Raw genomic sequence first — 72,089 nt, 5'->3', positions numbered from 1 at the left:
TTACAGAGAAGAGGTCAATCAGTCCATTTGCCACACAGCAGCAACACAGCAAGGCCGGGTCCTTTATCCCAAACAGAAGCCTGCCTACCTCACATTTCAAGGTCCAGTGTATCTTTCCTGCCGCCATTGAGGGACTCAGGGCGGGTGGGATCTCAGCGATGGACTCGGGTGGATGGGATCTCAGTGATGGACTTGAGGTGGATGGGATCTCAGTGATGGGCTCGGGTGGATGGGATCTCAGTGATGGACTTGAGGTGGATGGGATCTCAGTGATGGACTGAGGTGGATGGGATCTCAGCGATGGACTCGGGTGGATGGGATCTCAGCGATGGACTCGGGTGGATGGGATCTCAGTGATGGGCTCAGGTGGATGGGATCTCAGTGATGGACTCAGGGCAGGTGGGATCTCAATGATGGGCTCGGGTGGATGGGATCTCAGCGATGGACTCGGGTGGATGGGATCTCAGCGATGGACTCTGGTGGATGGGATCTCAGCGATGGACTCGGGTGGATGGGATCTCAGCGATGGACTCGGGTGGATGGGATCTCAGCGATGGGCTCGGGTGGATGGGATCTCAGTGATGGGCTCAGGTGGATGGGATCTCAGCGATGGACTTGAGGTGGATGGGATCTCAGCGATGGACTTGGGGTGGATGGGATCTCAGCGATGGACTCGGGTGGATGGGATCTAGTGAGGGAAGCACATGTAGGAGACATCCTGTGTGGCAACGGAAAGACAAAGGGAGTCTGTGACACATTCTCTCTTTTTCTAACTTAATAGGAACTAGGCCGAGTCCCAAGAGAACTTCACTAAGCCCTTCTGAGGGTCTTGCCCCCAGTGATGTCCCCCCCCACCCCCACCCCCCACCCCCCGCCACACTTTTCACTAGCTTCAACCTCTAGGGGCCTCCCAGCTCCCTCCTAACATCTCCATAGTGAGGTCCAAGTTCCCAGCATGTGAACTTTTGAGTATTCACTTATTCCACACCAGGGCAATTGAGAAATATCTCAGGTGGGCTCAGGTGTCTTAGTATGTGTGGAGAATCTGGGTACAGACATGCACAACCACATCCAATTGCCAGCCTTCTGTCCCAATGGGCAAAGCACATGTGATTATACCTTAAAGGTCAAAGTCTTGATAGATACAGTCTATGGATTTGCCTGCTCAGTGACATCAGTGACCAAGTTATAGGACAAAAAGGGAGAAAGTCAAAAGGCTAAAGTTAAACTGGTTTTGAGACCAGTTTAATTAATTCCTTACCTGTCATGACCTGGGTTATTCTCCCCTGACAGGATCCTATTGAGAGCAATGGATTCAGAGTCATGGCAGGTAAGCTAGGTCCAGCAGTGTGAGAGGAGACTGTTCTCGGTATGCAGCCAAACTCACATTATCATCATAAGAGAGACACTCCCAGCATCATGCATATACAGTAAAGAAAATCAGTTGACCACCAACGAAGAGCTCTGAATGTCTCCTCTGAGCTCATGAGTGTCCAGTAGACACTTCAGGCTCACACTCCATCATTAAAAAATAGGACTATAGAATTGTTCAGTGACTCACAGACAGAAGTTGTGGTTTAAGCCGTCTACCCTTTCTGGAAAAATGATCCCTATCATCTATTAAGCACCTACTGTGTACCAGACACTCCCCAGGGGTCTTTCGGATTATCTCCAGTGATGATAGTAATTAATAGATTAATAGTCTATAGACCAACTTGTAGAACAATGATGGGCAGAGCACACCTTGACCAGGACTGTTTAATTATGCACGTGACCTCCTGACCAAAATTTAGACCCGAGCTTCATGTCATCACAGAGAGGATGGCTGTGGGAGTGACTGGACCCTTTATCTGTACGTCTTCCTGATATGCCACATTGAGTCATCCCCCACCTCCCCCTTTCCTGCTTACTCACTCTTTAATTGATGTAGCAGATGGGTGGCCAGGTGTAGCCAGCTGGGGCTGCTAATGCCAGGGCTTGAGACCTAAAACCCTGGAGTTACAACAGGATCTTCCCGTCCTCTCCTAGTGGGAGAGGCGGACAGTGTTGTGTCTCTCCTGGACACCCTGGAGCAGCGTCTGCCTATCAGAGGCGCAGGATGTGCCAGGGCCATGAGCCTTCCCGCTCTTGCTTCTAGGCAGGTCTTGTCTCTCAAACCCAGGGGTTGGTGCTTGAAACAGGATGGTTCCCTTCTCCTCCCTGGGCATTTACTGGTGGTTCAATTCCACATCTGGTGCTAACAGCTGGCTTCCTGTTTCCAGAGTCTATTGAAGACGCTTGCTGGCTCACAGTGAGCTACCTGGGCAGGAGGCATCCTAGCATTCCCCTTTGGGAGTGCTGCGGAATAACAGAACCAGCCATCCTGGCTGACCACTCAGAATTAGGGACCAGGAGACCAGCTCCTTCCCTCGATCAAAGTCCTGGAAAGCACCTCCCGGGGGACAGAGGGTAAACTGAGTCAAGACAAGATGGTCTTTAACTCTTGGAAGCCTAAGCCAGGACACATGGTCGGAACAGTGATCCCAACAGGATTTATGTGGCATAATGGGGCAGTCTAAACAGGACACCTATAGATTTGAAGTTTGGCCCTCTGTGTAGGCACCTCAACCAAATTTCTCATTTCTACCTCCCCTCTGCTCCTCCTGCTCTGCAACCCTCTCCCCTCACCGCTGCCACCCTCTCCCCTCACCGCTGCTGCCCCGGACTCTTGCTCTTTCTTATCATCCTGCATTGAAATATCTGTTTACAGGCCTGTTCTCCAAAACAGGCTATTTTAAATGTTTTATTAGTTATATATAATCACACAGTGATTGTTTTTTTCATTACTTTTTTTATGTGGATATCATGCATTTTGATCACATTCATCCCATTACCCTCTCTTGCCTCCCTTCTCTGGGTCCCCTTCTGGTTTCATGTCTTTTTTTTTGGTGTGTGTGTGTGTGTGTGTGTGTGTGTGTGTGTGTGTGTGTGTGTGTGTGCGCGTGCGTTATAAAGAGTTTCAGTAGAGTGGCTTACCGGAGCAAGGGTGTCTCACATGGGGTCACAACTCTGAAGAAAGTTTTTCTCCTCTCTCAGAAACTGTTACCTGACTATAACTCTTTAGGCGGGGAGGGGCCTTGTAAGCTCCTCCCTCTGCTGGCAGGATTTTGATGGACCCAATCTTATACAAATCTCAGGCAGACCATCAGAGCCACACTACCGTGGTATGGATGCCACTTCACCCATGTGCCAGCCATTATAATACCATGTCACATATTAACTCAGGCACTATTGATAGTCATCCCCCCAAAGGGGGATCATGAGCATTTCCACTGTATATTAGAGGTAGGGGCTACATTATACCCACTTCTTCTCCCAGAATGCAGGGCAGTGTTTGGCACAGAGCAATCTCTGGGGATGAGATTTGAATGAATGAGTGACCTTATGGATGGGATTGTCTCTCTGCCATTCTGAGAAGGAGTGGGTAGGGTTCTCAGCAAACTGGAGCCTTTCATCCTCTCCTGCTTTTTTCCTCTTGTCGTTAAACCCTGTCTCATCGTCTTGTTTATCACAGTCATCCTCCACTACCTCGGAGACATGGGTTTAACCCAGCTGGGCTAAGATAGCCATTAAAAAAACACAGTCTCTTAATGTGCCAGCACTCCATTTTTGTGTTGGCTTTCTGCGGTTTGGTAAAGAACTTGGTGAGTGTTCCTGTCTGTTTGGAAAATGCCCTTTGAGAACAGGGACAGTTAATGGCTGCTTCCCACTGAGTCCAAGAGATGGTGCCAAGTACCCTGCGGGCACACAGAAATATTAATTGCTGTTGATTTCCTGACTTATTATTTGAATATGTTAAATGGCCCTTGAGAGGCTTCCAAAGAGTTAATACGTTACTCCCAATCCATGACTTACACAGGGAATCCTTGACCTGGGAGGGTTCTCTGGCACGTTGTAACGTGTGTTCACTCTGTAAGCTTGATGAATATACACAGGAAGATGTGTGGGATCACTTTTTGATTATAAGAAATTATAGAAAATACTGATTTTATGTTAGTTAACTTGAATACCAACTTGCAAGCACCAGGCCTGTGTGAGTCCATGGGGCTTTGAGAATTTAATGACATCTCTTTCATCAATGCCACCACCAGAAAGGGCTTAAAAAGTCCCAAACACCTCAAATGTAACTATCCTTCCCATCGTTAACTTCTGGGCCACTTCAGTATACATCCAAAAGATTCCTTTATATCTGGGGCTGAAGTTATTGGCTAATGGTTTTCTCTCAAAGCCCCAACACAGAAACTCAGTCATTTTGAAATAGGGAGCAATTCAGACATCCTCTGCCACAAGCTCACGAGAGGTTCCAGAATGCATATGGCAGGTCAGTAAGGTGTACAGATGAGGCTCTCCCTGCCATTGTTGCTGTAGCCAAGGCTCTCACACACTCCATCTCTGTGGACTTCTGGCAGCCAGGAAGGAAGGCTTTCTTGGGCCCCTGTTGCTAGGAAGTTGTTAGGCAATTAACAGTGAGGTCTAATCAAATTTGGGCTGGGTGTGGCTTATAATTATATTATGAGGCAAATCCACGTTCATCTTCAGGACCATACAGAGTTTGATGTGAGAGGGTTTGTGGGTTTGGGGAGGTAAAATGTGGCTCCCGCCTCCGCCCCCCGACTCTGCCACATCCTGTGTGAGTTTCTTCCTTGTGCTGTGACCAAAAGCTTGACAGAGAGGTTATTATGGGTCATAGTCTGAGGGGACACAGTCCACTGTGACAGGGAGGCTTCATGGTAGGAATGTGAAGTAGATTGCCACACTGCATCTTCAGTCAGCTCGTAGAAAGAAGACAGGAAGTAGGGTGGCTCTTCCTGTTACCCACCTCCTTCAGGGAGCTTCTTCATCAAGTTTCCATAGCCTTCCCAAACAGTGCCACTTTTGGGAATCCAGGGTCTAAGTACAGGAACCAATGAGAAGCATTTCACATTCAGACCGCAACATAGTCCCAGCAAGATTTTTCAATGTAATCTCAATTATTTCTGTTTTGTCAATCATGTGCCAATGTCCCTCATGGTGGGATGTGGATCATGGATAGCTCTATGTCGCTTCAGAACAGATTTCTGTCCCCAGATGAGTTAGCACAAAAATGTCAATTTCCACAAATGTTTGGATCTCAGTATCGTCAGAAAGGATAAAGGCTGCATACAATTGAGGTCTAAAATGTCCACAACACCAACAGAATGACAAGGCTGAGTCGAATCACAAAGCTCCAGTGCATTTTAGGAAATGCCACATAATATTTTCCTATGAAGGAGTTTGTAGTCATGACTGGCTTAAGTACTTGGAATCTCTAGTCAGAATAGCTAGACGCCATCTCTGTCTTGGAACGTGTCTCTGGCTATATTAATTTTTAATTTCTGCTTTAGTAATATTAAGCTATACTTTAACAGAGAAGAATCTCTTCATTCTTTTTGCCTTTTCCATAAATACATGTAATTTCCTCAGCATGGACACAAGCCTTTTTGTCTTTTCTGAGGTGAAAAGTATGTGTTTTTGTGTGTATTTTACACTTGCCATTACTTTCTGTTAGTCAAAGCAATTTCTTCTGAAACCAGATTTAACACAGCACTCTCTACTGCTGTCTGAGAAACAGGCTAAAACGGCAGGAAAACAACAGAAATGAATAACCTCAGTTTATATTATAATATGCCCAGTATTAGACAAGTAGATGAGTAGATTATATATTATATAATTGTTGAACATACAGACAAAAGATGAGTGTTATTAAGGTGTATGATATAAAGAATTAGTTTGGGAAGAGTGTTTTTGTCTGAAGAACAGGATGGAAGTTGATAGAGGCCCCCACAGTCTCATTCACTGGATTTCTGAATGATGAGGGTTATACCTCCATTACTTTGAACTTTGACCCAGGAAGTATTATTTGAGAAGCGGACTAATTTTCCCTAGCATTCACTCTATTCTGTTGGCAAAGGTCTAGTGCAAAGCTTCTTAAGCAGGATGTTTAGATATTATTCCTGCCAAAATCTTCTCCGTATTGACTTGATGGTTGTCTGTTGCTTTGGTACGGGCTGGGCAGGAAGTGGTTTAAGATACAGCCTGGTTCCAAAAGGACAAATGGGACTGATTTCTAGGTCTGTGGTCCCACCCTACTTTGTCAGGTCCCCACTGGAAGAGGCTCTGGGATGAAGTTTGCCTTAGAGTGAGGAAGAGTGGGAGCTGAATTTGGGATTGGATCCTGAAGACACAGCATGTGCAGCTGGCTTCTAAAGTTGCACATAGCTTGCTGCTGTGCATGCTTTAGTGACATTTTCTGAAAAAACAAAACAAATGAAACAAAACTCTTAAGACTGTGGTGATCTATTGTGTACCCTAGTAAGCTTGCCTGAGGATCAGAGGACAGAGCCAGCCACTAGATTAGACATAGAGGCCAGGTAGTGGTGGCACTCACATCCTTAATCCTATCATTCGGGAGGCAGAGATCCATCTAGATCTCTGTGAGTTCAAGGCCACACTGGAAACAGCCAGGCAGTGGTGGCACACGTCTTTAATCCCAATACTGGGAAGCACACACGCCTTTAATCCCAGGTAGTGACGACAGGGTGGAGAAAGGTGTATAAGGTGTGAGGAGACAGAACTCACTCTGTTTAGGCTGAGGATTTCATAGAGGTGAGAACTAGTAGTTGGCTGTTCTGCTTCTCTGATCTTTCAGCTTTCACCCTGATATCTGGCTTTTTTTTTTTTTTATTAAAAGATCATCTAGATTCAAACAACAGAGGACATCTAGGTTAAGATCCTCAAGAAAACTGGCTATTGTAGTCCCTCAGTTATTACACAGAACAAAGAAAACAGGGCATGGGGAGAAGTTCTTCTTCCATTCCGCCATCTTGTGTGAGCCAAGATGGTACTTCCAAGATGAAGCCAGTCTGCTAGGTCACCTTCAGGGTGTTTTATGATTCTGATATCCTGGCAGCTGTCTTGAAAATCACTAAGACTATGGGATGAGTGGAACTTATATTTCTATAGAAACAGTGGGAAGCTTGCCACCTGTTAACAGGTCGTGCAGCTCTCCTGCAGAGGGGAATAGTCTCTGATTCGCCATCACACACCACACACATCTCTTCAGATGTCTTTCTCTACTAGCACCCTTATTGATGATGTCATACATTTTATTTTTGTAGAAGAGGTCAGAAATACTTTGAAAATTCAAGCTTTTCTTGAATTTAGAGGCTGATAGGACTTGTAACAAAATTGTCCTGGCGCAGTTGACATTGATAAGGAGATGGCCAAATCCGAGACTTTCAAATGTACAGGATGGGTAATGAACAATGATGGGACAGTTCTGTCAATTTTTATTTTCTTTGCAAAATGGAGATTTCTTCTGAAAACTCAAGAGCAGCTGCTTCCTCCCTGAAGCTGAGCAATATTCCCCAAAAGCCTTTGTTTGCCCTCATATTCCATAATGTTAGGCTTTTACAGTCAATAAGCCATTAGTAATCAAGAGATGTATAATTTATTAATTACACTCCACATTAATATTTAATCTTTTTGATTGCTGAGTATATTTCTAAATCTACTTTTTAATTACATTTTAGGGATATAAATCTTCCAGACAACCATTAGAAAAACCTTATTTTTTTTTTTCTCCTGTACATTGTGACTTCAGCGACTTTAAGACAGCTGGTTGTGAGTTCCTGCAAGATACTCAGTAAAAGTGGTGATCTTGGTGCAGGAGTACTGTTCACCTCTCTGTGAGCTGATGGAAGGGTTGTGAGAAAAGGGTATTATAAAGAATTTACACAGACAGAGAAGTCAGAGAAGAGAAGGAAAAAAAGAAGGGAGGGAGGGAGGGAGGAAGGAAGGGAGGAAGGAAGGAAGGAAGGAAGGAAGGAAGAAGGAAGGATGCATGAGCTGTGGGACAGTGGACACCACGCCTCGCCTCTGGGTTGTCCAGGCTGTGCCAGGCAGTGTTGAAGTCTTCCTGGGTTCTGAGTGGACCTTGGACGTGGGCTCTGACAGCTGTGGTGCCTGGGACTGAACCCAGCAGAGCTTTTCTGTTAGGACTGTTGTCCAAGAGCTGGCATTTCAAAGCCATAAGCCGAGCTTGTTCACCTCAGTTTTTGTTTCCCCCAGAGTGGCATCAAATGCCCTTGACATTGATTTTTTCTTTCATCGTCTTGAGCCCTGCCGAGTTTCCACCAGCACTGCCTTCGCCATGCTCCTTTTTTTTTTAGATTAGACTCCGTGCCTTGAAACACCAGTGCCAGGCATTTGAGTTATTTATATTTCCTTTGTCTTACTGGTGCTTTACATTTTTTATCATCTCTATACTGAGGTAATTTTTGAGAATCCGCTCTTGCCTTTGCCTGTGATCCAGCCCTGGCAGAGCTGGCAGTGATCTAAGCAGGGAATGAACTGAAGCGTAAATTTTGAGGGACATAACTTACTTATGGGTACAGGAGAATCCGTACTGAACATCCCACCTTCTCCAAGCCATCTTCTTCATGAGTTTGAAGCGCCTGTGGACTGCCAGGGACAGGTAGATGTGTACCCACACTATTCTCTTTGATCATTAGTATGTGTTAATTATTTCCTTCAAATCAGGCATGCTTGGAACTCCTCCTAGCCGCTATTCTCAACACTGTAGCTATTTTTTTTAAAAAACTACTTACCTGAAGACTCTATTTCTTCAAACTGTGAGATGCATTCCGTGTCATGCGAATGCAGATAGGTGGCAAGCCGCTTCCAGAGTGTTCTTCCTCCCGCCTTGTAAACTTCACCAGACCCAGTGGCATCTCAAGTCCACAGCCTGGTCTCTGAGGCCTGGCACACTGCCTGGTATGTAGTGGGCCTTCCAGCAATGATTGTTGAATAAACCAGTGAATAAATGGAGATTTTTAAAATTCATAACAGGAAGTCTTTGGAAATGTTCTTTGAAAGGAAATTTCAGGACAAGATGTGACTCACTGATTGCTCAGAGGACAGAGGGTAACTTGAGAGATAGTCCCTTAAGACAGAGGGTAACTTAAGAGATAGTCCCTTAAGCTCCTGTGAGGTGTAAGACCTGAATGACTTGCCACTTTCTTTTATGACTTCTCCTCAAGTAGGTAGAGTGATCAGGTTATAGTGTGAATTCCTTTACTTTTTCTAGAGTCCTGTTTAGGCAGGGAGATTTTTATTATGAAGCTCAACTGGCAACTACTTTGAGTCCAGTTACCCTGGGTAATGCTCTCTTTCTATGAAAGCCAGTTCTGTTTCCAATAACCAAAGTAGTCTTGATCAGCGGACGTGGGCAGCACACATTTGATTCACTTCCACCTGCTATGTCAAGGACGCTACAAAGAGAAACCGTGAGACTGAACCCCTGTGGCTGGAAGAACAACCCAGCTCTCCCCAAGCGTATCTCGCAAGAGTTAAGTGCTGAAAAATCTGTTGAAAATGTTCATGTCAGTAGTAGACGATGTTTGGGAGGCATTTCCTTATTTTTTAAGACAAGGTCTCACTATGTATCCCTGACGGGCTGAAATTAGCTATGTAGACCAGGCTAGCCTTGAACTCACAGAGATCTCCCTTCTGAGTCCTGGAATTAAAGGTGTATGCCACCATGCTTGGCATGGCATTCCTTTCTGTTTATTTTTTTTCTTTCAAATTAGCTGAATAATTGGGGATAGACATTGACTCTTTGATTGGCACCTGTCAATTACTTCCCTGTGCCACTCTGCTTTGAGGAGGAAGCATCAACTGAGCAGTCCCCCTTTGGGAAAACGGTAGGACTGACCTTAGGAATCATCATTGCTTTGAACACTTTCCTGGTGCCTCCAGGGAGCTCCCTCTAGCTGCAGGGAAACTCTGCTGTCATTGAGTTCAGCTTCCAGGGGCTTTGTGCCCCGAATCTGTACCAGCATCACTAACATCACTTTAGCCATGGTGTCCCCACATGTGGCATCAGTGTCCTCCAGCTTGACTTACCCACGGCTGTTCTGGAGAGTCCCACTCCAACTACTTTGGAGTTCAGAAGAGTAGTCCTCAACTCTATCCAAAGGAGGAAGAGAACATTCATCAGTGACCCAGCAAAAACTTGATTGACAGAAAGGGCTCTGCCTATGTGCCACTTGTGATGCATCCTTATGGAGTGGAGATGGATGGTCTTGGTGAAAATGGACACTTGTGCCATCATTGTTATAAAGTACAATTCTGAATGTGTATAGCACATCCATTCTACATCTGTCCTGGCGATACAACCAGGCTGCTCTTGATACTTTTCAGGTTACTCTGGAAGACTTTTCTCCTGTGTTTCCCTCTCATCAAAAGTTACAACATCATGCCCCAATAAAGGCTTCTTCAGAAGTATCTTTTTACAACATGTCCTGACCTGGTTGCATGAAAAGTAAATGAGACCTAGGGCTTCTGATCCCAGTGTTAGCCTCAAAAGCACGAAGGTGTATGAGGAGTTGTCCTAGAGAGTCAACAGAAACTGACAGGGAGTCCCAGAGTCCTGGGAAACTGATGGAGAGTCCTAGAGAGTCATGAGGAACTAGAGAATCACCAGAAACTAACTGATAGTGGGTCCTAGAGAGTCTCCAGGAGCTGATGGGGGAGTCCGAAAGAGTCCGCAGGAGCTGATGGGGGAGTCTTAGAGAGTCCCCAGGAGCTAGGGGATCCACAACTCTGAGCTGTGACACTAGGACCCAGTGGTCAAACTGCAAGCAGGAGGAACAGAAAGGTTCTGAAGAGTTGAAGGTGGGGCACAAGAGAGGCTGTGAAGAGGTGCTGAGACCCGAGAGGGAGCCAGCACAGGGTGAAGAGCCAAGGGTCATGATGTCTCCAACCTGAGAACCATGCCTCTGGATGTTTGGTGTTGGTGTGCTAGGCCCAGGCAATGAGCCTCTCTGTCTTGAGCAGTTTTGGACATTTGTAGCCATATGCCCTTTTCCCGAGGCCTGGGGCTAATTGCCTCTGGTTTGGAAGCCCAAGTTCTGAGCATAGAACTCAGGACTATGAACATGAACGTAACTGCTTCTTACTTGTCTGTAGCTTCTACCTTGGTAGAGCCCAAGAACATCCCAGCCAGCCATTTGTGACAACATGCCCCTGGGGAATTGATATTTGAGGCAATACACAAACAGTTATGTTTAAAAAGAGCTTTCTCCCTAATTGATGTGTTAGTCCATATGAAGCAGTCCACCTTGGCTTTTAAGAGTTTCCATTATAGAGCATACATTAATAGTTATTTATAGACATCTTCTTCCCATGGCACCAGTTCTTGGCATTGCTTGGAGGGCAGTAGAGCTGGGTAGGTGGAATGGATCCTGAGCTGTTGGTAGAGAGCCAAGTTCTCTATGATCAAGGGTTCTTTGCTCTACATTTTAATGCTACCCTCAAAGGACTCTGGGGGAATCATTGCTGTGTGGAGCCATAACAAGGAACAGAGGCCACCATCTACCATTTGAATAGCCACAGCTCTTCAAGGACATGTTAATTCTCAACACTGGTCCTTTATAAAGTTGTATTTTATACAAATGATCAGATGTTTATAGTTTTCTGTTTTTAAACCTTTATTAAAATATTATTTATTTGTGTGTATCTGCATGTGGTTTACACAGAGGCCAGCAGAGGGTGTTGCATCCAAGGATCTGGAGGTACAGATGGCTGTGAGTTGCCTGATAGGATGTTGTGAACCCAGTTCAGGTCCTCTGTAAGAGTAGGACGTACTCTTCACTGTTGAATCATCTCTTCAGCCCCAATTTTTCTGGATTTATACCCAGGACTGTGTAAGCCAATGTATCTCAGCAAACCAAAATAGAGATAATCGTTCAGATCTGCTTGCCTCTGTTTCCCCAGCACGGAGATTGCATGCATACCTGCATGTGATTACATGCACACCAGGCTAAGTGAGTTCTGGGTCCTCATGCTTACAAGGCAAATACTTTGCCAACTGAGCGATCTCTTCAGCTCATACCAACTTAGTTCCTGAGTTCAACTCTGCAGCCACTAGAGTTTCCTCATAGTGAGTAGCTTACCAAGTCTGTGCTTCCATTTTCTCTTTATATAGTAGGCAATAAGACAGGTGGTGGTGGTGCACACCTTTAACCCCAGCACTCAGGAGGACGAAGCAGGTGGGTCTCTGTGAGTTCGAGGCCAGCCTGGTCTACAGAGTGAGGTCCAGGAAAGCCAGAACTACATAGAGAAACCTTGTCCTGAAAAAATGCTAATATCACCATGTATAGTAGGCAATAGAATAGTATTTATTTTATTGAAAGAAAATAAATGACTGTGTGCATCACACACATGGAAAGTACGATGTGAACTGTAAGCATGTGTTTTTAAATCAATTGATAGCTAAACTATGTAACAGTGGGATAATGATTAGTAAATTCAGATATAGTAGAAATCAAATATTATATTTTATTATGATTCAAAAAGACAATTAATGTTTCCTGCGCTAAATGCAGTTGATTACGTACATATGAAATGAAGAACTGAGTAATTAGGTTGTGATGGAATCTGTTCCTCACCCCCAACAAAAATTTGGGGCTTTTCAAAGTGGGGTATGGAATGTCCTACAATGTAGTACAAATCAAGACTCCAGAAACCATGACTGCAAAGTTTGGAGAAGGCAGAGTAATCAGTTCCAAGGGAGAATGATTCTGACCCACTGTTAACTTCTCTTAAGATAAGCTAATGTTTAGTGTTAATGCCTGGCAAGTTCCAAAGAGGGGAAAACGTAAGTATTTATTGTCCATATTATATATGATTGAAATTAAAGTTGACTTGCCCATTAAGCACTGCAGTAACAGGTTTCCTGACTTTTCATCAGAGAGACGATCCATATCCAAAAGACATTATATTTCAAAAGAACACTAATCAATGCTGAGAACAGTTGCTATAAATTATTCACATCTGTTATAAACTTCTCCATCCCTTTAAAAATTAACGGAACACAAAAGTAGGCCCGTCTCACCTTGAGAAGTTGGACTGTGAGGGGCCGATTACCATAAGCTGAGAGAGCTCATGTATTATGAGGAAGAAATCAGGCAGCCTTACATCTGATAAAAGACGATCCTTGTTACGTGTTCTCTCGCCACACATTAATATTTCATGCAACCATTTCAAAATAAAGTCATAATGTGGGTCGTAAATCACAAAACAGTGGTAATAAACCACTTTGGTTTATATTAGCTGTATAGGGCGATACTTAAGTCTTCCCACCATTAGCCCGGACTATTTGAGCATTCTCTGTCCCTCGCATGCTCTATTTCTTCCATCTTAAGTGCCAGGAATATGGAAAACATGCAAAACCCATTCATCAGTGATAAAGCGGGACTATTTGTTCTCATAATTGATTTCATTTCAACGTGGACCTGTGAAAACGATAGCACAGTAGAAAATGATAGTATTGACCTTGTTTTGTCAAAGAACATGACTTCCCACTGAATTTGGTGGAGGTGACATAAGACATTGAAAGAAGCACACAGTGCTCCGAAGGCTGGAATGATTTATGTATAAAAACAGCTTCTACTTGCTAGGGGGTGGTTTGCTCCTCTATGTTTTGAATGTACATTGTGTCTATTCATTGTATGTGGTGCTGTGTCTCATAAGGACCTTTTCAAGCATGCCCCTTCTGTTAGCTGAACGTGTTCTCTTCCCTTATCCACCTACCCTCTCATTTCTTACTTGCCTAATTCTTTATATACATCCCTGAAATGGTACTTCAATTATGTATCATCCTGGTTGTCTTATTATTTTAGTTTTACTCTGGTGAAATTTGTTCCATCCTCTGGCATAAGCGGTCCTGAAATTGTTAGTGCTCATCCTTGCTGAGGCTGGAAACTATATCTATATTCTAGATGTGAATAAAACGTCTCTATGCTGAAGCATTCTGAACTCATAAAACCTGAACCGCTGCCAATTGAACAAATTGACTAAGACATAAACACATGCATATATGAGGCCTATAAATATTTGAGGGTGCTGTTGCTTGTGGTTTTTTGTGCTTAATCACACTTCATTATCTTGAGGATGAGGGCCCTGTTGGTGGACCCAGAGTTCAGGTGGTCCATGAGACCTGGTCCCTGCTCGTAAATGGCAAGTGAGGTTAGCATTCAGTGCCCTAGAGGGATGCTCAGTGGTTCTCTCAGGCCCACCATGGTTCACTGTGTGTAAAAGCAAATAGCGATGGCTGCTGCACTGGGATATGGTTGGAATGAGACTATGAAGAAAGTCTATACAAGTATATCGAGCAAGAGTAAACCCCTTTATATATAAAACTATATTATTATCATTTGTTAAAAAGTTTCTTGGTCTTTGGAAAAGTTCATGGACTAGGAATTCAGCACTCAAATCCATGCATGGTCACATGGGTTATGTACGCAAGAGCAATGGTGCTGGAATTTCAAGTACCTGCAAAGTTCACATGATATCTGAAAAGTGTAGAATGCTCGTGCCTCTCATATAAAATTGCGTCACATTTGCAAATAACCTATACACATCACCTCCTATTATGTCAAACTATCTCCAGATTAATTATAACACCACCTAATACGATGTTGGCATTGAATAAATAGCTGTTGTCCTATATTGCTTTGGCACAAAGACAATAAAGAATTCCTTGCATTCACATGCATTTTCCCCTGAGTATTTTTGACCTTTAGTTGGCCGAATCTGTGATGGAGACAGAGGACCAACATTGTCTGTTGTTTGGGCTGTGGGGCGGGGGGATACATATTTAAGGAATGTGCCTACCTGGTGGTATGTTACAAAACCTAGGGGAGACTAGACTGGGGGGGGGGGGGTACGTCCCAGCTGAGCACGTCTCTGTGCAGAGCAGCAAAGGGTTATTCCATGCAGCAGGCTCCAGCACGCTGTGCTTTGCTTTTATGGAGGGCAGAAGATTGCTGGAGAGAGGGTCACTGTGGTCAAGCAGAAAGCTGAGCTTTGACCTCACAGAGGAATCTGGTCTTGATTTCAAGAAGGCATTTAAGACAGCCATCCCACACTGTGGAGTACCTAAATGGATGGTGGAAAGTAGGAGAAAACCACAGGTAGCGCTTGGTCAAAAAGAAAGTGGTGGGAGGTGTGGGAGGTGAGCAAAGGAAGACAGATGAGTGCAGAGGCTGGCACAAGGGCACACGGCGCTCAAGGGTTTGCAATATTTATAGCGATGGGGGACCCGTGAGAGGCCGAGGGTGACAGCGGAGGAAGGATTGTGGCCAGAAGAAAGCTTCATGCGCAAAGGCCGGGAAGGATGTCTCTGTTTTGTCAAGGTAACACCATCGTTTTCTAATTGCAGTGTTTCACTGTTGCGGCCAACTTCCGACCATGGCTACCCCTTCCCCTGACATCCCAGCCCGTGTCCACTTAATGGCTTGCTGGCCACTCTCATTGCGCGGCAGGAGCTTCCGGCCTAGTCAGCTCTTTAAGCGAGGCCTAGGAAACGTAGATATACGTTCATTGCCCCCTCAGCGGCCCCAGACTCCGGGTTTTAGGTGAGATGTTGACGTCGGGGGTGGGCCCACTCATGTCTTCAGAATGCCTGTCCCTTGGTGATGACCCTGACCCTCAGTGACGGCAGATAGGGTGGTTCCCTGAGAGGCCAGGCAGGATGGAGGTAGGCTGTGTCCTGGTATCTCGTCTCTCATTTGTCATCTGATGTCATCTGAGGTCCCTCCTTTCTTGGCTGTGCTGGAGTGGCAGGCCATCCGTTGACCTGCTGCTGCAGGGGTGCACCCATAGGTGGTCCCCAACTGTCACTTAATTTTGTAGTTTCATTTCTGAAACACACTGAGGCATGTTCTTTTGTCATAACATGGGTGTGGAAACCTCACTTCTTTTTCTATCAGACCAATAACTAGTCAGTTCCTGGGGTTTCTGTTTTAATGGAACGTTAGTGGTGAACATTTGGGTTCTCCTGGTTACAACCCTTCTTGGCTTCTGGTGGTTTACTCTCTAGAAATTGTGGTTTTCTTTCTCCCTTATCCTTGTAAACATAAATAACTCTGGTAATAAGGAACACTGCCCAAAGTCTTTTCCACAGTCACACCCTCAGTGAAGAAGAGGGTTTTTTTTTTTCTTCTTCTGTTTCTTGAATTTCAGCATACTTGAGCTGAAAAGCTACTTCCCCATGAACCTTTTAAAAAATTAGTCTGGTTTAATGGATGCCCTGATGAGAGCAGTTCACTGTGGGTTTTGCTAATGAAGAACTGAGAATGTCATCGATAAATTCTCACACGCCGAGCTGGAGATGTCTGTTGCATTTGGCTACTGAGAAACACCAATTGTACTGCTGGCATGCTTTAATTTCAAGCTTGATCACAAGGATTTCTTTTTCTCAAGTTAACATAAGGGAAGGCTGAAATCAAAGTCAAACTTAGAATGTTCATCTCCATTTCAAGTTCAGAACAACTAACGTCACATCGGAGATGATTTATGCTCCCTAAATTTTAAAATACATGGCAAACGAGTTTTTTGTTTATGACACCAGGCCCTGGAGAAGTTAACAAAAATCTTTAAAAATACAAACAAGGAAGTATTGATTCAATCACGCGTACAAAAACTGCCCCTGCTCCTTGAAACGCCGCTCAGGCTCAGTACAACCCAACTCCATCCTTTCTCATCTTCTTCTAACATTACTGAAGCTCCGTTTAATTCCTCCTCATCTGCTGCAGGAAACAATTACTCTGAGTAAGCCCACGGACCTCGCTGGGTTTGCAGCAGATTATTTAAAAACAATATTTCCTTAAGATAACAATTTTGATAATGATGCAGGAAGGAAATATATTCGCAATTAAATGAGCGTGCTTTAGCACAACAAGCAATAAAAAGCTTAACACTGAGCCGCTGTGAGTTAAATGCCGGAACAATGTCGGACAATCCCCCCCTGCCTTTTGCTGACACATTTATTTTTCAGTAAATGAAGACTGTTTAGGTTTAATGCATTTGTGGTTGACGATAGTTTAAAAGATCAATGTAAATTCGTTTTGAACTAGTAAATATGGCTTTAATGAAACTTCTAACAGCATGCTCTCACACCTCGGGCCTCTTCATCGTCCCTAGGCGACACAGCAGGGTCCCGCTTGAGTCCGATGACATGCCCAGAGCATTATGAAGTGTTTGACAGATTTTATTTGATGTGTGTGTGATTTACGGTCTAGACACTGGATTTCCATCATTGCCGGACCCGCCTTCCGTCCATACTCAGCACAGAATGTTGCTGAAGGAACCTTTTGCTGAAGGTGCTTATAAATACAAAATCATATATACCGCGGATAAAATGTGTCTCAGAACTGGGCTCATTAAACATTCCCACTCCATCGAATGAGGTAATGTATGAGGCAGCACTTTGCGAACTGTAAAACCGGGTGTAGAGGTTAGTTTTCATAATTACTGTTGTTACAGGAAACCCTGGTTTTATATATTATTATTCTGTTTTCCTTTAACACTTAATTCAAAGAGTAAATAGAGGCAAGCAATTTCCCTTAGGGCCTGCTGCAGTTTTAAATAGCTCAGAGAGCTTCGTGAAGGTTTTATTGTAAGTCGTACATGATACTATTGCTTTGTTTTTTATCTATATGCTGATTTTTATGTACTATATATGAAACATACTGATATAATAAACACAGCTCATTACACTAACCTGGCTGCATGAGTATTTCCACTGGGCCCGGAAATGTTGCTTTGTGGAATGTGAAGCCATGCCCCCCACCCCCACCCTTTCTAGTGTTCTTTGTAAATTTCCCTTTTCTGGTCTTTGAGGATGTTGGGCTTGAAGAGATTTTGTTGCTGCTGTCGTTGACACTTCAGAGAGGAAGTGGATGAGACTCTCTCTGCCCCCAGACTCAGCAACTGGAAGACATCCACTTGTTTGTGAGAAAAGTCAAGGTGAAATGATTGAGGGGAAAAGAAATGACTTCTTGGGTCAGACATTGAATTTGACTTGGTCTGAGGTTGATTGGTGAACATTAGGAACAAGGTTTGTGTCTATGGATGTGGACCAGCAGGCAACCTCTGTGGTACCTTAAAAAATCCTGGTGCACACAAATCTCTTTTGCTAGTGGGATCATAGATTTGATCATGTAAATCTATGTCAATAGATATTTTTAATAGTTTTGTTACAGTTTTGAAGTTTCATGAAAGAAACAAAAAATGGTATAAAATGTGAACTTAGAACGTCCAGCATATTCCTTGTCATATAAATCTTATGTCAAGGACATACTTTCTCATTCTCTTCTTCATTTAAACGTATAATAAACACTAAAGGAGTTGTTAGTGATTTCAATGAAATTTAAACAAACAAAGAGAAAATGAAACAAATATTTTGAATAAATAAAGTAACTCACCACCCAGTAATTGCCAGGCTTGGGAACTGCTGAGCAGCCTTGCCTGGCAGGAAGCTAGTATGGAAACTAACAGGACCAGAAAAGTACTGATTTCCATAGGTAAGTCAGACATGAAAATTGTTTTAATTGCAGAACTTAGCTGACCGTGCAGTGTGGACATCCATTACTGGAAAAAATAACACGCGGTGGAATTTGCCTGTAAACCAAGAGAGCACAGATAAATCAGAATAACACACTGGAGAAAGACGCAAGGAATTAACTGAGTTTTAGTCTAGGAGCTCCAAGATGAAGTGCTACACAACTAAACTACAAAGATAGCCCCAATGTCAGGCCTCGGAGTTCATTTAGAAAGTTCCAGAGTGCATTCCCAAGGAAGAGGGCTGCTGAAGAGTCTGGAGGCCGAGAGGGGATTGGTGTCATGAACATCAGTAGGTAGGGTCTAGTCTCACTTGCTCAGGCTATGTTGAAACTGTCATAATCTAGGTTAACACTAGAGACTACCCCTTCCTATTTTCTAATTTCTATTATATAACAAATATCCTTCTAGAAAGTTCTGCATCCACAGTATTCCCTAGCTCACTTTCCCCTTTCATAACAGATGTCACCTCTTGGGATGTTATATTGTACTAAATATAAAGCAACATAATTTAATTGGCTTTCCTTATCTTACATCCTACTCCAAACATCGCTAGTGCCCATTGCTGCCTCCACCATTTTCAGGTTATGTAATGGAGGCCCAGAGAAGTCAAATTCAAGGTCACAGTCAGTGAGATTAAATTCAATATCTGTTTTCAACTGCTGCCCATTTAAAAGAAAATAAACTAGAGGCTAGAGAGATGGCCCAGCAGTTAGGAACACTGGCTGCTTCTGCAAAGGGACCAGGTTAGATTCCCAGCACTTAGATGACAAAATCTGTAACTCTAGTTCCAGGAGATCTGATGCCCCCTTCTAGCCTCTTCTAGACTACATGCATGTTGCATACAGCATACATGCAGGCCAAATACTCATGCACATAAAACACATGTATTAAAATAAAACCTGTATGACTTCCAAGTTACTATTCATGACAATAAAAACAGCTTTCTTCTCTCCTTTCTGTAGGTTCCATATACATTGCTGTTTTCCAAGTGAATGAATATGCAATACAAATTAATATTTCATGAAGACACTAGGAAGCATAGTGAGAAACGATGACAGGGACTTGTCACTTCTCAGGGAAACACAAAGTTCTGCTGTCTTTCCTTCCCCCATGCCTCTTGTCTTCCTCTCTGTTGTGAGGGCCTTACAGTATCAGTTCTCTCCTGTTGATGTGTGTTTTTAATTTAAATATTGCCACATTTTAAGGGTGGGAAGTTCAAATCCTTCCTTCAGATAAGTGAGTGTATGTCAGTATTTCACAAAAGCAGGGGTTTAGCTACCATTGATGTAGGTGGTAACTTAGTTATTTCCAAATTGGATTTCCAGTTTTCCCTCCAAATCTCTCTATCTTGGAAATTTTAATAGAAAAAGTTATACAATTATAATTCTAATCAGTAAGAGCTCCAATAACTTCTAAGATTTTAAGTTGCTTTGGGAGCATATCCCTGACACTGATTTTTATTTAGTTTAGTTTCTTTTTTGAGACGGGTTTCCCTGGGTAACCCAGGGTAAACCTTGAACTCTGGACTCTCCTGTCTGAGGTGCTGAGTGTTGGGAAGCACAGCATTCCTCACTGACCCTTCCTTCAGCTATTCCTGAGATGTTTCCCTTGGATTCTATAACTTGAACCTGCACTTTGGGTGGGAAGGGCCAAGTACAGAGCCTATCAGCCGCATCTGATTGGCACACTCAGCGGCCATTCTTCCTGACACATTGCTCTCTAGCTCTGAACTGCAGTCACTCTTACAGTGTGGGATTCCTGGATTCTCTCTGGAAAGTTCTACTATTTTCCACTTAGCTGAGTGGTGGTGAGCTCAGCTCTCCTCTGAGCTGTCTTTTCTTAGGGACCTACTTTCCTAGTCTATTTGTAGCCCTAGTTAATTGTCCCTCTGTCCAAGCCCTGCTGGAGTGTGGCCCAAGCTCTGTAAAAGACAGGTTGCAAGGACAAAGCCAGCACCTGCTTGCTTCCACACCTGCTCTTCTGCCACTGTAGGTATGGCAAGGTGGCCTTCATTGGTGACCAAGCTGTTTCAGGATGCCTGATGTGTGACAGGCAGCCCTTGAAAGGTGTGAAGGGCCAGAGGAATGGGTGGAGAAAAAGTAAGTCTCACTGTTAGGTCTATACTGTATTCCTTTGAAAAAAAGATCTGAGTGGAAGATCAGAAGCTTGGTTGGTATAGTGTTGCTGTGAAAGCTGTCTTTGAATAGCAGTGGAGTGCCGACTTTTAATCCTTGAAGCTGGTTCATGATGACTAAGTATGCTTTTTTAAAAAAAGAAGAGCAGATGTTAGACGTCCATGTCCCTGTTGTCAGTCAAGATGAGCTGAGTTCGACCACAGCTTTGCAGCCCGTACAGAATAGAGAGCTTAGAGTGTTTGTCTTCCTGAATTCCATCCCGTGTTTGCCTTTTACGGCATAGTAGACACAGAGGCTGCTGATGGGTTTTTCTGTAATTACTCAAGGAATATTACTCTTCATTTAGTATCACTTATCTCAAAATTACATTTCACCTGTCTGATGAATTAGATGTGCTGGAACCCCATTTCTGTTCTCTAAGGTAAGGAGTCTGAACTAGAGCATCCCTGTCCAAAGTTATGTGGATAGTAGATACAGACACAGTACTTACACATGACTTTTGCCATTTAATTCTTCAAATGTGGGGCATTTTCTGAAAGATGGGGAAGTCCAGTCAGAAAACAAATATATGACCTGCACATCAAATCAGTGATGGTTAACCCCGAGTTTGTGGCACACTCAGGTTAAGGTGTGAACTTGCAGCCATGAACACATGCTTCAGTATTCTTTGAATTAAACGTCATGCTGTAACAGAAGAGTGGGGAATGGATTGAAACACAAAGAAAGAGAGAGAGAGAAAGAGAGAGAGAGAGAGAGAGAGAGAGAGAGAGAGAGAGAGAGAGAGAACACTGACCTCCCAGGAAGAAATTAATCTTACATAATATTAGATACCAGAGTCATCTTTGAATGTGTGAACTACATTGAGAAATAAACTTACTTACTGATTCAGATAATGATCATATACAGCCAATCATAGTGAAGGCCAAGGCGGCCGACACTGTCTTCTGGAGGACTGTCTGAAGGAGTCTGGGGTAGCAATCCTGCTTCACAAGACTATGTTTGCTTCTCAAGAGCAAGGAAACAGAAAGTTGGGTGTGGAGATGCGCGTGTATGGTTTTCCTTTTAAAAATGTTATTGAGAGACCTCAGTAAAGTGACTGATGTGCTGTGTGACAGTTTGAAGGACAGTTTACAGAGACCACACATGTGGACATTTACAGATGAAGGCTGCCTTGTGCGTCTCAAAGGACTACAGAATTTCAGACGTTGGCTTTTCATCCAGATGATCATATTACAGGACAATTTCTAAAATAATCACTTCCATCAATTGCAAAATATGGACCTAAAGCCATTAAATTTCACCATGTTGATGCCTATCAATCTAGGCACAGGGAACATCATGTGTGGCCCCAGGGTTGCTGGTGAAGATATGATGATGATGCCAGGCACCACAGCAGGCATCCTGAGAGCTATCCTAAAAATGCCATCCAGGTTCTCCCAGGGAAATAGCAACATGAGAAAGGATGAGGAAAGAGATGACTGTCCAGTTAGCAGCTAACAAGCTCTGGTTAATGGCAAACACAATCAGTCTCAGACCTGCACCTGAAGCTGACGGATGAGACGGGGAGAACAGCCGTCTCCGGCTCAGTGACCACCAGTCAGCAGATCTTTGAAGAAACTTACTTTGATCGTTGAAGTCACTTAATAAAGAACTACACCTTCTACACCTACATGATTCATTTGTCTGTCTTAAAGACTCCATCTGTTTACAGAACCGGAAACACCTTCTTGGATTAGAAAATAAGATCATTTAGGAAAAAAATAAAATGTGAATTGGGTTGGGAAGACGGCTCAGAGGGTAAAGCACTTTCCTTGCAAGCTCATGGCTCCAAATGGTGTTCCCTAGAAAACCTCCCCTCCCATAGGCCTGTAGTCCAGCAGTAGGGAGACAGGACGGTCCTGGGGCTCTCTGGCCAGTACCCTAGCCTCCTTGATGGACAGCACCTTAGGAATGACAGATGCCCAAGGTTGTCTTCTGCCCTCTACATGCATGAATGTACACACACACACACACACACACACACACACACACACACCACGCACATGCACGCATGCACAGATGCAAATTAACTTAACCTTTATCATGCATATTCTGCCCTGTTTTAGGCATATGGTCTTTTGGCCTTTCCATTCTTGCAGAGTTATGGTTGGAACACAGGAACTCGGACAGAGAACCTGCTCCTTTTGCCTCCTCCACCTGTTCCCTTCCTGCTCAAATGTGTGCAGAGTAGCCACCAAGCCACCCTGTCCCTTTAAGTCCTTCTTCAAGCATGGGAGCTCTAACGGGCACTAAGAGGACCTGTCTAGCTCGCTGTTGCTTGCTGAGAAAATACTGTTTATGAAGAACCAGCTTATTGCTAACAAGGGTCTATATTAAGGCACAGCCCGGGAAAGACATAATATGGTCTCCTAATTATTTTCTCTCACATCTTTCTCACTCCAGTTGATGATATGAAATCAGGACCAGACACACAATCACTCATTTCTTTACTTACTGGAAAAGGCAACAGATTTTATGAAGATTAGAAAATTTCCCCCGCCCCATTTGTCTCTCCCGTCCCATGCCTCGCCAGTCGCCCCTTCCAATGGAGAGATGGTAAAGAGTTCAGATGTTTCCCTCTTCCTGTAATAATCATGCATATGCCCAGCTTGTGTGGCTCCCCAGCCTCATGAATTTGCAGAGTGGCCTTGGAGAGGCTCCCTCTTGTCTTGGGGACAATTGCCAAAGCCGATCCAAGGAGAAACAAATCGTGCGAGAGAAGAATCACTGTGCCGCACAGATCTGCCCTGTTTTGTGCTGGCAGCTCTTGGTCATGTGCCACTGGTTCCCTCTGCCCTTGTCCTTTGCCCCTTTTCTTACACAGTGTGCCCTGACAATTGCCTGGTCCTCATGGGTTTGCCTCTTTTCGGATTGGCACACACCTTGTTCCCTATATGGCTGCTGAGACCAGCTCCGCTGTGTTGGTGGTTGGTGACACTGGGTGGTGGACAATCTGATCTCTATTCTCCTTTTTCAGGTTTCTAGGGTCCAAGTGATTGTTAGTGGGCAAGAAGCAAAGGAGAGAAGAGGACTCAAGGTGTCACTTTCCTACGTCTGAGAGTACCGGCTTAGGGACTCCAGTCTGTGGAGCGTCAAATGTGCAAGGTTCTCCCCACCTCTGCCCTCCTGATGTCTCCACCTCTGCCCTCCTGATATCTGGCTGCCTGCACAGGCAGGTGGGCACCGTGGGATTCTTCCAGATGATGGTCCTCAGCCTAGACAGAGTCCCTTCTTCAAGAGGGAGGCCCTCCCCGAAGGGCCGACACGTTTCTGCTGGGATCGATGCCATGGAGCCTGCATACATTGGTAAGCAGCTAGGCAGCGAGTCTCGGCTTAGCTGACAATAATTATGGATTCGGGTGCCAAGGGCAGCCGTGAGTAAATGGTCTGGGGGAATATATCAGTCCTGAGTCTCTACATTTTTTCCCCCTTCATTTGGTAACATCTAAATTAACAAAGGAAAAATGCAGCAAAAGAAAGGCCCAGAAGTCTGGGAGAACATGAGGATGGCTCTGAGCCGGGTAATAGATATTCTTGCCAAGGCCTTCACTTTACACCTGAACTTCTCCCAGAAGTCCACCAGCTCGCCGTCCCTGTTTTCCCTGAGCGCTGACTAGAGTTTCTGTATCACCAGCCTTTCCACGGTCGGCCCGTCATCCTCACTGTCCTCCCTGTACTCAGGGTGCCCAGCTCTGCATCCAAGGAGCCCCTTGTGATGGCAAGCTAAGCGTGGCCGTAATCCAATTTTCTATAGAAAAATTAATCTAATATCTGTCTTTGTCGTCACTGGAAATCTGTGATTAGCCATCACCCATGGGTCTTCTTCTGTGGTCTTGGGAATGAGGTTGCTCAAATGCTCCCCCCTGTTACCTCTCCAGCTGCATGTTTTCCTCAAGATAGGCCTTTTCACCACCCTGTTCTGCCCCATTATCCCCCCACGTCTCCTTCATGTCATTGGCCACTATTAACAGTGGAAACAAGAAATAATTACTACCCAGCAGCCTTGAGCCATGCCTGGGATATATTGATGGAGTGAATAATTTATTCCCACCATCAGAGTATGCAAGAACAAATACCAGGAGCTTCATCGACAACTGTGATTGTCTTAAATGAGAAAATGTATTCGACAGGCTGGCCCTGGTGTTCACATTTGTGCAGGTATTTTATTGTGTTTTGAGCTTGTTTCAGTAGACTTTTGATGGACTTCCCTGAAACCTGTGAAGGAGTCAATGAGGGCTTGATTGGACCAGAATGGGATGTGGCTGGGAGATGGCCTCTTTGAAAATTCCTGATTGTGCCTTTTGACTTGTTTGGTTCACCCCCCGCATCTCTGCCTCACCCCCCACCCCTGTTCTTTTATGTTTTGGGTCTTACTCTACCAGCTCCCGCGTCTCCTACTGTCTGTCGCCTGGGAGTAAGTCTGTGCCCACAAAGCCCTTTGTGACCCGGCCCTTCCACCCCCATCTTCTCTGTGGCGTGAGTTATCTCAGAGGCCACCCATGCCCTGCCCAAATGGGCGGCACTTGGCTTGCCACTGAAGAATGTTTACCACTGGGTGGGTTCAGATGATTTTAGGGGAGGTTTGGTTTCACAGCCACCCTTGGATTTTTTAGTAATGAGTCTGGTGCACCTGAAACAAGTGACCTTGAACCAACACAGATTGTTATCACTCACACAAAACCAGAGACAATTAAAAAGGGAGAAGTCTTCTGTGAACCTGAAATCAAATCTCAAACATAATTGTTTTATAACAGAATCTATAAACAGAATATAAGTCAGATACACTGTTTCCATTCTTCCTCATGACTCTAAGACATTAGTTCTGAAGGGCCATCTGCATACACCTAGTGAAGCTGTCACAGGGCCGGCATCTCTCTCTCTCTCCAGTTCCCTCTTCCTGGGCTGACTGCGCAGGTCTCTGGACTGGGCTCTGTCCCCTTGTTTACACTGGTGAACTCCACATTAACAAGCTTGGCTCTTGTCTAACGGCTCTGCCCTGCAGGTACAGGAAGGCTTAGGCCCACTGTTTTCAGAGGCGAGGCAACCATAAATTTCCCAGGCTTGTGTTGACGTTAATTGGTTAGAGTTGGTGTGAGACATTGTAGCTCCAGCTCATTTGTCTCCTGCAGTCTCGGAATCGGTCTCCGGCCAGCCAGTCATTCACCACGGGCTTAACAGTATCTCAGTCACGGGTGACCCAATCACACTTCAGTTTATTGCTCAATAAAATAATAAATAACAATATGTTTAGAGAGTTAAGCAGGGCACTGTTCTCCGGGGAGAACATAAAGCTTTCCAGCGCTTGCCGAGAAGTGAGTCCAGATGCCTTCAGGCCCCAACAAAAGGCTTTTTCCAGAGGTGCGGCAGCCGACACCGGGAGGCGGCGTTAGAGCTGCAGGCCCAAGGAGAGAACTCGGGAGCTGAGAGGTCCTGTGATGGAGAGACACGCATGCTCAGACACAAACTGTTTTCTTATAGAACAACCACTTGGTCACTCTTGTGTTGCCATCAAGCTATGAGCCCATTGCAAATGAACCTGCTGGCTGCCGTAGCAGTCTACAACAGCAAGATGAGACAGGGTACATTATTTGTCTTATTGCAGGTCCTAGTCTATACGGGGTGCCTATGTTCCTGGAGTTTCCTCATGTTCAGTGTGTGTGTGTGTGTGTGTGTGTGTGTGTGTGTGTGTGTGTGTGTGTGTAGCCATACTTGTATCTTCAAGCTAGTTTGCACACGGGCCCTTTAGATCATTCAGTTGGTCATTAAATCATAGCTATCTATAGTCGAGGGTTATTTATGAAATTCAAAGCTATTGGGAATTGAAGCTTCCCTAAAATACAGTGACAGGGATGAAAAATGTAGCTCGGTGCCTGCCTACCCTGTAGAGGCCTTTGGTTCAGTTCTTAGCACAGTACAAGCTGGGCATGGGAGCCCATGCTTATAATCCGACAACTCAGGGGTCACAAGTTCAAAGCCAGCTTGTCCTGTATGACCCTGTCTCTCAAAAGCTAATTAGATAAAATAAAATAAAATCCGAGTATAAGCTCGGTGTGGCAGTGTACGCCTGTAACGCTAGCACTTGGAAGATGGAGGGAAATTAGGAATTAGGGCTATCTTTGGCTATGTATAATGTTTTGGTGCCAGCTTGAACTAACTTAGACTTTGTTTCTAAAAGCAAAACAACAAACAAACAAACAAAAACTCCAAAAGCAAGCCAAACCAAATGAAAAAGAAGGCCATTAACAATTAATGATTTAAAAAAAGCGCCCTTGAACTTAGATCTCATAGTTAAGATATGTTGCTGTCAAACTTCCAAGCATCTGACTTGCGATCTTTGTGCTTGTTTGTGTAGACTATGGTAATAGTGCCCGGCACACACCAGCATGGGTTCCTTTTTCCCCTGCTCCACAGTGGACTGCTCCAATGTAGCGACAGCAAAGGGCAGCTGTCAATGAATACTGTTATCACATCGTCACCCTGATGATGTTTCCTTCAGATACTTTTTTCACCAACAGCACCTTATTCCAGAATAAAGGATCAGTCTTTTTTTTTTTTTCTCTAAATTTGTTCTGTCAGTATTCACTGCAGGCGACGGCCTCATCTATGAATGGACTGTGAACCGCCTTCCATGTCTAATTTTAATGATCACTAAGTTTCTTCTAAAGATCCCGCAACAGCCTCTAGTTCCTCTACACCACTTGATCTCCTCACACTGCTTTCCGGGCTCTGCGGCTCGTACACTGCTCTTTACCTGTCCCCTCTACATGTCTGTGTGAGGGTGGGGAGAGCTCAAGGGAGCTTTGCCCTGCCCCCAGCAGAGAGGAAGGCATTGCATTTCTGATTTCGCTTGTGCCGAGAGGCCGAGCCCACAGCTGGGATTTCACAAGCGTGTTACCTGCGTGTTCAGACATACAGAGTCCATTCATATCTTATGTTAATTGTTTTGCTCATTGCTGTAACCAAGATACCCACCCAAAACAACTTAGGTTAGGAAGGACTTATTCTGGCTCACAGTTTGAGGCTGCAGTCTGTGATGGAGGGAAAGTCTTGACAACAGGGACATGAAGCAGATGGTCACGTGGCTTCAGCAGTCATGAAGCAGAGAGAAGAGAATACTGTGTTCAGCTCACTTTCTCCTCTTTATTCAGCCTGGAGACCACAGCCCGGAAATGATGCTGCCCACATTCAGGGTAGACTTCCCTGGAAACCTTCTCATGTATACACTAAAAGATGTGTTTCCACGGTGATTCTAAATCCCACCTAGTTGACGATGGTGATGAACCATCACAGACTCTCGAAGCCGTCTTAGAGCTTGAGTGTGTGCCCCGTCATCCATGTATGCAGGGATGTTCCAGAGAGCAGTTTGGTCCAGCATCTGTAAGGATACAGGACTGCCACTGGGAGCCATGTGACAATTCTCCTTAGCAAAAATGAAGGCAACAGTTCCAACTGGTATTTGTATAAATGTGGAGCTGAGTCCTAGGACACCTGCTGCAGTTTCCAGTAAGTTGTACCAAGGACACATGGTTAGAGATGAGAGAGAGGCCAGAACACTTCTGAGCTGCAGAAACCACCCAGTGACGAAGCCCAGGTTGAACTGCCATTTGGGAGAGAGTTCTAGGTGTCCTTGAGGCATGAGCCCAGAGTCACAGCACGCAAATGAACTCTGTACCCTTCCCTGTTGACGGATGGCTTGGGGGCGACACCCCCCACTCTTTCTCTAGCCCCCATGGGTATTAGGGGGGCAGGTTCTTCTCTCACTCCACTCCACAGCTGCCACAGTCTGCCCAGGCCTCTTGGGCAGCCCTCAGACATCGTGCGTGCTCCCCTGGTTTTGCTCATCTTCCCCTTTTTTCCATCCTTCCTTCCTTCCTTCCTTCCTTTCCTCCTTCCTTCCTTCCCTCCTTCCCTCCTTCCTTCCTTCCTTCCTTCCCTCCCTCCCTCCCTCCCTCCCTCCCTCTTTTCTTCCTTCCTTCCTTCCTTCCTTCCTTCCTTCCTTCCTTCCCTCCCTCCCTCCCTCCCTCCTTCCTTCCTTCCTTCCCTCCTTCCTTCCTTTCCTCCCTCCTTCCTTCCTTTCCTCCTTCCTTCCTTCCTTTCCTCCCTCCTTCCTTTCCTCCCTCCTTCCTTTCCTCCCTCCTTCCTTTCCTCCCTTCCTTCCTTCCTTCCTTCCTTCCTTCCTTCCTTCCTTCCTTCCTTCCTTCCTCCCTTTCCTCCTTCCTTCCTTTCCTCCCTCCTCCTCCTCCTCCTCCTCCTCCTCCTCCTCCTTCTTCTTCTTCTTCTCTCTCTCTCTCTCATTTGGTGAGCTGTAGGCCATGCTCCTAAGGCTGAGCCTGCAGCCAAGCGGAAAGCACTGGAGAAGTTCACCTGCCACATCAGTTTGCTTCCCTGACTGCAGAGTGGATGGTTGCTTGCCTGCTCATTGAGATGGAGACAGAAGTGTATGCCATGATCTCTCTCTCTCTCTCTCTCTCTCTCTCTCTCTCTCTCTCTCTCTCTGGGTTTTATGGAAACTTTATTTGAGTGACATAACTACATGGAGGTGAGAGATGGATGGAGAGGTGTCAGGGAGGGAGAGACAGTCATATTGTGTGTTCAGGTGAAGAGAGAAGATACCATAGTAAAATCTTCACAAGGGCGGGGACAGTCGACGTCTGCCTGTAGCCAGGACCCCACCCCACCAGCAAAGGGCTCTGAAGGGAATGTGTCACGTGCCTTTTGAATGGGGGAAACTGGTGCAATGAAGTTTTTGCTTTGGACTTGTTGATTTTTAAAATTTAAATCCCAGATGTCTTTTAGGATGGGATCTATCTTCATACAGTGAGTTACCCTGCTATGCTTTGGAAGCTGAGAGGTGAGACCTGGAGGCCTTGTGGTGGCTGCACACAGGAAAGTCAAAGAGTTGAGAGAGAAAGGAATGAGCTTTGATGATTACAGAGAAAAACAGAGGGGACAGGCGGGTGAAAAGAGGCCAGAAATGACCCAAGAAGTCAAGGGCAGGCCGCTTCAGCAGTGTGAGCACACAGACAGCCTCTGACGTGCGAATGCTAGCAGCAGGTGGATTCTGGGATGTGAGATTATATCGCGACAAAGGCTTCTCAGAGGAAACAAGTGTGAGGTGTGTACCTCAGCTGGTGGAGTGCTTACAGTCATAGTTCTGGGTTCAATCCCCAGCACCACGTGAACGGATTTTGGTGGTGTATACCTGTCATCTCAACACTCAAGAGCTAGAGGTAAGGAAATAGAAGTTCAAGGTCATCCTCAGCTATATAGCAAGTTCAGGACCAGCCTAGGCTATATGAGGTGAAACTCTATCTCAAAAACAAACAAGCAAAGGATCAAAGAGAAGCACACCCATGTCCAGCGCTCAGGCTGGGGGTGAGGCTGCAGTCTGACCCCAAACGCCACCCCATAGATGCACAGCTCAGAGGACCTGGGGCTCAGAGCCGGAAGGGTGAAGGAGAAAATAAGACCTCCAAAACTTGGAGAAGCCTTGGGGACTCTGTTGGTTCCTCCTACACTGTGTCCTGGGGGGGGGGCGGTTAATCTGGATGTTTATAGAAAGGTCTTGTGACAGTGAGTCTGCCATAGAACAGAATTTTCTAACATGCTCTTTGGTATTGGCAATTATGGAATGTCACTCTTCTAGCTGGGAGTAGGTTGTCGTCACTCAGCTTATCCAAAAGTACATTCTTGGGAACAAGAATTAAGATTTGCAATGAGGAAAGAAGGATTAGAAGGGCAAGTACATTTTAGGACAGTGTGTAAATTCTGTCCCTTCTCAGAGAGTCCCAATTTATGACAACATACTGAGTGCCCTGAGAAGGTCTGCGGTAGGACATGTTTCTACTTAGTGTCTCCCACAGCTAATTGTCCACTGATCTTTTTCCAAATATCACACATTAGCAGGGAAAGACTTGGAAAATGTCACTCTACACAAAAGCCACATCATATGAGAGCAAAGGGCTTCTTCAGAGAGCCAAGGTGGAACTCTGCATGTCTACGTCCTGTTTGCTCACGTTTCCGTTCGGTTTGGAACTTTCGGTTGTCTCCTGAAGCTTTGGGGATCATTTTGGCTTTAGCCTTTGCACACTATACGTGACTGGTACTGTCAGGATCTGGGAACCTAGGTTGGCTTCTATTTGTCAAAAGCAATAAAAGATTGAGCAATGATCACTCAGCAACCACAAAACGCGTCCAGGGAATTGGCACCGTCAGATCTAGATATTAGTCTTTGGTGGCCTCACTGTGGTAATTAAAATCTAATGATAATGCAAATGCTAATGAGATTAGCAATGCAACTGCAATTAACGTGGTTTATGCACACTATCGCTGGCCTGTTGCCTCTGCCGCAGCATCTTGGTTAACAGCGGCCTTCCTGTAGGGTACTAGGTACTGTGGCAGATTGATTTTTCTAGGTGGATCCCTGCCTTGTGCTTAGTAACGGCTCCTGCCGTGGAACCATCGTGTGCTGCTCTCATACTGACTTTCGTAACTTCTAAACAACTGTCACAAATACAGCCAATGCTTCATGTTGGCTAGGGGACGAGCAAGTATCGGACGGGAGGGTGGACAATGAAAATAGAAGCGTGGGATGTAGTCATAGCGAGAGAGGGTGGCATGGGTGCCGGTGAGAGCCTGTGGAACGTTAATATGCAAATCCGAGTCCCCGCTGACTGCTTGTTGACTGTATACCTACCTATCACCGAGACCCAACGAGATTGTCACATTACACTAAGAGTGCCCTGTTTTAATCTACGAGTCTTCTGAGATTCAAAGTGACATGCGGTCTGGTGTAGCTGCCCACCGTGACAAACACTGTGACGTCTTTTACGGACAGGCAGCATGCAGGAGCACTTTCTAGTCTCTTATCCTTTGCCTAATCCACACCACTTTTTTTTTTCGTATTGCTAATCCCTCCTCTGTAACTCTCCGTACCCCTACCTCTGCCTGTGAGGCTCTCCGCTCACCCCGAGTCCAACGCCCCAGCAAAGGCTCTACTCAGGGAGGGGTGCACGCAATGTTGGTAGAACCTGGGTGTCTGATTAGTTCATGTAATTGTTGGTGCAATTTTTCATGAAGATGTTGTATCAATCTTAGAAAGCATGGCCTTATTAAGAACATCTTTTCTGGGGTGAGTGTGGGAAGGGATCGCAGAGCGGGCTCATTAGGTGAGCAGCAGAAAAAGAACCATCTCATAATGGCTCTTGTAATGGAACCATTTAATAAAAATAGGTACAAAATACTGGTGTAATTAGACGAAAAGGTCACAGAAATCATCAATTTAGATGGAGGTGATATGAGAAACAGGACTTAAAACTTCCAGGAAACTCTCTCCTCAAGATGATTTGAACCACAAAAAGTGGTTTGCACTCTTCCAGCTTAATAGCCCCAGGCACAGTGCCACCTGTGCCACGCAGGAGAGACTCGCTGAGCACCGCTGCCTGGAAGTGCCCGCGGTGGCTCCTGCCCGAGCTGATGTTAGAGAAGAGGGGTGGCCAGAGCCCCCACACCTGTCTCCAGCCACAGCCCAGCTGTGTTCCTTTGCAGTCTTGTCCTGGTCAATTTCAAAGTCAAACTGGCAACTTTCCTAGAACTAAAGAAATGAAGGAACGGCGTCAGCAGGAATCTCTCAACCATGGCCGCTAAGACAAGGGCTTTGCTTTGTAAATGGGCCCAGGCGACATCCCCTGTTTCCTTCTGTCTCTTTCCTACCATGAAACTTAAGGCAACTGGGAAGCTGCTTCCACGTGGAGACCCCGGCCGACCCAGATGCCAGTTTTGGCACAGGTTATTTCTGCCTGGGGATGGCAGCCAGCTCTGTGTTCAGTTCCCCTCTCACCCATCTCTGCTGTTTCTAGTCTTCCTGGCCTGATATGGTGATGGAACACAGTGCACAGAGGGTCTGAGGAGTAAAATAAGAGTGAGCCCGGAGCAGGGTGGCTCCCGGAAGCTGGCAAGAAGAGCGTGCAGGATTGGGTGAATGCTCGGCAGCTTGCTGTGCAGACACAAGGACCTGAGTTCGAATACCTGACGCCCATGTGAAAAGCTGGCAAGGCTGACCATGTTTGTAACTCCAGACAGAGGTTGTTGGAGACAGGAGGACCCCTGAGGCTTTACTGGCCTGCACTACAGCTCCAGGCTCAGGGACAGACCGTCTCGATGGAATAAAGTAGAGATGGGTGCGGTAGGATTACCTGACATCCCCTCTGTTCTACACACGACACACAGATACAGACACACAGACACACACAGACACACAGACACACAGACACAGACACACAGACACACACAAACACACAGACACAGACACACAGACACACATAAACACACAGACACACAGACACACACACACAGACACACAGACACAGACACAGACACACAGACACACAGACACACACACACAGACACACACACACACAGACAGACAGACAGACACACACACAGATGCCCACACACAGACACACACACACAGACACACACAGCTGTACATACTGTACATACATGTGTGGTATGCATTCACCACACACACAGACACACAGACACACACAGCTGTACATACTGTACATACATATGTGGTATGTATTTGCCACACCACATACACACACATACACAGCTGTACATAGTGTACATACATGTGTGGTATGCATTCACCACACACATACACACACACACACACACACACACACACACACACACACACTGATTGTTCCCTGTAGGGGCCGGGTGAAAAGAGCATGGGTAGCCTCTGTCTCTAGGTCCAGCACTTAGCTCAGGTTCCTGGTGATGATGTATCATCCACTCCAGTGACTGATGGCATTTACACCCTGGGACACTTCTCCACCTCTCACCTTCCTGGACTCAAAGCGAGACCTCACTGAACGGAAATGCTGGGAGGAAATGGGGTTCTGTGATCGGCAAATGAAAATCGGCATCGAGAGACAGTGAGCCAGCATTTTAGCGAGTGTGCCGCAAATGCGCCATAATTTTTCTCTCGGCGTTTTGTGATTCTTGCTGTTCTTACTGTTGTAGAGTGTGGCATAGTGTAAGAGAGGTGAGAAAGGATAAATGGACGATTTGCTCATTTCTCTCATGGACTCCGGGGCAGCAATATAGTTTTGATTGGTGAATTATCGCTTTTCTACGGTTCCAGGCAACTGTGTTCAGTTCGTGACACAGAGGACTAGCCTGCTGTTCTGCTTCTGTAGTTGAGAAATACTCTGTAAAATCATGTTATTCTTGAATATGTATCTAGGTACATTTGGAGTGACATGGGTGGACACGCTATATATGTTACGCATTACTTATCTGTTGCTTTAAGAAACATCAAATATCCATGTGAGGCATAAGGGCCTATCGGATAGAGTTCAAATATGTTGTGTTATTTTCAGTTTGAACACAGCCTATAAAAATCATGTATCTCTTTAAAGCTTCAATACTGTTTAAACCTGCCATTGATGATGTCATTCGCTGATGATTGAACACAGTAACTGATACTCGAAGCTGAAATTAATAAAAACACACTTTAAACCAGTTGATCCTCATGTCAATACAAAGATCTTTTTGGCTATAGAGTTCTTTGAAATGAAAGTAAAAGCAATTTCCAAGGATGATTATTTAGCTAGGTTTTCGTTTTATTATTCCACATAGAATTCTGACCCAGCTGCAGAAACTTCAGGCACACCTAGTAATATTATCACAGTTTGCTGATATTTAGTTTTACAAATCCCGAGTTTTGCACATTTCCTTATTATTATAAAGGTCTTGTTGGCAAGATAAAAGGCTAGGACCTTTTTGGATAGTTTAAATTGATTTATAGCACTGCATAGCCTGCCCTGGGCCCCGTGGATGGGGGACCAGGATGCTCTAAGGACTCGCCACACTGCGGCTCCCTCCGTAGCATCTGTCCAGTGTCGTGCTGACTCATCTGGGCTCCACGTGGTTAAATGACACTTCCCATATCATTTCTCCAGTGGGGTGTCAAGACACACTAGAGGGCTGAGATAGCAGAGCTGTGTGGTCTGAAGCACTAGAGGACGGAGGCAGGAGTCATGACATCGACAGAGTTGGGAATCTCAGGTGGACACTGTAGGCCCAGCATCTGCTCTAGGCCTCTCTTGTGGCTCCTCCTGGGTTGCTGGTGACCATCGGTGACACTACCGATGTCCCTTATGTGTTATCCTGCTGTCTGACTGTCCATTTGACATTCTTCCAGTATGCGTAATTCTGTCCAAATTTCTCTTTTTTCATAACAAAACCAAACATATTGGTTCACTCTAATGGCCTCATTGTAATATGATTCATTACATTTATAATAACTTTGTTTAAAAAAAAAAAAAGGGCCACATTCTGACGTGCTCGTGGCAACACTGTCTAGTCTGAGTGATGGTTAAATCAGTCTTTGGACTTGAGATGGTTTGGGCATAGGACTGAGGAAAGGAATTGAGGCTGAGCTGCCTATAGACACAAGGGGTGGTGTAGGGCGACTCAAATATCACATGCTTGGTAGTTAAAAAAATAGAGAGCTGGCCATTGCAGTGCAGATTTGTGAATCCAGCACCTGGGAGGCCAAGGCAGCAGGCAGAATCATGAGTTCAAGGCCATCCCACAAGGTTGGGATACACAGTGAGACCTTGTCCCAAAATACCAAGAAACGAAGAAAGAAAAAACATTAAAGTTTTACTTTGCATGTTGTTGGGGGTGAGATGGGAGTCTCAAAAGTGATGTGTCCCTGTGGTATATCCCCGTGGTCCACCATCTTGTTAGTTCAAAGGCCAGTTTTTACTTTACTCACTGTTGTGGGAAGAATTTTCTCTTTAGGCAGTGTTGGAAGAGCAGAGCCCTAAGTGATTTTTCAAAAGGATGTGTCAATGTAAAGCCAGTTGTGTGTAGGTCGGGTCATATTGATACAAAACATACAGATGTAAATAAGCTATTGTTCCCCAGCTTACACCAACGAGACAGCTTACTCCATGTTATTAGTTATTCTCCCCTGAATATCAAAAATATAGAGATTTGAAAATACAAACTCACAATTAAAAATTGTTTTTCTTACTTTTAAAGATTTGACAGTGAGTAGAAAATGCCCATAATATAAGCAAGAGTAGGCATTTTAGTAATCTTTCTGAGACTATGACAAAATGCTTGAGGAAATCAAGCAGCAGTGAGAAAAGGTTTGTGTTATTTCAGAATTGTCCAGTTCCCAGTCCGTGCTCACTTGTCTCCATCACTTGGGCCTGTGGTCAGTGATATACCACGATAGGAATATGCATGGAACAAAGCCATGTACCCACGTCACAGGCAGGAAGCAGAGGGAGGAAGGAGTTGAAGTCCCACAATCCCCTTCATGGGGAAAGGCCCAAGACCTACCTCTAAGTGTTCGCCATCTCCTGAGAGTTCCACCCTGGAGACAAAGCCTTTGACACATTCAAAACTGGAACCCTAGCGGTACACAAACCTAACCCCGCCCTTGACGGGAGTAAAATGGTTAACTCTGCTGGGGAGACACAAATTGAACCCCATGACTGCCTGTGCTTCCAACACCTCCATCTCCACATGTCGAAATATCACTCTGCCCTGCCAGGCAACGCCACAGTCAAGCCATGGCCGTCTCGCCATGCTGGCTGTGGAGAACTTCACGGAGGAGGGGGACTGTGAGGGTTAGCGCGGTACACCTGTGTCAGGTTTTCACAGCTCGAGTTATCCTTGGGGGATGCATTCCACATCCCCGCAGGTTCCACAGAGCCTGAAGCTGGAGGTGGCAATGAACTCCGGTTACACTCTGACCTCCTGTGTACATGCCTGCCCTGAAGTTCAATTTACAAATTAGGCACAGTAAAAGAAAAAATTCAGAATAATTTATAATAAAAAATTAGACAATTACACAGTGTAAGTCGTAACCGAAGTTACTCACGATCTCTTTGGTTCTTTGTTTGGGTGGGGCTTTTTCCCATTTAATACTTTTACACTGGAGTTTACTACAGGGAGCTGAAACCTTTCCTTGGAGAATGGAACCACAGGTGGGTGGGATGCTCAGTTAAGACCTCTCTGGGGGTTTTTACGTGTGTGTCTGTGTTCATGCACATGCTCACATTAATGCGTGTAGATGTGTGTGTATCTGGGAGGTTGGTGGAGAAGATCATACTGTGTGTCACAGAACTCGTGCATTTGCACTGGGAAACCCTGTGCCTTTCCCACAGCCCGCTGTCAGCTCACACAGGCAGAGGGGTGAGCCGTGTGAAGATGGGGAACAGGGTTGGAGTCAGCTCACACAGGCAGAGGGGTGAGCCGTGTGAAGATGGGGAACAGGGTTGGGGTCAGATCTGAATCCACATTCTCGGTCATTTTCCCTGTACATCCTAAGTCTGAAATGCACACATATCTTAGTCCTTCAGGAAAGGGCCACGGAAGAGCTGGGGGATAAGATGGGATCTCTGCAGCCGGGACAGTTCCTCAAAGGTCAGAGAAGCTTTGGAGGAGATGGTTTCCCCTTCCGGTCCCTCATGTCTCTCCTGATACGTTGACAGAAAACCCCTAATTGCTTTGTGCCTTGACCTCCTTTCCAAGAATGGTGACAGCTTCAGTGCCCCTGGGTGGCAGAAATAGTGTCTCTTGATGGATCAAAAGGCTGTCGGGTTAACCTGGAGCCCTTGATTGAAGAGCTGTCTTTACTAAGCTGTGTACAGCACCCATGGAAGCTACCTCACACATAGTGTCTGAAGGTCAGGTCATGGGAGCAGAGGGCGAGATAGATAACATCTAGGAGGCTCTTGATTCTGTCCATATCCATGAATGATGGCTAGCTGACTTATTAGCTTGCCGGTAGGATAATTACAGTCTTCATAGTTCCTTACAGTGCTCATTATGCAACATTTTTTTCCCCATGAAATGACAAGCTTTCTGAAGGAAGGGACCATGTCATCTTTTTTTTTTAGTCTCTAATGTAGTCCTGGAAGGATTCAGAGTGCAGGCCACTATGAGCACAGCTGAGCTGGACAGTCGTCGATTGTGATGTGTTCATCAGCCCCTGAGCCCATCCCCACCCACTCCTGCTCCTCACTGGACCACATTCTCTGTATTCGAAGAGTCCCAGGCCCCATGTAAGAAGCCTGGTTGTGAGCTGTGAGCCCAGGCTGGATGAAAAGCTGCCATGCTTCCTCAATTAATCAGTGTGCCTGCCATTTTCCTGGCACAGCTCTACTGTGCACATTGAGGTTTACTATGCCTTCTTATTTCCCTGATTTGGGGACATCTGACTTGCTGAGAGGGACTGCCCCTCTATGATGAGCTAATTCATGAATCAGAACCAGCACAGTGCATCTTTCCTGTGCAGACTTACCAACTCCAAAGCCCCGCCACCCTAGTTGCCTCCTTTTCTGGACTCTCACAAGGTTCCTACAAGCAAGGCAACTGTCCACTTGCTCCACTCACCTCAGTCAGATAGTTCTGGAAACCCTAAATCTCAGAGTCCTTTCAAAAGGGGTAATGTTGAACTCACTTAGCCCCATGAACCTGACATTTCTGCATCTTTTAATAAAACCCACAGAAGATTCCTGTCTCAGTTTCCCCTTGTTCCTTCTGCCTTTCACCGGCTCCAGGTGGTCCCCATGACATGGCAGGCTTCCTTCTGTTGGGAACTATAACAAATATCCTTTTCAATGGCAGCCGTCTCCTGGTCTATGACCCTCATTGTGCCTAATGATACTAAAATCAACATTGTGAGAGAGCCATCTATTCACAGTGAAAATTATGTATGTTTGTATTAAGGCTCAAAGGAGAATTCTTTCTCCTTTTTTGCTAAAGCAAATGTAGTTGAGATTTGGATACGTGTTCATTATTTCCATTAATTAATTGATTAATTAGGTAAGAGGCAGAGACACAACAGGACTGTGTTTCAAGCTGTTTTCATCAGCCATCAGGAAATGGTCAAAACAGTTATAAAATTCACACACCTAGAATGCAGATTCCTCCTTGGGGTTAGAGCTTGGAACCAGTCATCATTTGGGTCACCTATCATGTCCTTGGAATGTTATTTCCCAGAGACAAGGCGGGGGCAACCATGGGGTAGAACTGTTGAAGAGACTGAGTCCCAGCTATAGGGTTGTTGTGGGAGGATTTTCCTAAATCCTTTCTGGAACTTTTGAAGAGACCGAGTCCCAGCTATAGGGTTGATGTGGGAGGATTTTCCTAAATCCTTTCTGAGCTAGGAAAGTAAGATGCAGAGAATCTTTGTGTGTGATATATTTTTTTAGTAGGAAACAAGAGCAGAAGTAAGACTCTCTATAGACATGTGTCTCCATATCAAAGTAGGTTATTGAGAGGAGGAGGGAGGGAGTGTGTAAGCTGTGCAGTTGATACTTCAGGGTATGGGTGGGGGTGGGCTGGTGTGGAACGAGGACATAGGATGAAGAGAGAAACCAGGGAACGCTGGAGGAGCATTGCCCTTGACCACCCTCTACCCACATCATGCTTAGACAGTCTCGGTACATTACTTGCTCATGTTGCTATAGTATGTATAAATACATCTTAAGGCCCTAAAATTTAGCGGCTCTGCAATTGAGCAGAATTTTAGACTATTTAATTTTTTTATTTATTTTTATTTTATTTTATTTTTCTATCATTAGTTTGATACAGTACAAATTCTTATCCTAATAGTGAAATGTTTCACTGAGGCTTGCCCAGTGATTGAGTAAAACCAAAACTTATTTTAAGCCACAGTCATCCTAGGGTCCCCCCCCGCCGCTGTGTAGCCTCCCTGGTTCTGTGGGTTGCAGTCTGATTGTTCTTTGCTTTATATCTAGAATCCACTTATGAGTGAGTACATACCATGTTTGTCCCTTCTGGGTTTGGGTTACCTCATTCAGGATGATATTTTCCAGTTCCATCCATTTGCCTACGAATTTCATGCTGTCATTGTTTTTAGACTATTTTAACATCCTCTTAATAATGAACATATTTGTGGGGTAGAACATATTTCAATGCTACTGCACCCCATATAATAACAGCTACCTCAAATTCTTGTCATCACTCTGTGGTGAGATGGCCAAAACCTTCCCTTGTCAAATCAGAAAGTCATGTTGTTTTTGTTAACTGGGGATCCCGTATCATGGCACACATTAGCAGAACTTATTCTCCCCAATAGTCATGCTCTATCCAAGTCTCCAGATTTGGGTCTTATTTCCAGGCAGACATGGGAGGGACTTGAACTGCCACCTCCCATCTGATCTCTGACTTGGGGACAAACAGTCTGGGAAGACACAGTCAGGTCTCCTCTGTGTGTCTGCATCACCAGAAAGAATGGAATATTTCTGTCCCTTGAGTCAGAGGCCACCCAGACTTGCCAGCTCTGTCCCCTGTGGTCACTTGGGCCAGACAACAGCAAGCTCCTTTCTCACAGCCCAGAGTCTCCTGTCCTGCAAACTTAGCCCCTTCTGTTGGGTCTTAGTAAGCCAGGAGTCTAAATATGGCACATGGCAGTTTGATGGAAATCATTTCCAGTAAAAGAGGATGTTTCCTCAGCAGTTTTCAAGCTGGCGCTGACTCAAGAATCCTCGGGGAGCCCACTTAACTGGTCATTAGGGAGACAGCAATGAGGCACAGAGGAATTCTGTAACAAGATGCGTATCCTGTGGAGGCCCCCGGGACTCTGACCTTGGCTCCTTGGGCAGAGGGGTTTGGCTGATGCCGCCCTGCAAAGGATTCTTCTATGTTCAGTCTACTGTTCCTGCATGAGCCAGAGCACGCTCTGTGGGGGAACATCTGCAGAGGTGAGATGCCACCCACAGGCCCTAGACGTTGAATGTGACAGAGGCCAAGCGCTACATTTTCAGAAGTGGAGAAGTGAATTATGGACTTGAAAGATGAACACTTGGTCTCAGATGTTTTGTGTATGTGTAAAATGGTTAAAGGCAATTCACAAATAATCAATTATTTACCTGATTTGGACATAATTAAAAGAAATTTTTGGCTTAATTGTAAATAGAGTATTCATATCTGTGCTTGCGATGGTGTAAATGCTATGAAAATATACAGATATTCTATGTTCTCAAACCAAATACATGAATATGCAGCCTTGACCTCTGTATACAAAGTTTATGGAATTTTGAGCAATCTGGACACCTCAGAGTGTTGGCAACAGCTTTGGATGTTGTTATCATTTGAATTTGAATTGGCTCCTGTAGTCTTATGTTTTGAATGCATATCACACAGCTGGGGACATCCATCTGGAAGGCTGTGACACCTTTAGGGGGTCATCCTTGGCTGACAGAAGTAGGGTAGGACTTTGAAGGTTATTCCCAGCCCTTGGTCACTACCATCCTGTCCACTTCCAGATCCTCTCTCAAGTGTGTGGACTCTTTCCAACACCCTTGCCCCCGGGAGCTGGGCTACTATGTAGCCTTCCTCACATGATGGACTAAAGTCTTCTGAAGCAGATGGACAGAATAACTCTCTTCTCCAATAAGTTATTTCTGTTAGTATCTATGGTCATTATGATTCCAAAGTAACTAATACAGGGAACTGGTATGAGAAGTGGGTTTTCTGTCGGAAATGGTTTTGACCATTTGGGTTTTAGGCCCGTGGAAATGGTTTGAGTGGTAAGTGTAGAAGAGTTTGGAGGTGTGGGTTAGAGAATCCCCAGAATTCCACAAGCAGAGCTTAGTGGATGATTCTCCTGGAATTCAGAAGGCTAGAATGCTGAGGCAAGTGTGGAGACCAGAGCCTGTGCTTATGACGTTTCGGATGGGAACAAGAACTCTATTGAGAACAATACTAGAGGCCATTTGTGTTGTCTTCTGACAACAGATCTGTCCACATTCAACCCTTGATGGTTAATTTATGTTATCCAAGTTCAGAAGCAGTAGACTAATGTAACAAGGGAATTCAAGACATTACAGTATTCATGTGGTAGCGTAATTACTTGTGGCTGCTTTTTGTCAAGTTTACAGTGAGAACTGGGAGCAAAACCCAGAGCAAGCGGCTTGGAAAACCATATTATTTGGCCAGGAATGGAGTAATTTTAAAGATATGGGGAAAGCAAGTGCTGATAAATTGGCCACAGACGATAAAAGAGGCCGGCATCATGAATAAGTCCTTCATTTTGCTGAGTGATATTTCCAGGATGAGATGCTCACCCTCAAGAACTCCAAGGTATAAAACTCATTTGAAAAACTTTCCTGTAAAAAGAGAAGTGTCCCTAAAGATGCCTCTCCCGGGAAGTGTGTGGATGGGCGCACGTGACTCTGGGGCATTCAGAGGCTGCTGCAGCCCTGGTCCAAGGGAGTGTTGATCCTGCTCATGCTGGCAGTAGAACTTGGTGTCACCCATGTGGTGGTGTCTTTGCAGCAAATGTCAGAATAACGGAGTCCTTGTAGTTTGTCTGTACCAAGAAAGTCCGTGAGTCCACATAGTATGTATCAGGGCTGGCTTCCCTGTAAGAATGCTTTCAGAGGTACATGTGTGAAACTCTGAAGATGAAGTCTAGGCTACATTTGAGATCCCAGGAAACTTGAGATGCTAAGAAAATAGGACTTCTGCCTTCAAGATTTGCAGGCTGTTTGGAGGTGGCGTAGGAGGGAGGAGTGTGTATTCCAGGTGGCAGAGGCAGAAGGGTAGACTCCCCAAATCTGTTGGAATCCAATCTTGCCATCAAGACACCAGATACGGCAGGATTTACTGTTTACCCTGTGAAGTTTCAGTCCTGTTTGGACTTTGCAGGCTTCCCTTGTCTCCTGTGAGGTTTGTAATAACAATGTTTATTCTGTAACTGGACAGGGGCTCACAGTTGAGTTTGTCTTGAGTATCAGAGGAGAGTTTGGACTTTTGGACACAGAGTGGTTATGACACTGAGCACAGTTGAAGTTGGACCATGTAAATTTTTGGCTGATGACATGGCCACGAGCCTTTGAGTTTGGGGTTCAATGTTATGCTCTGACCCAACATGAGTGTGGAAGTGTGTGTTTCGAATGCTTGTTTCCTGGCTGGAGAGACCAGGGTATCTATAGCAATGCATGTTGTCTGGTGGAAATGGGTCACTAGCTGTTGGTATTTGAAGGCTATAGTAGAACTGTGGTTTCTGCCATGCTTTCTACTTCCCTGTGTGCTACTGTGTGACCAGCCTCTGTCTGATATCCCCACTGCTCTGGACTGGACCACTCCATCACGCCTTCTCTGTCTTGATGGATTGGAACCTTCTGAATCTGTGACCCAAAACGTTTTCCTCACTGTAACTACAATAAGGTATTACCATCACAGAGATACAAAAGTGACCAATATGGGTGTCATGTTTTATATTCTAAAAGGATGGCATTCAGCCTTCAAATGAATCCCAAAATTCAGAAAGTATTACAATTAATCAAAATGCCAGTCCATCCAGTGGTCACATATTTAAGATTCTGTCTCCAGGTACCAATGCATCTTTTCAAAATTCTGTTTTCTAAGAATCTCCCCCTCTGCCTGATATTTCAGTTGAAGTAATGGCCAGGCCAATGCTGTGAGACTCTTGAATGTCACGTATGTTGCATCTATCACACATGCTTTTCGATATGCTAGCATTGGGCATTAAAAAAAATAATCAGAGGTATGAAAGCCAATAAGTAGGCTTTAATGTGGATTATCTTTTATTTTAAAGACCAAGCACACAAATACTCAATGTCCAGGTTTTTAGTTTTGTTACTGATCACAAATCTTGTTAGTCAGAGAGTTTAGAAGTCTCCTTTTAGTGTCTTGCTGGGATCCAGCCCCAGCAGTGGACAGGTCCTGAGAGGGTGTAAGGAGTCAGTGAGGGAAGGAGTGAGCAGGCAGAGTGGTGGTGAGAATCTTACAGCCTGACTGACTAGCAGCCAGAGTGCTTCTTTATTGATGCAGAATTTAGTAAGCAGGGGAAGATTCATGTTGTTCCAAAACATAGATCATATCATTCTTGTTTTTGGACATGTGTTTCACTTTCTCTTGCTCATCTTTTAGTCATCATTGATAAACTATGATGGAACAGAGTTATCTCTCCCAATCATTTTCCCCTCATCATTGATAAACAGAGCTGTCATTTTTACTCTTTAAGCCCTTAACCCAGGTTTTAAGAATCTAGAGGCAAATGACAGCCTGTTCTCGGCCTGGTAGCTCTGGTTGCTTCAAGGATGCTAGACCAAAACTAAATTTCCAAGCCAGCCGAGGCAGATTGCCATGTCCCAAGCAGTGCATTATTAACTCTTAGTGGTCAGAGTGCCCAGGAAAAGTCCTCAGGCCAAAGCTGCTGTGGTTCTTCTCTAAATTCTGGTGTAATACAGTGTTTAAATTTTATGTCTTTATAGAATTTGTCTATATGTCTAATCCTGGTATTCTGTTGTTCTTTGATCATATGATATCACAGAGACTCTCAGTGTGCTAACTTTTCTAAGAAAGGGAGGTCCTAACATCTCATTCTTTTATCATCTTCCCACTCAATACTTTGCTCATCAATATAAGTATCTGTGTAGGGCAGAGGTAACTTTAGCTAATCTAACTGTGTTTCTGTGTATGCCACATAGTCACCCGAGTATATGGTGGAAAGAGGCTTGCAATCTGATATGTGGCCAACTCCTTTAGCCCACCGAATCTTGTTGAACTTTTTAAGTTTACTTTGCTTTGAATATCTTGTTTCTGAGTAAGTACAAGGACAGATGTTTCAAGAATATCTCATAGTCTGACAAAGAGACCTTTGGCTTCTTTATGTGTGTCATAACCTCTAAGACTTAGGGAAGACCTTCAAGTAGATAAGGCTATCTCCCTGAAAGTGGGAGGGGTAGCATGTTCAGGACTTTCCTGGGGAAGCTTAGAAGCATACTACTGGGAGAAGGCATACATGATTCATAAGAAATTTCCCATCAATCCAATATCCCCAAATTGTACAAATGTTAAAACTCCCCAGATATCAGAGCCAAAAGTGGCATGGCAGTCATCATGTGGCTCAGCTTTTCTGGATCTTTGTCAAGCAGCTGTGATGGTTTTATGACTTCTGGTATTCCCATCAGATATGGCTGTGCCAGAGTCTAAAATCCCAACATGATTGAATGACAATGTGGATTGCTTGTAAATGGTGCTTTTCCTGACCTGAGCACTTGGCCTCAAATAACTGGCTCAGAGGCTAAATATGAATTATAAATGCTCAGCCAATAACTCAGGCTTGCTACTAGCTAACTCCTACATTTCCGTATTCCTTCTTTATCCTCTGCCACATGGCAGTACCTTAATTAGCATGGCACATTCATCTCCTGCTCCCTCTGTGTCTGGCTGGTGACTCCTGACTCCACCCTTCTCTTTCCCATTATTTTTAATTTGGTTACCCCACCTATACTTCCTGCCTAGCTACTGGCCAATCAGCATTTTATTAAACCAAACTGATTGACAAATCTTTACAGTGTACAAGAGGATTATTCCACAGCATTTCCCCCTTTCTGTATAATTAAAAAGGACAGTTTTAACTTTAACATAAGATTATATACAACAAAAGCAATTATTAAGTAAGAATTACATTAACATCTAATTCATTTGCATTTAGCAAAATTAGAGAAAATAATTATCTTGGTGAGTCTAAAGTTTTGTGTCTAATTTACTTTCTATTATAACTAAGGAAAACTATAGTTATAACTATTTAGTCTTCAACTCCATGAAAGACCTCAGAAGGGTGAAATGTTTCCAAATGACAGGGATGCCAGGCTGCCTGGAGAGTCACCCAAAGTTTCTCTGCAACATTGGGGCATCCAACTTTGGCCTGTATATCTGACAGACTTTTCTGTAAAGCAGGGAATTTTGAAGGACTGTCCTACCTTGTTTTGCAAAGTTTAGCAGTTGCCTTTCTTGTGTCCTGTTGGTCTACTTTGGGCAGTAACTGTCAACAATTGAGGCAAGGGTAGTTAACTGACCAAATGGCTAGCCTTTGACATAAATGAAAAAAACTCCATATGGAGTTTCTTCCATGTCCATAATATTTTTTGTAGTATATTGGTAAGACCAGGAACACACATGTCTCACTGTCATAAAAAATTTAGTTATTAAAACATTTTAAATGCCATATTCTGTAGGTCTTTGAAGTGTTTGAAGATTATCTATCTATCTATCTGAACTATATCTTTGTATGCCTATAAAAACCTAACTAACATGACTGTAAATTTGACTATTATAGATGACTATTAATCTGTATTTTAAATTATATATTACATTTACAATTGAGTAATAACTTAAACAAGAGTAGAAATATATATAGAATAACAAAATTAACTTTAAATTTATGTAAATAAACTAAAATCCATACCAATGTAAAATATTTTGAGATTAACAGTTTTTTTGGATTAAAGTAGATTCAATAATCTATCCTTTCCCCCATCATTTCTATATTATATCCCCCTTTCTTCTTTTAGAAAGAGATTGATTACGCCCAATAAAAATTTGTAACCAACCCTCCTTAAATGAAAACAAGTATTTGTAACCAATATTTTGGAAATGTGGGTGTAGTTTTCTAGACTTCTTCCTGTTGATTGGGGGTGTTGATAATCTTTCAGGGACTCAGAGAAAACCAGATAATTGTCAAGTCTTGGATAGAGTATTTTGTGAGGCAGGATCATCTCAGTCAGTGGCCTTGAAACTTTTTTAGATGTTGGATAATGTGGGCCATTTTTATTGGTGTCTGGTCCCCTTGTTCTGAAAGTATATAAACTCTTAAAGGTAACATACATATCTATATTAATACGGATACAAATTGTATTGTATACAAGCCAGCCATAGATAATTTTTTGTTTTATGTTTGAGCAGGTAAAATATATGTCATGTGTCTGGTAGTTACTTTAGGTTTATTTTCTCATGTCTGTAGTCAGGATTTCAGGGGATCTTCCTCAATCAAACCTGGTTTTCCTTAGCACAGATTGAGTCTATAGCCTCTTATTTCCTATGGAAACAAAGGCATAAACCCTCTCTCAAAGTAACATACCTTTGACTTAAATTTTGAAGTCAAGATAATTTTAAAATATATAGGTTAGTTTAATTTAGTAGCTTTCACAACCAAATGTCTCTCAGCAGTTATCATTCACCCATTAACAGTCAAAAAATCCAAAGACAACACAATAAAATATAGAATTCAGACTCTCTGTATATTTCCCATCTTTACATGGCTTATCATTTTTTTATTACTCTCTTCTCCTTTTAGGAAGTTACTATTGTTTTTAAATCATTTTTAATCTATAACTGCTTTTTTACCCCTTCCCTTCTCTCTCCCAAGTCCATGCATATTTTTCAAACATACTGTGACCTGTTTAGAGGCCTTTCTGTCTGAATCTGTCCTTACTGTGTCTATTTTTTTTTATCATTTTATTGCATTGTCACAGGGTTAAAAGAAGATTCAATCATCTATCCTTTCCCCCCATCATTTCTATATCATATCCCCCTTTCTTCTTTTAGAGATTGACTGTGCCCAATAAACTATTCTCATGTAACAGACCACAGAGCTGAGGTTCAGAAACATGCCACTGTCTGAACTAGTATTTAAGCCACGTCTGGGTCTTTAGACTTCCAGACTCATGCTCCATGCACTACATTGTTTCAAGTTCATTGGATGCCAAAGAAAAAAATGTATGCCCCTTCATACAGTTTATGTCTCTTATTGCAGGAGTTCCTTCCTTGGGGAGATATAAACAGTGTCTACCTTCTCCTGATAAGGTCATAACAGCAAACAAAAGTGTAATTCCACTGAATTTTCCCCTGGGGAACCAGAGTCTTATTGGGCTTAGTTACTGACCTTGGTTGAGGGGTTGCCTATAGGAGCTTTGGTGACTCTACAGCACCCTCACTTGCAAGTCTCACCCTGGCATGGATAATGGCTTCCCCCTTGCCACATAGATGGAGCCCTTGCTCAGTTAACCTCCTTCAGACTACATACTACAGCACCTCTCAAGACCCCCAAGGCCACTTGCAATTGTGTCAGAATTACGTACCAATGGCTGGGAGGAGTGGCTGGAACCCTAGGGTCCAACAGTCCTCTTCATCCCCTTTGTCTATGAAGGAATGTCAACAGCCAACATGCCTAATGGCCTTCTGCAAGGAGGCACAGCTGACCTGGTGAGGGTGGTAGCTGTTTGTAGATATTTTCTGTCTTTGAAGACTTAGAAAACCTGAGTGACAAGTGCAGTGTAGTTGCCAAGGGAGACATAACTGCCTTACAGCCCTGAGCTAATACAATGCTGTGGCCTGTGCCTCATGTGTCTCACAGTGAACCAACAATGGTTATGAAGAGATGCTGTCCAATTTTGCCTTCCATTGCTGTGATAAAACAGCATGACCAAAGAGACTTCAGGAGGAAAGGGTTTATTTCAGCCTAAAACCCTCATGTTACATTACATCACCAAGGGAAGTCAGGGCAAGAACAGGCAGGAACCTGGAGGCAGGAACTGAAGCAGAGCCCATGGGGGAGCGTTGCTTCCTATCTTGTTCACTTTGCTTTCTTGTATATCCCAGGACCATCTGTCCAGGGGTAGCATCACCCAGAGTTGTCAGGGATCACCCCCTTCTATCAATCACTAATCAATAAAATGCCCCACAGCCCTGTTCACAGGTAATCTGATGGAGGCATTTTCTCCATTGAGGTTCCTCTTCCCAGACAACTCTAGCTTGTTTCAAGTTAACAAAAAACTCACCAAGACTGATAGCTATACCAGGGGTTCTCTGGCTTTGTATGTGCTGAGATGTTCTGGTACAGGGGAATTCTCACTATAGCCTTTCTGATTTTGCCAGCTCTAGTCCCAGAAGCCTTGAATCCAAGCACAGGGGTCCTCAGAGAGTGACCACTAGACCCCCAAAGGATGACGAAAAGGAGATTAAAAACAACACAGCCCTCAGAGAGACTGGAATGGCCCGAGGATGCTATATAGGCCTTTGAAGCATTAGAATGAGAGCACTCTTGCTGTGGGATAATATTTTTGTACACTGGTTTAATAAAATGCTGATTGGTCAGGAGCCAGGCAGGAAGCATAGATGTGATAAGCAGACAAGGAGAATTCTGGGAAGAGAAAAGCTGAGTCAGGAGACACTAGCCTGCTGTTCAGGGAGCAGCATGTAATGGCACACAGGTAAAGCCACGGAAAATGTGGTGAGATATATAACAGAAATGGGCTGAGTTTAAGTATAAAAGCTAGTCAGTAGTAAGCTTGAGCTAATGGCCAAGTAGTTTTAATTAATATTAAGCCTCTATATGATTATTTTATAAAAGACTGTGGGACGATGGGTGAGAGATTTGTCTAGACCACGGGCCAGGTGGGACACAGAAAAACTTTCAGTTACACTCTCTTGTACACATGTTACTTTATTTTATATTTTGTATTAGTCAAGATTCTCTAGAGTAATGGAACTAACTTATGGGATGAATCTCTCTATATGTGCATAAAGGGGATTCATTAGAATGACTTACAGGATGTGGTCCAGCTAATCCAACAATATCTGACTGTGAATGGAAAGTCCAAGAATCCAGTAGTTGCTCAGTCCACAAGTCTGGGTATCTCAGCTGGTCTTGGGTAGATTCTAGAATCATGAAGAAGCAGCTCTAATGCCAGTGAAGGAATGGACTTGTTAGCAAGATGAGAGCAAGCAGGCAAAGAGCAAAATCTTCCTTCATCCATGTCCTTACATAGGGTCCCAGCAGAAGGCCTGGCCCAGATTAGATCTGGACTAAGGATCTGGATTAAAGGCATGGCCTTTCACACCTCTGAAGATCTAGATTAAAGCGTGTCTTCTTACCTCAGAGATCCAGATTAGAAGAAGTAGATCTTTCTACTTCAAATTAAACAAAAATCCCTCAAAGGTGTGCCCCCCCTTTTGGGTTTTAGTTCTATATGTAGTCAAGTTGACAAGAATAGCCATCACGTATCCATGTATAGTATTAGTGTTAATTACTGAACAGGAGTTGAGATCTGTAAAATTCGGTTTTTCTATCAATGTGCTGTTGACTTTGCTATCAAATCAACTGGCACACAGACGGGAAGATGACAGGCATCAGCACAGGAGGTGACAAGCACTTTAGATGTTTTATCTCATTAAGGTTTCAAGGCAACTTAGTGAGGTAGTGGTCTTCACAGACATTGCAAGGATGACAAAACAGACTTAGAAACGTCAACAAGCAAATTGAGAGTGAGTATACAGAAAGGGTGACATTAACAAATGGCTGTGTATCTTCCTAACGGTTTCTTATACCACCCATCTATGAGACTGTCTTTCCTAAAAGGGTGCATCCTCTACAACTTCAAAAAGTAAACCTTCAGGGAAAGATATTTGTTTCCGTGGAAACTAAGGCTGGCATGCAAAAGATGATGGTGATGCATGGTATTGATTGTCAACTTGATGATATCCACAGTCACTAAGCAGCTAAGGCTACAGGTGCACCCATGAGGGATTATTTAGATTAGGTAAGTTCCTGGCCATGAATACAGGGGATGATCCTGGTTAATTAATTGAGATGAGAAGACCCACCCTAAAGAAAGGCAGTGCCCCTCTCTGGGATCTAGATGAACAGCATTCACCCCCCTCTGCTTCCTGAGTAAGGACACAGTGACCAGCTGCCTCGAGCACCAGCCACCTTGATTTCCCTCCTCTGATGGACTGGGGAGCCTTGAACTGTGAGCCAAACAACCCTTTCCTACCATAAAATCTTTTCTCTTCACGGTAGCAGGAAAACCAACTAACGCAACACTATCTTATCTTTGTAGTAAAATGCAGTAGCTTTAATTTTTTCATTTAATTTTATATGTATGGGTGTTTGGACTGCATGTGTGCCTGATGTCTATGGAGGTGTGGGATGCACTGGTACACAAGTTATGGACAGGTGTGAGCCCCCATGTGGCTCCTGGGAATTGAATTTGGGTCCTCTGTAAGAGCTGCCAGGCACGTACATCTCTCCAGCCCCCAAATGCAGAATAATAATTAATGTATAGAGCAGATACTGGTTCAGGTTATTCCTCAAATATTCTTCTATACACTTGGGTGACTTCACAAAAACTTTCCTAACACAGAATAAGAGATTTATAATTAGGATATTTTCATTTTTCCAGGCCATACTTTAAAACTTAGAAAAAAGTGCTATTTTGAGTAAAAATCTAATTGGTTCATTTTGCACTGGGTGAGGTTTTCTCACTTTGACTATATCTCTTTTTAAGTAGTCATTTTCAAACTTTCCTTCTTTAAAAACTGTGTTAATGGAATGTGTTAGTCAATTAGTTGAAAACTATGAGATATTCGAGACAAAGGGAATTTTAGGGAAATTAAGTGAGTACATACCGATTAAATTTTACTTTGATAAAATTTTTGACATTTTAATAACTTTGGTGGAGAGTCTGGGGAGACAACTCAGGGTGAAATCATTTGATGCGCATGTGTGAGGACCTGAGTTCAAATTCCCAGCACCAACGAAAATATCTTTACAACATCCTTTACCCCAGAGATTGGAAGGACAGAGACAAGAGGGTGGCTGGGACTTGCTGGCTGCCAGCCTGACTCCATGTCCTCCATGTCCATGGAGGACATATTTTCAAAAGAATGAAGCAGAATGTGTGGGAGCAGGATATCAATGAGTGGTCTGTGCATGTAAGTATGTGCTCATGTACCTGCTCAGACATGTGTACATTGCACACATCATATAAATACCATCCATACATGTGCATGCCCCCCCCCACAAAAGTGTCTTGGCGTTAAGAATTCTGAAGACATGTGTAGTATACGTGGACTATGGACCCCATGTAGCACTATGGGCTGTATCCTTGACCTTGTTCCAGTGATTTTTACCCTCCTAAATGATTGCAGTATACACACCATTTAACAGTAAGATATGGTAAGTGTAAGCAAAAGTCAATAATTAGTTCAGTCTATCATTATTTAATATTAAGACTACATTTCTAATTTTAAAAATAGCAACCATTGATTCTTCTCCCACAATTCTGCTCCGCATTAGTAGTAACAGATGTTAAGAATGTGATTGACGAGACGTCTGCCTTCCACAGGTGAGGGTGGGGTTGCTCATCTTAATGGTGGAATGGAGTGAGGGGTCAGAGAGCCTCTACCTTCCCGACCCTATCCTATTCTGATTCATCTGTTGTCAAATCCTACTGTGGGTTTTAACCAGGTTAGAAGTGATCAATACTAGAGCCTTTTCCTTCCTCCCATCAAGTCCTCTAATGGGGAAATGCATCTTTATAGTCACCCACTTATTCTACATCCGATGAAGTAACCATCACACAATTACACTCGGATTACAAATAGCATGTTTGCATGCATGTGGCCCATGCAGTATTTTATCCTATGTTTTCTCTGGAGCCCTAACCCTGGAAATACGCAGACAAGTCATTCCTTAAAGAATAGGAAGGACCTTTTGTAAAGAGAGAGAGAGTACCCAGGTATTACTGGGGGGCTCCTAGGGAAGAGTGGGAGGAGCTGGGGTGAATATGATCGAGATACATTGTTTACATGTATGAAATTGTCAAAGAATAAGTAAGAAATAACTTTTTTTTTTCTTTTTTTTTTTGGTTTTATTATTATTATTATTATTATTATTTTACAACACCATTCAGTTCAACATAATAGCCACAGAATCCCCTGTTCTCCCCCTCTCGCCCACCCCTCCCCCCAGCCCACCCCCCATTCCCACCTCCTCCAGATCAAGGTCTCCCCCGAGGACCGGGGTTGACCTGGTAGACTCAGTCCAGGCAGGTCCATTCCCCCCTCCCAGACCGAGCCAAGTGTCCCTGCATAAGTCCCAGGATTCAAACAGCCAACTCATGCAACGAGCCCAGGACCTGGCACCAATGCACAGCTGCCTCCCAAACAGATCAAGCCAACTGACTGTCTCACCCGTTCAGGTGGCCTGATCCAGTTGGGGGCCCCTCAGCCTTTGGTTCATAGATCCTGTGCTTCCATTCATTTGGTTATTTGTCCCGGTGCTTTATCCAACCTTGGCTTCAACAATTCTCACTCATATAAATCCTCTTCTTACTCACTAATTAGACTCCCAGTGCTCCACCAGGGGCCCAGCCGTGGATGTCTGCCTTCAGATTCCTCAGTCCTTGGATGGGGTTTATGGCACCACTATTTGGGTGTCTGGCCATCCCATCACCAGAGTAGGTCAGTTCCTGCCATCTCGCGACCATTGCCAGCAGTCTTTTGAGGGGGTATCTTTGTGGATCTCCGTGGGCCTCCCTAGCTCTCTGCTTCCTCCCCTTCTCACCTTCTCATGTGGTCTTCATTTACCATGGTCTCCTATTCCTTGTTCTCCCTCTCTTTTCTTGATCCAGCTAGGATCTCCCACTCTTTCCCTCGACTGTCGCCCTTCATTGTTCCCACTCATGACCAGGCTATTCATGTAGATCTTGTCCATTTCTCCGTGTCTTTTTTGGGGGTCCCGTTTTCCAGGTAGCCTCACTGGTGAAATCCAGCTACTCTGAACCTGCTAGAAGAAAAAGTAGGAAATAGTCTTGAACGCCTTGGCATAGGAGATCACTTCCTAAATATAACACCAGTAGCGCAGACACTGAGACAAACAATCAATCAATGGGACCTCTTGAAACTGAGAAGCTTTTGTAGAGCAAAGGATACGGTCAACAAGGCAAAGCGACAGCCTACAGAATGGGAAAAGATCTTCACCAACCCCACATCTGACAGAGGACTGATATCCAGAATATATAAGGAACTCAAGAAATTAGACATCAAAAGGACCAACAGTCCAATTGAGAAATGGGCTTTAGAACTAAACAGAGAATTCTCAACAGAGGAATCCCAAATGGCTGAAAGGCATTTAAGGAATTGCTCAACTTCCCTAATCATCAGGGAAATGCAAATCAAGACAACTCTGAGATACCACCTTACGCCTGTCAGAGTGGCTAAGATCAAAAACACTGAAGACACTTTATGCTGGAGAGGATGTGGAACTAGGGGAACTCTCCTCCACTGCTGGTGGGAATGCAAGCTTGTACAACCACTTTGGAAATCAATATGGCGCTTTCTTAGAAAATTGGGAATCAATCTCCCCCAAGATCCAGCTATACCACTCCTGGGCATATACCCAAGAAATGCTCAATCATACCACAAGAGCACTTGCTCAGCTATGTTCATATCAGCATTGTTTGTAATAGCCAAAACCTGGAAACAACCTAGATGCCCTTCAACTGAAGAATGGATAAATAAATTGTGGCACATATACACAATGGAATACTACTCAGCAGAGAAAAACAACGACATCACACGGTTTGCAGGCAAATGGATGGATCTAGAAAAAATCATCCTGAGTGAGGTAACCCAGACTCAGAAAGACAAATATGGTATGTACTCACTCATAGGAAGATGCTAGATGTGGAACAAGGATGACAAGAAATAACTTTTTTAGAAAAAGAAATATGTTTGGCTTGGCTTAGAGAGATGCTAAGAAGGTAAGGTGCTTGTACAAATAGTTTGATCCCAGAACTCATGTAAGAAAGTGGAAGAAATGACAGGAAAGCAGAGACAGGGGGATTCCTGTGATGCACTGGGCAGCTAGTCCAGCCTCCTTGGCAAGCTTCAGGCTAATTAGAAACCTTATATCAAAAAACATAGACAGTGCCTAAGGAACAACATTCAAAGTTGACCTTTGGCCTACACACACACACACACACACAGAGAGAGAGAGAGAGAGAGAGAGAGAGAGAGAGAGAGAGAGAGAGAGAGAGAGAGAGAGATCTGGCACATAAATTCATATCTCAAATACAAATTGTAACATAAATATAAAATGCAATCACTACTTATGCCTTCACTGATATTGGGTTAACCTGCCCGCCCCCCAAATTTCCCAGATGCTGCCCAGAAATGAAAGAATGAATTGTTACAGACATTTTCAGTCAATTGCGGAATGCTTTTTAATTTTCAAACATTTATCTTTATTTTTAAATTATGTGTCCATGTGTGGGTATGAGCACATGAGTGCATTGCTCTCAGCAGTGAGAAGAAGGTGTCAGATCTCCCTGGAGCTAGAGTTACAGGGATTTGTGAGCCACTCAACGTGGGTGCTGGGAACCAAAATAAGCAGGGCATACTCTTCACCACTGAGTCATCTCTCTATTCCCATGAGTGCCAAGAGTCTGTTCGTGGGATTGTTATTGCTATCATTATTGCTCTTTTACAGAAGTACTAACTGTAAAGGCTAATACTTAGCCAATGCTCCTGACCTAAGTTTTCAAGTATTTACAGGTCTCTTTAGAACAGCAACTGCTGTCGCTCAGAGCTTAGAGATCTGTTTACTTACATATGGGCTCCAGGAGCACAGCTTTGGGGCACCAAGATTGTAAGGAGAGTTGATGGGCCGGCAGGGAATTATTATCATGAGTCAGAAGCATCAGGTAACAAGGACACTAGACCAGATGTCAGAAAACATGGAGAACTTCAAACTCCAAAGGAGAATACTAAATAGAGTATTTCCAACAGCAGCTGCAAGGTGGACACTGGGACCACTCTGAAGAGGGGAGCTGGCATTGCCCCATCTCTCTTCTCCATTGGGTATGATTCCCAGCTTTGCTTTAGGGTGCGTTGCACAGACCAGCTACATCCCAACCATCTAGACCTGTCCTGACTCTAGGGGTCCCTTCCATACCTAGTCCACTTGAGTTTGAAGTTTAATGAGAACCTAGACAATCCACAGTCTCTCTGTATGTAGAGTGTCAGACCACAGGAAGACCCTGTCCTGATCTGTAAGACATCCTTCCCTCATCTCCACAAGGTGTAGTTTTCAAGAGTCCAAGTAAATGTCGACATGGTTTGTTGGTACAGTTATTGTTGGCCCAGGAGATGGGAGTCAAAGCGACTCCTTGGCTGTTTATCGTATACAACTTGTAATAACAGGAACGCGAACCACAGAGGCCACTGCTTTATCACTACGGGCAGCCACTGTTAGAATGTCCCAGTTAAGGCAAACCCTTGGTGTTGATGACCGCTGTTGGGGTTGGGGAAGGCTGCTTGTGTCAAATCTCTGCTAGCTTGTGTTAAACCTCAGACAAGACGGGAAGACATGCCAGTCACCGGGCACCCCTAGGGGCAGCACAGTTTGAGTTTAGTCTGTTATGCTAAATCATTCATTCCAAGAAAGAACCTGGCTCATCTACCCCAAGTAATTTCGTATTTTTCCTTTCACAAGAAGACGATGGGGAATGTGTCAGTGTTGGTGTTAACAACCGAGGTACAACCCGGTCCTTGCTCAGTGGCACAGCCACAAAGTATTTGGAGCTCTGCCCCCGTCCACAAACTGCTAATGGGGGAAAAAGCCATTTGCTGCCAATCCACTGTCTGGTGCTGGAGTTTTACAACCGCACTGGTGATCTGTGTAAATGTGGCCGCTGTCCCCTCCTCTGCTGGGACACTCCCCTTGAGCACAGCACAGCTGATGCTGGTCACTGAAGCTGGGAGCCCTTGTGCCCTTTGTGAGACACGCTAGCATCCCCCATACTGCTCTGCTGATGCCTCCACGGTGTTCTCAGAAGAGCTCCATGCTTGCTCTCTGAGAACTCCAGCAGATTTTTGCTACCCTCAGAGTGAACATTTTTTTCGCCTTTCTTGTTGACATTTTGAACAGACCATTGGGTGTTCCCGACATGCTCAGTGCAATTGCGTGAAAGCATTGTAAGCCTGGTTGGCGGGAAAGGCAAGAGCTTTGGCTTCAGCGCCCAAACCTCTTCAGATGAGAGGGTGGAGCAAAGGACAGAAATGCTGGCCTGACCCAAGGATTGTGGGCAAGTCCTTGGAGGTCTGGCCTGCCTGGCTAATTCCTGTTAGGGCCTGGACAGCTCCTGGGGTTTCCAAGACTTATTCCCCTGCAGAGTAGGCCTGTGCCATGTGGACAGAGTTTCCCAGAAAGTCATGGCAGGAGAAATCCGAGATGGAGACATTTATTTCACAGCAGTGATTCAGCAGAATTTGCCTCACACTCCTATTCTATCTCCACAGTATGAAGTTGTTGCTAAACCCTAAAAGGTTTGTTCTGATCCCTCCCCCAGTCACAGTCTGTGTGTGTGTGTGTGTGAGGGAGAGAGAGAGAGAGAGAGAGAGAGAGAGAGAGAGAGAGAGAGAGAGAGAGAGAGAGAGAGAGGAAGAGAGATGTGCTTATGGGAATAGTGAACACGAAAGCCTTTTTGATCCTCCAGAACTTGCCAATTCAGGGCCCAGGACCTCTAAGTCTAGCTGTTAGGTGGTTGGATGCTATAGCTCTTCTCATAACTTGTGTCCACCATATTTGACTCTATCATAGCAGCATCTTCTAGGAATGATGTGGACACTCTGAGATACAAGGAGGATGCAGGGACACTCCTGACAGTTGCGTAGAGTCAGGCTGTCACCTTCTAAGTTGCTTCTGTCCCAGCACACTGTCTCTTTGGGATCACAGGTTCCAGCTTGGTCCACTGAGGAGGAGGGGAGGTAATCTGAATCTCATGGTGATATTTCACTGAGTGCCACTGAGAGGGATATGTGGACAGGTCCTGGAGGAGGAGGGGAGTTGCTACCATCAGACGATCCTGACTTTTAGGAGACTAGTGGGCAACTGTAAGTGTGAAGAGAGACCTTATAGAAGAAAAGAACTTAGCTCCGAATTAAAATCACACCTGGCCAACGTGCTAATTAAAGGTACTTTAGGATACTATGTGCTCCTAGCCACTGAGCCACGTCTCCAGCCCCTACACGTTTATTTTCAATAATAACAGTTGTGTAAATACACCGGTATATATGTTGCAAGATGAGGGAATGATTCCATTAATCATGTTGAGAAAGCAGATTTTAACATAAAAGTACAAAATAAAACAAATGAACCAACTAAAAATCCTGTACTTTTTCATTTTAATTCGGACATCTCATAGACTCCTTAGTTATTTCTCTCTTTCTAAGGATGCATATTTTTCTAGTTCCCTCAAGCTGGAAACATCCAGTGTCTGTCAATAGGTGAATGGATAAAATATTGGGCATATTAATCCCTACTTTAAAATGTTGCTCAGCAACCAAAGGATGGAGGGGCTAACCCCTGCAATGGCATGGATCTCAGAAGCGTCCTACTCCAGGAAAGACATCGAGTTCAAAGGCCACACTGTGTATGGGCATTCTCGGGGCATAAAAACACAGGAGAGACTCTGAGAGAAAGTGGGGGAGTGGTTGTGGGGCTGGAGGTGGGAAGGATTGAATGTAAGGGGACGAAAGGGTTTCTTCATTGACAGGAATCCTCTCTTCTTAATGGGGTGTGCTTCATGAGTATATGTGCTTGCTCAAATGCATCCAAATGGCTGTTTATTATCTACCACCTATCATCTGTCTGTCTGTCTATGCATTTGACAGTAAGGGGCTGATTTCTTGCTACATTTGATTTAAACAAAGACAGCAGGACAAGCTGGCCAGCAGGGACTGCATCTTGAGCTCTTGTTATGTCTCCAAGAAGTAGCTGTGGCTAGTTATGCAGTGAGCAAGCAAGCGAGCTGTGAAGCCAAAGGCAACATCCACACCCTGTCTCCATCAAAGTCAGCCTGCCGAGGTCTTCCATTGCTCCAGAGTGAGCAATCAGGGAAAGCCACACAAAGCAAAAAGACTTCGTGGAAAAGCATGTAGCAAGAGGGTACGGAACATTGTGATAACAAGTTTCTGAAGATGTTTTTTAGAGTTAAAAGAAAACATGGGGGCTGGAGAGAAGGCTCAGAGGTCCGAGCCCTGGCTGCGCTTGCAGAGGACCCGAGTTTGGTTCCCACCACCCATGTGGTGGCTCACAATGGTTTGTAACTGCAGTTCCAGGGTATCTGATGCCCTCTTCTGGCCTCTGTGGGCACTGCACATGTACATGTGAGTTTTTGCACACATGCTTGTATGTGAGCATGCATGTATGCATGAACACACACACACACACACACACAGGTAAAACAAGCATAAAAAATCTATAAAGAAAAAAAAGAAAGCTTCCCGTGTGTTTCCTGGAACAGGACTTGGGAGACAAGGCTCACTAAGGACTGAGGCACAGTGAAGGCACTGTCCAGACAGAGTGAAGTGTGGTGGAGTGTGGCCTTGTCCCGTGTATCCATGTTGCCAGAGGAGATGTACATCTGAGCATGACCAGGTCAGGTTGTGACAGGATTTTGTAGACAAAGACTTTGGCTTTTTATCTTCTTGTTATTGAAGTTTTGTTTCAAACTTGGTGAAAGTAAGATGACGGCTGGTGTGTTTGTTCAGTGTTGTTTGCTTTTAACTCGGGGTGCTCTCTGGGGTACCAGAAGGAATGGGTTTGTGTGTGGGAGGATGTAGGCAGGATAGCTACATGTTTTCTGAATGATGATGGGGTTCTGAACTGAGACCGTGGCTAGAAAAGGTAGACTGGACTTAACTGAAAGTTTTGGTGTGGAAATAAAAGAAGTTGCACATGTGTGAGAAGAAATGGAGTGGGAGATGAGGGAGAAAAGAATTTGGAAGGGTCTGGTGGTTTGAATAAAATTGGCCCCCATAGGCCTATACAGGGTGGCACTATTAGGAGTGTGGCCTTGTTGGAGTAGGTGTGGCTTTGATGGAGGAAGTGTGTCACTAGGGGGTGGGCTGTGAGGTCTCAGAAGCTCAAGCCAAGCCTAGTAGCTCACTGTCTCTTCCTGCTGCCTGCAGATGCAGATGTAGAACTCTCAGCTCCTTCTCCAGCACCGTGTCTGCCTGTACACCACCATGTTCCCCACCATGACAGTGATGGACTAAAGCTCTGAACTGTAAGCCAGCCCCAATGAAATGTGTTCCTTTATAAGAGTTGCCATGGTCATGGTGTCTCTTCACGGCAATAGAAACCTTAACTAAGACAAAGAGGTTTGTGCAGAAGTGGGAGAATTAAGATTTCTGGTGATGGCACTGCTGATGGATGGTGATTCTGTTAGAAAATATGACAAAGAGAAAATCCAGGTTGAGGGAATCCATGCACACTGGTTTAGAAATGGGAGAACTTGAGTTTCCTGTGCTGGAGAGTGACTTGGGGGTTAAAAGCTAGGTTATTATTTATGCTTTCAGTACCAGTTGTGTTTATGGAGATATTATTAAGCTTATGTGGATCGAGGTTTGTATTATAATACGATTTTTCTTAATAGACATCTGTGGTTTTTGCCAAAAACTTCATTTTATTCTTCATTGTTTTAAGGATCATTTTGGTGTAACACCACTCCAAAAAAGTGACTTCACTCTTAACATCTTTTAAATCCTGGGATTTAGCCTCTCAAACTGAATGCCGTAATTCAATCACTCAAGTATTGAGTGCTTGCTATATATAAGAATCCATGCTAAGAGCTATAAGAGACAGAGGAATTATGCCCATGTGTGGAACTTAGTAACAGGTACCTTTAGAGGACACTGCATAGAGAGAGCAGTGGATTTCCCCTCTTGACATGCTAAGTTTGACTGAGGGGGGAGCACATGACATGCTCTGCACCGAAGCCAAGGTTCTGAAGGTGTGCATAGGAAGATGCCTTCTCCATGCAGGAGAGCTGATTCTGCAGTGGGATTGGGAAGGTGGGAACCGTCCTGTGCTGCTGCATCCTCTGCCGAAGCACGTGTTGCCTAGACACTGATGATCTGGGACCGCACCTCTTCTCTCTGCCTCTCTGCCAGCTTCATTCTCTTGCTTTGCCAGCAGCTCACACTGGAGATGAATTTTGTGGAGATTTGCAGATGCCATGTGGCTGCAGAGGGAACACCCTTCAGGCTTTGGGGGCTAGGACACCTTTCTTAATCAGGAGCTCTTTATTGGGGGGAAATCCATGCCTTCAGGATGTGATCAGAGAAACAATTTAGGGATAATGATAGTTAATGACAGTGGTTGGGATGAAATGGAGATAATAATTTCATGTAATCTGGGGGGGGGGCTTTGGATAAATTAATGCTCCTGAGTGGCACTGCATTGGGGCCTTCGTTGGGGTCAAATATGGACTTCCCATCTCTGTCTCTCCTTCTGCTACTTGGAGAAATTCTGGAAAGATCTTAGCATTTTCGATTCTCTTGTTCTGTGGTTTTTTTTTTAAATAAGAGAGCTCAACTTAGTCACAGATACTTTTTTTACTCAAAATTTCTCTTTTAACTTCAGAAAGACTCATTTTAGTAACATTTAAGTAAGCTAAGCAGAGAACTTGGCCTATGAGTGTGAGATGAGTGATTTCAGTTGTGACTTCCACTTCTAGAGTAGAATGTCACTGATGTAAGGTGCTCCCTCTGCAAATCACGAGACTCTGATAATGTGGTGCATCTTAGCTAGGGTGGCCATGGCTGGACAAAGCCATGAGTGGGAGCAGCCTGGGGAGGAAAGGCTTCATTCCAGCTGCTGCTTCCACATCATCGTCGGTCATGGAAGGAAGTCAGGCTTCCTCTCTGAAACTAAAAGGCAAACCACCCCTTGCCTTTGGTTGTTTTTCTCAGACATTGTGCCGAAGTGACAAAAATCCAATGGACACAGTGTGCTGGCTAGGGTTACGTCAGCTTGACTCATGCTAGAGTCTCCACTGACAGGTCTAGTGGCCCTCTAAAGGGAGATCCCTATGGAGAGAGGAAAGAGGAGATGACAAGGACCTCATGATGTATTCTGTACCCCCACTGTGGTGTACGAACATGCTTGACATGTACTACCACCCCATTTCCTTGGCAAAAGGGATCCTACTGCGAGTCTGGCCAAGTCTCTGGACAATGCTCTTTTCCGTTAGTGATGTGCTTAGTCCCGTTTCCCTGAGAATAACTGTGAGTGTCTGGTTAGAAAGTGGAGCCACGGCTGTGATTCAGGTCCTGTGAGCATCCCTTGTCACCCAGAATCATTGGTCTGTGTGACCACCAGCTCCCTCCGAGGGCTTCAACAGCCGAGAGAGCCTTCCCCAGTTCATCAGGAGCCTCCAAGTGACCCTCTGAGTCAATAATTATTCCCATTGATAAGTCTGTATTTTCAGTGGGTAAAATACTGGGAGCAGAACCAATCACTCAGGATTACAATGAGTTGTGTAGCAGGAATCTTAACAGTTCTTATTAATGAAATCAAACCCGGAGCCAGTTATTGGGGTGAATACTGGAAGATAAGAGAATCAGAATAAGCCACAGCCACCTCACCTCGCCAGTTCCTCAACTGGTTCTGTTTCCTCAGACTGGAAGCCTCTGAGTCCTCATCCAGAATGGCTCTCAGCTGAACTGTGCTGCTAGAAGCCTGAAAGCTTAACCAGCCAAATGCTTCTAGTTTCTGGTCTTCACGCCTTATAAACCTTTCTGCTTCCTGCCCTCACTTCCTGGGATTAAAGGCTCATTTCTTGGGATTAAAGGCGTGAGTCACCATGCCTGGTTGTTTTCAGTGTGGCCTTGAACTCAGAGATCCAGAGGGATTTCTGCCTCTGGAATGCTAGGATTAAAGGTGTGAGTGCCTTTGTATCTAGTGGCTGTTCAGTCTCTGACCAAAGATAAGTTTATTAGGGTGCACAATATTTTGGGGAACACAATACCACACAGAGCTGGTGTTAACACATTCTCGTGGGATAAAATCCAGACGGGCACCGGACGGCTCCAGTGTCTCCACAAGTAATGTCTTGAACTGCTATTGTCATCGAGTGCTTTGTAGAGTCTCCTTCGCCAGGATCTCACAAAACCAGCGATAAGGAAGACAGACTGGACAATCTAAGCTTTGCCTGGAAGTTAGGGGTGGCCACAGGGCTTTGTCCCTTGATACAACTGCGTTGTAGAGTATGCTTTTGTGACATTTAAGTGGGGTCATACACTTGTCAATCAGCAGAGATGCCTATTCCTCCCGAGCCCCAAGTAATGGCAATAGTGCTGCTGCTGGTGTTGATGCTGGTGATGCTGATGGTGTTGATGGTGCTGATGGTGATGATGGTGATGATTGTGCCAATGGTGGTGATGCTGATGATGTTGATGATGGTGACTGATGTGGAAATCTTGGTCCTCCTGCCTCCTGAGTGCTGAGATTGCACGTGTGTGCTAGCATAGCCACCAATCAGAGCCATTTTAAAACACAATATTGGGCAGTGCTAGAAAGAAAATAGTACTTTCTTTTTGTAGACTAGGGGATCAAGTTTAACATTGACTACAGAGCCTGGTTGTTTCAAGGTCTCCAGCGGGAATGCAAGTGATGCCTATAGTAGGTTATATAACACTTAGTAACCTTAAGACCCGGGCACCAGTGTTCCTGGCCAGGCTCCAGCCAGTTGTTGGGTTGATTGGCTGATGGCAGACTTGGTTAGTTTCTCTTGGAAAACTCCAGTGTGCCTGTGAAGCTTATTTGAGGCTCACTAGAAACCAGGACTCTTTTTGAAGAACTTGTAGATGTTTCTTGATCATCATCACAGGAACTAAGAAGGATTGAGACTTCCAGGGTAAACCCCAAAAGACTTGCATCTTTGGGGGGGGTTATTCTAAACAAAAGAAATCCTATGCCTCCCCCTCTGCAATATCAGAACTACTATGTGTAAAGAAGAGTGTTACTTTCAAGGATTCCTACACAGCTTCTTAGATACTTGCCAATAGAAATTCTATATTATGTTGCCCAAGTCAGAGCATAACAGTGGTTATAGCAACGATCATAAGTCTTTCTTCAACATTGTCACAGCTTTTCTTGTCCTCCAAACACAGCAGTTCCATTTGTGGTCATGACAGGGAGATGGATGGTATCCTAGAAGAAGGTAAATAGACGCAGGGCATCAAGTATTGTTTGAATAGTCAATGCTCTCTGCAGGCTGGTGTCTTTGAAGTCTTGGTCCCAGTCATAGTGATGTTTGAACCCTTTAGAAGGTGGGAGGCAGGGCTTGAGTTACAGTCTGGCCGCACTTCCCATTCCCTCTGTTTTCAGATTGAGGATACAGTGTGACTCTGCCAGCCTCTCCAGCCGCCATGCTGTCTGTCTGCTGCCATACCTTCTCCAGCACGATGAATGATCTCTTTGGATTGCAGCCATAACAAACTATCCCTCTCTTAAATTGCTTCTTGTCAGGTGTCTGGTCATAGCAACGGAAAACTAACTAGTACACCTCAATGACCGTGATAGTGATTTTCAAGTTGATTGTTAATATTCATCGTCAGTTTGACAGTGTCTAGAATCATCTAGGAGACAGGCCTGCATGTATACCTGTGAGGGATGAGCTTGGTTTGGTCACACCTGTGAGGGATGAGCTTGGTTTGGTCACACCTGTGAGGGATGATTTTGGTTAGGTCACACCTGTGAGGGATGATTTTGGTTAGGTCACACCTGTGAGGGATGATTTTGGTTAGGTCACACCTGTGAGGGATGATTTTGGTTAGGTCACACCTGTGAGGGATGAGCTTGGTTTGGTCACACCTGTGAGGGATGATTTTGGTTAGGTCACACCTGTGAGGGATGATTTTGGTTAGGTCACACCTGTGAGGGATGATTTTGGTTAGGTCACACCTGTGAGGGATGATTTTGGTTAGGTCACACCTGTGAGGGATGAGCTTGGTTTGGTCACACCTGTGAGGGATGAGCTTGGTTAGGTCACACCTGTGAGGGATGAGCTTGGTTAGGTCACACCTGTGAGGGATGAGCTTGGTTAGGTCAAGTGAGGTGGGAATGCTCACCCTAAAGAGACATGGGGCACACCACCAGCTGTGGTCCTGGACAGCTCAAGGAGGAAGTGAGCTATGTAGGAGCTCTTGTCGCCCTCTGCGTCCTGACTGTGGATGCAGCGTGACCAACTGCCTCCAGCTTCTGCAGCCCTGACTTCCCTGCCGTGATGGGCTGACAGGACCCTTGAAATGTGACTTCTTTCAGTGTTTTGTTGCAGCAGCAGACAGGTGATGAATCCATCCATGAACAGAGGCAAACTTCATGAACAGAAACAGCAAAACCAAGTCTTTGCAGGTGCTGGGGTCCACTGCATTGCTGCTTGTGACGAGCAAGAGTTAGGCAAGGTCGAAATATTGAACAATAGGGTGATGGTGATGATTAAATAATCCAGCCTTCAATTCCCCGGAGAGGGAAGGGCTGATTTAGGAGACGCTCCTCCCACTGCGCCTGGTGCTCTGTAACATGGATGTCTGCTGGTGAGGTGTGGAAAGCATCCCAGCCAGTGTGAGTCCAATGTGGACTGAATGTTGTGTAGCTGTAACCAAATGGTATACATGGATCATGTGTGTGAGGGTGGTGAGCACCGAGCAAATGTAAAGTTTGGTGGGGTTGTTGGGGGGGGGAGCGATTTAAAAAAATAGGTAAAGAAAAAAAATCAATGGGCCTGTCTGGAAGTCGCCTTTCATTTTTAGTATCAGAAACTAGAGGAGAAAAGACAGAGGTCCTCATGTGAAGCCAGGGAGAGTGTCACTTCCTAGGCAGAAGTCCTAGAGGAGACATTATCCTTAGAGCCCTCTATGGGACCTGATGGTGATTGGAGTCTAGATATCATCTAACTAGATACTGCTCTAGCCTTTAACGTCTACTTCCTGTTTACCCTTTCAAAGCATTTACAAATTCAAGTATTTGTGAGACTATCCTCTCTTAAGAGGCTGTAGTTGGTGAAACTTGCTTAACGTCATGGAGACTTAGAAAGGAACTGAATTATTCTACAGGAATCCCAAAGCCTGTGGTAGCATGAGAATCCTTGCATGATAAAGGTAAATAAGTAGATGTAAAACCACATGTGAACTGTACATTAGTGGCGATGAACCGTATGTCATGTGCACATGTGTTAGTGAAGAGCAGAAAGCCATGCTTCAGTGGAGGGGGTGGGTCAGGGCTGTCCCTTTCTTCCCCTACAGTTTGATACCACAAATGGTTTCTTTTTTCCTAAATGTGAAGAAGGCAGGGCAAGCCTGCTCTCCTCAGCAAGCGTTTGGCTACGCTAGTGCTTCAGAATCTGGTTTTTTTTCCTTTGGGGTTGATATTTTTGATTGCATTTCTCAGGAGCTTTGCCAGGCATCTTCTAAATACCATTCTCTCTCCTGCCCCCCCCATGAAATTATATTCACAAATATATGTGTATGGATTTAGAGACTATGGGTTCATCTATGTTGTTGTGTATGGATTTAGAAATTGTGTATCAATTTAAAGACTGTTTATCAATATTACTGTGTATGGCCTTAGATATTATATGTGCATCTTTTACTATGTATGAATTTAGAGACTATGTGGGTAACTATAGATTTGACATAAAAGAGTGTATTGGTCGTGGTTCTCTAGAGTCACAGAACTTATGGAATGAATCTCTCTATGTACATAAAAGGGGAATTTATTGGAATGACTTACAGGCTGCAATCCAACAATGGCTCTCTGTAAATGGGAATTCCAAGAATCTAGAGTTGCTTGGTCCCATGGGGCTGGGTGTCTCAGCTGGTCTTCTGGATATGCTGGAATTCTGAAGAAGTAGACCCCAATGCCAGTGAAGGGATGCATGTGCCGGCAAGGCAAGAGCAAGCAGGCAAAGAAGAGCTTCCTTCTCCCAAGTCTTTATATTGGCTTCAGGAAGATTAAAAGAGAGTCTTCCACCTTAAAATCTGGGTTAAAGACCTGTGTTTTCCTGCTTCAAGATCCAGATCAAAAGCCTGTATCTTTCCAGCTCAAGACCCAGATAGATCAGAGGTGTCTCTTCTTACCTTGGAGGTCCAGACTAGAAAGTGGATTCACCTACTTCAAACCAAGCAGACTGTCTCTCACAGGTGGGCCCTCCATTTCTAGATTGTAGTTCATTCCAGATAGGGTCAAGCTGACAACCAAGAATAGCCATCACAAGTAGTAATGGCACTTTTGGCTCTCTCCCTCCAAGAACCATTTCTCATCCCCTTCAGTGTTTAGAATTGAGAATGGACCCAAGCATCTCAAAAAGCAATGTGATGACTCACAATATGCACCATCCTATGAACAGAGACACGGCTGCCATTGATCCACAGAGGGAGGGGGAGCAGTGAATATATTGGGTCAAGCTTCAAATTCATGGTGCAAATCTAGAGCTATCTGAGACATGCCGATGGGTCTGGCACACATTCTTTGTTAGCCAAGAGAAACCCCTTTGGTCAAAGCAAAAATCTGTTTCCCCACCCCCTTATAATTCTAAAGTACTGTCATAGAAACATAACCAGCGAATGTGTTGAATCACACTGTAGTCCTGGAAATGTTCAGAATATATGTGCACCGTGGACGTGGACTTTATGCTCTGACATCTGAAGAAAGATGCTGCACCCAGTGTTACAGACCAGGACTGCTTGCTGCGGTGAATCTCCACTAATTACATTGCACGCACTCGGACTCCTTCATCCTTTCATTTTAGCCAGTTTGAAAATGAGGCCCCAGGGGTGTGAGATGATCTGCACAGGAGGAGACGCTGCTCGTCTTTCCAACACTTTATATTAGAAGGACTTTTGACTCTGCCTTTTGTGGCTAGTCTCTCCTCCACTCAGGGACTGATGAGGGGCCATGGGAGCACTGAGCAAGCTTTTGCAAATCTTGTCTTGTAAGTGTTGACAGAACTTAACGAATTTACTAGATGGAACCAGCGCCTGTCAGGAAGAAGACCTAATTGGGTGGTGTTAGAACGGAGCGGCCACAATCCTGAATAATGAACGCACTGTGTGTATTCTTTAGGCAATAATAGAGTCATGACACAATTCTGCAGCATGGTTTGGGGCTCTCTATTTTCCCTATGCTTTTTAACATTCTCAGAGATGGGTTAGGAGGAGACTCTTTCTGCCTCTACACATTTACTCAAAATAATTTCCCCCTTTCCAGTGGAATCATTCTGCCCTGTGTTCCCTCAACTTTACCTAGAGACAATGTGAAGTAGAAAACAGAATATAATTTTTTTTTTTTTTTTTTTTTTTTTTTGGTTTTTCCGAGACAGGGTTTCTCTGTGTAGCTTTGCGCCTTTCCTGGAACTCACTTGGTAGCCCAGGCTGGCCTCGAACTCACAGAGATATGCCTGCCTCTGCCTCCCAAGTGCTGGGATTAAAGGCGTGCGCCACCACCGCCCGGCCAGAATATAATTGTTAATGCTTTAAAAAAATTGATCACAGAATTTCCGGTTGGGGTTTGATTTCTAGAATTACTGTCCTCTTAAAGCTAGATTTGCCTATCTGGTTTAACTCATGGGATACAGAGGACAGGAAATTAGTCATGCCAAAGCCATTTGGGAGTATCTAAAATAAAGAAACCCAAATGAACAAAATTATGTGTTCCCGGAGACTGGCCAAGATGAAATATGGAAGCCCCTCTATAAAATATATTTGACACTTTTCATTTTAAAAAGTAAGATAAAAACCCTTTTGGCAGTTAAGTTGGCAGATTTAGGTTGGGGTTTGTATACACAACCAGTAGCACAATTCTAGAACATTCTCTACACTCTGGTCAAGTAGAGACCACGCTAATCTACATAAAACAAAGGCAGCTTCAGGCAGACATTTAAAACTACTTACATTAGAATTGAAGACTCTCTGGGTTTTAAAAGTTGTCTCATTCTGTTTTATGTAATTGTAAGTCAGCATGTCATCAATGGTAAGTTCCTTGAACACGTATCAGGGTGTGTATAAGTTGGTGGCCAGCACTAGTTTTGGAACAATCTGCCAAGATAACTAGATTGCATCTTGATGACTGTCAGGTCCCATGAGGCTAGGCTGTGCCTCAGGTTGTGAAAAGACCTTGAGACCAGTAAATATGATAGTAGAGTATCTTAGTTTGGGTTTTTACTGCTGTGAAAAGACACCATGACCATGGTAACTCTTACAAAGAAAACATTTAATTGGGGTGACTCATTTACAGCTTCAGAGGTTCAGTCCATTCTCATCATGGTGGGGAGCATGGCAGTGTGCAGGCCGATGTGCTGGAGTTGAGAGTGCTACGTCTTGCAGGCAACAGGAAGTTGACTGACTGTCACACTGAGGGAAGTTTGAGCAAAAGAGACCTCAGAGCCCGCCTCCACATTGACACTTCCTCCAACAAGGCCACACCTAGTAACAGTGCCACTCCCTTTGGGGTCCATTTTCTTTCAAACCAGCACTTGGGGGAAACCCTGTTCTGGATGATGTATCTGTAATAAATATTTAAATGCATTTACACGGCAAAATTCTTGGTAGAGTAATAACATACTAGAAGAAAAACACCCAATCTTCTGGTGAGATGAAAAGTTTTATCACATTAAGTGTAAAGGTTTCTGAACAATTCTCAGCAGTTTTAAAATGGTTCATTTCACAGCAAAGATGAAGCAAAGATCCTCACCCAACGCCTTAAAGTGGCACCAGTCTTGGCAAAGGGTCTTCGTGTAGGAGCCAGCCAATCCTTACAGATGTTCCCGGCTGAGTTCAGCTGTCTTTTCACCAGATGGGAGCTTTGTAAGGTGGTGTGATGGACCACATCTGGTTAAACACTGTGGCTTTTCACTATGGGACCACAAAGTGAGCATGCCATTGTGTCTTATGCTATATAAATTAAATGATTTATTGTTTGTTTTCCAGGAGATGACTTTACATTTATTTATCTTCTCTAAACTTAAAATTCCAATTCTTCTACCTATTTTTCTGATTATGTTTCCTAGAAATATTATTAAAATCTCTTTGTGTCTCCATTTATATTTACAGCTCCTAGCGTTTAAATAGCACTTGGGTACACACCTGTGCAACTTTGATAAACACAACAGATTCATTGTTGATGAACTGTAAAACATCAAATGAAACAAAAACTACTAGAGTGCAAATGTTCATACATTTTTTCCACCAAAAAAATGCAAAGATAAATATTGAATTAAAGATATGATGGCTACTTCCAAGGAGAGGTTCCTGACATATTGGCACATAGACCAAGGCACACTGGGGAAGATTTACCTACTGGAGGGGATAATTAAACCAGGTTCAAAGGGAAGTGATGCTTCATCAGACATGTAAATGTGGGATAGCGGAAGGTAACAGACCACAGAGGGAGACAACTCCAGAGAAAAGCAGAGAGAACAAGGCACTCCAAGATCTCCCATGACACCCTAAGAATGTGGCTCTCTCAGCAAACAATAGGATTGATATATACAGAAAGCAGCCTGGCTCCCTGGAGATCAAAGATGAAGCCAGAGGAGATGGAGGGTCCTTGGTGAGCACACTGGCTTAGGGCAGAGGAGAGTCCATATACTTTATTATTCTGTGTCAACACTTTTGTGAACTCTGTTTTGGGTGAGGTAGAATCAGAAAGATACATAATGAGAAATAATCTTTTCATTTGCGTTGTGACTTTGGTCAAAACATTCAGGAATTCATGAGTCCAGGCCTCAAAAGCTAGTAAACAGAATGTTCTAAAGGAGCCAACCAACCTCTACAGATGTTCCTGGCTCAGTTCAGCTGTCTTTTCAATGTCGCACACAATGTGACATTGGGTGACTTGTCTTATCTTTCTTTTCAAGTTATTCATGAAACTTCATGTTCTCTTCAAACATGCTTTATACCACACCTTTGGGTTTGGGGTAGTTTTTCTTTTTCTTTTTTTTTGGGGGGGGGGTAGTTTTTCAACCAATTAATCTTTGACCTTAAAATGATCAGCTTTGCCTGTGGAAGACTTAGACACAGACTTACCCTAAGAGCCAAGTGAATATAACTTGATAGAGGTACAATGGGCAGAAGTTTAAAACAAAACATATTAAACACTTATGTGGACCAAATTATATACACAAAAATATGAGAGTCCTGTTTGTAAAAACAAAGTGCACAGTAGAATGTCTAAATTGCAAAACATAATTCATATAATGGAATACTATACAGGCACAAAAAAGGATGAACCAGTGCCATTAGCAATTTCTTGCTTACGATGCATAAATAATATGGAACAGGACACTCAACATCAAAGAGCGCATCAGAGATGACTCCGTTTGTGTGACTGTGTGTAGTGCTTCAGCAGGGTAGTGATTATAGTTAGAACAACAGTGTCGGAAGGGCCCATGGAAACTTCTGGGAATTAGCTACCTGCTTACCCCTGTTTTCCACTTTCCATAGACAGACAGGGGAAAAGGAATCACAGCTCCTGTCCAGGGGGAGCCTCAGCTGCAAGTTCCCAGTGGCCTTGGGGATGGCATCTTGTTGTAGACTATTATTTTAAGGTTGCTACTTTTATTTGTGTTACATTTGTTTAACTCTGTGAAGCTGTGTTACTTTGCCTGTCTAAAACATCTGATGTCTAATAAAGAGCTGAACGGCCAATAGCAAGGTGGGAAACGAAAACTTTCACTCCTACCTCTCAGTCCTCAGTCACAGCCCTTCTCTTTGGTCACCATCACTAGAGCCTTCATTGATCTCAGTTGTTTCTCAGCAAAGACTGTGTGTGTGTGTGTGTGTGTGTGTGTGTGTGTGTGTGTGTGTGTATGTGTGTGTGTGTGTGTGTGTGTGTGTGTGTGTGTGTGTGCATGCCTGTGTGTATGTGTGGTATGTGTATGTGTGGTGTGTGTATGTGTGTGTGGTGTATATGTGTGTGTATGTGTTTGTGTGTGTGTAAGTGTGTGATGTGTATGTGATATGGGTGTATGTGGTATGTGGGGGCATGTGGTGTGTGTGTGGTATATATGGTTTGTATGGTATCTGTGTGTGTGTGTGCTGTGTGTGGTATATATATGGGTGTGTGGTATGTGTGTGTGTGGTATATGTATGTGTGGTGTGTGTGTTTATGTGTGTGTGTAGTGTGTGTGTGTGTGTGTGTTGTGTGTGTGTGTGTGCATGTTCACGTGTACCTCTCTCTGTCTGTGTGGAAATCAGATGTCGTTTCTTAGCTGTTACGTCTCAGTTCACCTTGGTTCTTGGTGAGACAGGTCTCCCTTTTTCCTGGAACCCAATGATTCCTCCGGGAGTTCTCCTGTCTTCACCTCCCCAGCGTGAGGATTACAAACGCACCCACGGACTTCTTTGCTTGGGTTCTGGGTCTAAACTCAGGTCTCTCTATGCACACTTCACTTCTTGAACTCTCTCTCCTGCACACGGACATCATTTCACAAACTTCAAATTCCATAGAACATTTTTTTTCAACTAAATATGCATTGAAACTTGAAATGATAATGCTATGGTTGAAGACATAATAATTGCTTTGAGAAAAATTCCCAGGAAACAGAGAAACAAACAAAAATTGAACAAATCAGGACAGCAACAAAGCCTGATATTAGCCAGAGCCTCTAGGTTCTCCCTCTGCCAAATTGAAACTCATGATTGATAGTAATGGATTACCACGGTGGCCTCTATGTTGGCTAACATGAAGGAGACCAGAAGAGTGACACACAGTAAATATTTTATTTATGAATGATTCAAATATTTTACAGCCGTGTATCACTGGACAATTCAGTACTCAAGTGTAGTTAAGATCAATTCCAAGAGAAAGTGAGAGGAGCCTGGGAGGGAGATTTGCTCTGCCTGGCCTCCGAGTTTGACTTGAGGGTGTCCCTGTGTGGTATAATATTCAGTTCTTGCCTCCAAACCCCCAGTATATCTGGGATCCTGGGGCAAGCTGGGCCA

Source organism: Peromyscus maniculatus, chromosome 12 (assembly GCF_049852395.1).
Source record: "Peromyscus maniculatus bairdii isolate BWxNUB_F1_BW_parent chromosome 12, HU_Pman_BW_mat_3.1, whole genome shotgun sequence".
NCBI lineage: Eukaryota > Metazoa > Chordata > Mammalia > Rodentia > Cricetidae > Peromyscus > Peromyscus maniculatus.
This window is presented reverse-complemented; position numbering follows the sequence as displayed.